At 36.4% G+C, this 56,512-nt stretch overlaps 1 protein-coding gene across 8 annotated transcripts; it reads right to left on the bottom strand.

The window, feature by feature from the left end:
* Positions 1-2,317: 2,317 nt before the first annotated feature.
* Positions 2,318-55,058, bottom strand: fhod1 (formin homology 2 domain containing 1). 8 transcript variants are annotated; one of them, XM_046840140.1, is made up of 29 exons: positions 54,666-55,058; positions 52,997-53,103; positions 49,751-49,815; positions 28,907-28,974; positions 28,286-28,391; positions 27,231-27,325; positions 25,971-26,082; positions 25,772-25,866; positions 25,075-25,218; positions 24,751-24,940; positions 22,435-22,609; positions 20,694-20,801; positions 18,625-18,714; positions 17,913-17,936; positions 16,675-16,722; positions 15,837-15,970; positions 14,100-14,216; positions 11,343-12,226; positions 11,091-11,246; positions 10,667-10,849; positions 10,278-10,397; positions 9,292-9,453; positions 8,872-9,062; positions 8,466-8,658; positions 7,933-8,098; positions 7,667-7,732; positions 7,463-7,507; positions 7,018-7,197; positions 2,318-3,427 (listed from the first exon to the last, which is right to left on the bottom strand). In XM_046840140.1, the coding sequence occupies exons 1-29, from the start codon at positions 54,828-54,830 to the stop codon at positions 3,366-3,368; spliced, it is 4,251 nt and encodes a 1,416-aa protein (XP_046696096.1). In that variant the 5' UTR covers positions 54,831-55,058; the 3' UTR covers positions 2,318-3,365. The 8 variants fall into 8 exon arrangements, with proteins under 8 accessions (XP_046696096.1, XP_046696097.1, XP_046696098.1 ...); XM_046840141.1 differs by having other exon boundaries at positions 11,343-12,223; positions 54,666-55,057; XM_046840142.1 differs by lacking the exon at positions 17,913-17,936 and having other exon boundaries at positions 54,666-55,057.
* Positions 55,059-56,512: the final 1,454 nt, after the last annotated feature.

Genomic DNA, 56,512 nt, shown 5'->3' with positions numbered 1-56,512 from the left:
GTGACATGACATAATGTGCATGTGTGACTTGTATATATGACTTTAAGTGCAAAACAAACAACATAAGTTTGTACTGTACAATCTGTACAGTACAGAAGATCTGTGTTAGCGTAACTGCATTTGTCCATATAATATTAAGAAGCGTATATTTAAACACTGGATTTTTACCTCCGGGGAAGTGGTAGCTCAGTGATCTGGGTTAATGAATAAGAGGTTGGGGGTTCAAGCCCCAATACTACCATGCTGCTACTGTTGGGCCCTTGAGCAAGGCCCCTAAACCCTCTCTGCTGCAGGAGTGCTGTATAATGGTTTATATCCCCAAAAGCTGGTATATGCAAAGAAAGAATTTCATTGTGCTGTAATGTATATGTGACAAGCAAGAGCCTCTTTTATTTCTTTTTTTATTGATTGTTTAAGCAGCAATTTGTGCAAAACAGCAATTCTATAGTCAGTGAGATGTATTTGTATGGAATAGTCGAATGGTTTGCATAAAAAAGAGACTATACCACAGTCTGGATGTGAGGGCCCAAATGCTTTGATTCTGTATGTTGCTGTAGTTCCTTTGTAAAACAGGTTATCAGCAAAATTGTCCTGAAGTGCCTGACTGACAAACAGCACAAAAGCATGCCACTTCTCCTCTAAATTTAACTCTAACTTGACAGTAGCTAAACCTGAGAGAGCTGGAAAATAAAGAAATAAAACAAACTGGGAATTTTACGTTTCTCTAAAGATTCCAGCACAGGAAAAACTACAGTTAATAAATTAGTAGTTAAAGAAATGAAGAAGCTTGTAGACCATGTCAAATAATTGTCTGACTGGTTCAGTCATCTCAATCCAAAGAAATGTCATGACCTAGATTTTATACTTTGGTGGAGAAAAAAAAAGGTTTACTTGAAAAGTAGGTGAGTCAGTTTTTCAGATGGCTCAACTTGCCTACTGAATAGTGCTGTGACTAGGCTCTCTAAAGTGAAAGCTGAAAGAAAAAACTGTTTCTCCCATTTTTTTATTTATTTTTTTGCAGATGCAGGCAGTCAAATTTTATTAAAACATTTTGAAACCTCTTTTTTTTGGCCAAGCTATTTGTTAGTGTAAATTATTTTATCTTACATAACCACTATATCCTGGTCAGGTTCTTTTGGTTAAATAAATCTTTGTTTCATCAGTGTTCTCTGCAGCAATGTTTATGTTCAAATGTGGAAGTGGAAGATTTGACTTCCATTCGTTAGATCATTATTTATTAAAATAACCCGTTCTCCTTGTTCAGGGGTAAAGGATTCATTTGGAAGTCTAAGGTCTTAAAAATCCAAAATCTGACTTTCCATCACCTTGGGCATACTGAGTCAAAGGAATAGTTTTATTTTATTTATGATTAAGGAATTACATTTTCCTGTCCTTTTGTTATTGATGTGTTTTAATACATTCATTTAATACTCTATAATCCTCCTCAACACTACATTACTGTTTGCCTACAATGAACCTCACAGTCCCCAGAACAGATCTAATCATTGCAGTGTATGATGAAGCTTGCAGAGTGAAGACAGAAGCAGCAGAATGTTAAAAAAAAAAAAGCAAATAAATAAATAAAAGGTTTGAGATGTGTATAACAATATTTACATTAACTTTAACTTAACTTTGCAGCAGCACAATGTATGAAATTATAGATTGAGTTAAAATTCAGTTAAGATTAGAAAAATATAAGTGTTTTTCATACATTCAACTCTCCATTTTCAGTTAACCTGTGGCCACTGTTCTTCTGTGACTGACTGATCCACCTCAAAGCTCAAGGTTTTATGTGATGTACTCTCCGAGGTTTTATTTGCTCATTGTGGTTGTAAAGTGCATTTTTTTTGGTAAACTTTCAATAATAAGGCTTAACAAGGTGCTGCTGCAGAACTGCTGTTTACTAAATGCATTTCGCACTATTCTGTGGAACCTCTACAGACTGTTGTGTGTGAAAACCCCAGGGGATCAGTTTCCCTGTTTGTCTGGCATCAACAACCATGCCACAGTGGAGTCGCTGAGATTGCATTGTGACGTGAAGCCCTTGACCTTGATTTGGGTGACTTTATTGACTGTGCTGCTTCCACATGATTGGCTAATTGTGATCATTGTAATAAAGCAGTTAAGTTTTAAATTAATTACATTTAAATTAAAGTTTAACACTGGTTCCTAAAACAAATAAAATTGTGTTTTACATTTGTATTGATAAAAATAACATTTCTCCATGTTCATAATTCTGTCCTAAAATCATGCAAACTTTAGCACATGAGGGTCTGATCACTATAGACCTCGGGAGATTAACAAGAATGACAAAGACTTTCTTAAGATACTTTATTTTCAGCATTCAGAGTCATTTTTCAGGGTCATCCATATACACACATAAAAATGCTTTCAGTAAGGAGTTTGCATGCATGTACTTAAAGTGGTTAAGAGTAAGGACTGGAGCTCTTAACAGTGGCACACACCTACAGTAATACATTCAGGATGAAGCAAACGCATGCATTTACACTTCGAAACAATGAACTACTAGAGCTGAATACTCCTCAGACAACCTCCTGTGCAAAAAAGAAGCAGTGTCCAGAAAAACAGCTTTCTTCTGAATTACAAATAACTAGTGAACTGAACAGGTGTCACAGTGGATATAAATGTGTTTTGGTGCAATAGTGACACTCAACATGTGCAATGTGAATTTTTGCGGATTGATGCAAAATGCAAAGCACTGTAGCATCCATAAACCTATCAAGTGTTAAGATGAATAAAATAAAGAAATAAAAAAAAAAAAAAAGACGACCTACTTATTATCTGCTGTTTTAAAAGATATTTTGAGTGAAGCCTAGTTGTAAAGAACTTACACAAATACATGGTTCTTACTTAACTGGGCAGAACAGCCAACAAATATCCTAATTTCATAAAGGAAATCGTAACGCAAGAACGTATTTCAGTGTACAACGGCAACTTTAAAATAATTCCCTTCTATCCATATATCCTTCTATACATTTGACCACCAGAGTTTCCTTTTCTCTGAACGTGCTACATATACTATAGAAAAAAAAGTCTTGAACCTGTACAAAAATTCTAATAAAATGTGCATCACTATTGGGTTAAATATAAATTATATTAATATACATGTCTGGTAGTTTAATACTTTATGTACCAAAACCCCCCCTTAAAAACCATTAGGTGAAGTGGACAGCATGATTAGTTTGTGCTTTTCTGTAAGGGGTCTTCAAAGTCTCTTCGGATGAAGTGCATCCGCAGCAGTTGTCTGGTAAACGCATGTCCTCACACACTCCGGTTCTCAGTTCTCAAAACTTGGATCTCTCACCAGCCAATACTTGAGTAGTCCTTCAATATTTCGGGTTCTCTCATCTGAGACTCAGTGCCTGCACTACCTCCAAACTCAGGCCACCCTTCAACGTCCTCCGCACTGCAACAGCACACAATTCAGCATGAACATATCTCTGTTTACAAACACTACAATGCATTATGATCAAAAACATTTCATATAACCACACATACCTCAATGGGACAGGAAGTAATGCGAATCACGGTTTTATCTAAAATGTGCTTGTCCAAATATTTTATAATTTGTATAGTAATGAATTAAATGTAGTTTAGCAAAAAGCAGGATTTTAACACTTAAGATTGGGTTGAGGTAGAACAAAAAAAAAAAGTTTTACTAAAAAAAAAAAAAAAAAAAAAAGGAAAATGTTTTGCCAAATTCAAAGAATTTTTCTGAAATCCGTCATTTTCCACTACTAACTCAGTGATGATGTCCTCCTCACCTCAGATTATCTTAATACACCATTAGCCATCTCCATGGCCTTCTTAATTCATTTAAACTGTATCGGTATAGCACTTAACATTTATACATCATCACACAAAGCAGCTCGACATACATATAAGAAAAAACAAAAACAAAAAAATACATAAAAATGTATATTAATATTTAATTAATAAATATTTTCCTACACATTTTTAACATTTATCCCTAATGAGCAAGCTTGAGGTAATGGGGCCAAGGGGAAAAACTCCAGGATGACAAAAAGAAACCTTAAAAAAACTATCCTCATCTGGCTGACACTGGATATAGTGATTAGAAATAATTCCTTTCTTCAGCTGTGAGCTATTGTGTAACATGGAAATTCCTTATAGTTTTAACACAAAGCTTTTTTTGTTGAAGCCTGCCCTATGATAATGCAATAAATTACCTGTAGTCAAACACCATCTCCATGGATTTTCAAGTGCTACCATGCACATGATCTTATATGTCTTTAGGCTGTACATATGAGACCCATCCTCAGCAACAAGTGGTTTCCAAGCGAATCAATTGTATCTTAATTACTTAAATGAGTCTCATAATTGCACCAAGCAAGTAAAGCAAGCAGTGCTGGTTTGTGAAGGTGTTGGGCCAGGTATGTCATGTGGAAAGTGAAAAGCTTTTTAGGTCACAATCTCTAGCATTGAGATGAAGCATGTTTAAAAGAACACTTTTTTTGGTAGAGTCTTAATTTAGAGTCGATTGCGTATTGGGATGATCCACACATTGTTTAGAATTCTAAAATACTAAAGCAAGGCCTGAAAACTCCATTGCATCAAACAGTGAAGAAAAAGCTCTAATGCATGCCTTGGAAACCGTATTTCAGTTTGCCCAGAACAGAAAGTACAGTAATAGTAGTCTTTTGTTACTGCCTAAAAGCCACGAGGCATAAAGGCCAGTGGTGAAATGAAAATCCCCTGCTTTATACAAGCTGATAATTTTGATCCTGTTTATCAAATACAATTTTATTTTATACCAACCTTGTTTTTTTCTTTCAAAACTCGAAAATAATCGGCATCTGAATGGATTACAGCGTGTAGGCTGATTTCAGTGTTGATAACCTGCTTATATTTCCAGATGTCAGTGTGCGCTCACATTTTTTTTTCTTTTAACACAACTGAAGAATGACCCAAATAGTTCTTTTATTACTGTTCCAACCTACTTCTATACCATCACGTGATTAACCAAAGCAAAAGAAAAACAGATAGGGAAAAAAATTGCCTGAAACAGGATGAAGCACAATGAGCTTTACAATGCTTTAAAAACAGAAAAGAACTGGCCATAAAGCAGGCTTAATGGGACAGAGATAAATCACTGAAATTAAAAAAACAGCCACCAAAGCCAAATGACCTGTTTAAAAAAAAAAAAAAGGCAACAAGAATATAAATAATATAAGAGCAAAGAGATCCGAATATGGCTGTGCAAACTGCGCCAAAAATAGCTGCACCAAGCTTATAGCATCATACTCAAAAAGACTTGAGGCTGTAATTGGTGCCAAAGGTGCTTAAACAAAGTAAAGGCTATGAACACTTATTTGTAATTAAGTTGCAAAGATTTCAAACAAACTTCTTTTACATATTTATTACAGGGTAAAGTTTTTAGAATCTTGAAAGTGTCGCGCTGTAAATATTTATCGTATGCACTGTACTGATTATTAGTCAACAGAAATAAAAGGTAAAAAATACAATACTATAATAAACATATAACAATACTAAAATAAAAAAACGTATCTTCATGGAGCTTGCTTTGTGGACAAGGGCATTGTCATGCTGATGCAGATTTAGGTCTGCTGGTTAAAATGAAGGGTAAATTTAATGCTACCTCATCCAAAGACATTCTACACAATGTGTGGAAACAGTTTGGGGAACAACCACATACAGGTGAAAAAGTCAAGTGTCTATTGTCTAAATGGTCCATGTATTTAGTATTAAGCAATAACTGTTTGAAATATTACCTAACACGACTCATTTTCCGAATGAAAAGTGGAAATGTGCATGTCCATGCTACTTATTTGTTTGAACGCTAGTGTTGCGTCTAGAGTTAAGTGCTGCAAAAAACATTAGTTAGCTACATGATCTATTCAGAAAGTTTGCTGTGAAAAGGGTTTTTTTTGTTTCACTTCATCCAGGCTTGTGTGTATGGCTCTAAGAAAAATAAGTTTTCACTGACTATCGGAAAACCCTTGTTGCCAAATACTATTAAAAGCTGACCATTAATAATTTTTTTGCCATTTGCACTCATGTAGGATTGCCTCCAGACATTTCTTCTCACCTTCCTGTGTCAATTGCATCATTAATCATTCAAAGTGCCCAGATTGATGTCGTTCCGTGTCGCATGTTCATTAGCGGGGAAACCTACACTAGCCAGAATTCACAAAGTATTGGAGTATGTTTACAAGTACAAGTAAATGAGCATAATACCAGACTTGTGTGTGATAACAGGATCTGTATGGATACATCCCTAATCCCTTTCTATTCTTCATGTTTAAGCACATTTCCCACCTTAATCTGCATCTCTAGTGGATGAATTATTAACACTGAAGAATTTCCACTGTTCTGAGAAAAACCCATTTACTAGAAGCTTGTAAAAGTTTTAGGGATAACAGAAGAGGCTTGTAAAAGGGCAGGGATACCATAAAATATAAAAAAATGTCCTTTTTACTGCATTGCTACAATATTGGGTTATATTTAAAAAAAGATAAGAATTTCTCTCATGTGTGTTTAGATTTTTTATATATTGTCACTAATGTTTTAGGTTTATTGACAGAATTCAAGACTTGTACTTTTCTTGGTAAAGAGATAAAAAATATATATTTTTTTTATAATCACATATACATGACGGATGGCAGACACGAGATGCAAGAAATATCTTTTAAATATTCAAATAAGGATGACTGACCTCCCTCCCACCGTACCACTCTAGCAGACATAACCAGGAAATCAGGATTCTCAAACTATCAGTGTCTTCAACACGTGTGAAAGAACTACATTATTTGGATATAGATGTAGGGCAAAGAACACAACCTTAGACTGTGAATAATATCACCTGATTTACCCCAAGAACACAAGCTACACTTACATTTAAATAAAAAAAAAGAAAAGAAAAACATACATACATACACGCACACACACATATATATACACATATATATGTAAAATGTGTTTAAGTGTGTACGTGAGTGTGTTCATGTTACTCACTTGATTTCCTGTTTAGCCGTGATCGTTTCCGCGTTTTAGGACTAGCCTGTCTCTCTGTTTGATTCTGGGTGACAGACTTCACCAGACGATCCATGATCTCATCTGTTGCATCGTCCTGTGAACTTGCGCTGTCCTCTTTGGCTGTAGTAGACATTGCTGATGGAACAACACCTCCAAAACCTGCATAGTAAAAAAATTATTAGCCAGTCAGCAACAATGAAGGAACATCCAGGACGGACTAAACAATGCTAAATTTAATGCATCAAACACAACAGTGACAGAGAAACAGTGAGGAGAACATGCTGGCGAGCGACGATCCGTTTTCAGCTGTTAGAAGAGCAACTTCATGGTTAGTTCACAAAACATTAGATATCAACACAAAAATATAAATGAAAAGAAATGCTTAGTCATTTCACCCGCATTATTCATGCAACTGCCTTTATACCTTCATCACTTAATTCCTGTGCTTCAAAGCTCTCTACGGGCTCATCTGAAACAGCAAATAGTCCGGTTTTACACACTTAAAGCTAAGTTTTGTCCATTGTGTGGTGCTACATAGTCAGTTACTCTAGACTTCTTAAGTCTTTGCATATACTGTACAAAGAATATCTTGTAAGTTCACACCAGCAACATGCACTATGTCCTCTACCTTCATCATTAGATTCATAGTCTTGATTTGATGAAGTAGGAATATCAGAGTCAGCAGTCAACAGTTCTGTTAGAATAAACATGTTCTTGTTAAGACTGCAAATTTCAGACTTATATCTTTATTACATCTTAATAAAAACAACAATTATATCTTTTATTCTGTACTGTATGATTTTTTTTACAAACAAATCTGATCATCATCACGGTCATCTAGTTCGAATCTTAATAGGTCTAAAGAACTAAAAGTACGATGTGACGTTTTCTTACTTCGTACAGCACGTGTTCTGCGTAGTTTGCCACGGTCGTCATCTGCGATTAGAAGGTTCTTCATGTTCTCGTGTTTCTCTTGGGCCGGCTGGGCTTCTGTTGCTATAGAAACCGGGGAAGGACTCTCTTGGGTAATGGATGGGACGGCTCCAGAGAATTTCTCCGTCTGAGAGAACAAACACCGTGAGTTAGTTTGAGAACAGGGATTTATGGACTGAAAAAATCAGTTTATCAGCATTGTATACTATTGAATTGTGTACTATGGTAAATATCTGGAGAAGCCCCATTTCCAAATCTGGGCCTAAATGTGTTAGCAATCAGTCTTACAAACCCTCAGAGATCTCAGACCATGTGTGTGTGTGTGTGTGTGTGTGTGTGTGTGTGTGTGTGTGTGTGTGTATATTTGTTTCAAATGTATTTAAAAAACAAGAAAAGCAAATGACCAAATTGAGTTTCTTCTACTAAGCCGGAGCTTATGAATTATGTAACTGACATCTTACGATGCAATGGGCAAAAATATGATAATTTCTTACCTCAGTGATGAGCTTGCCGCGGGTCTTGGTGCGCTCCCGGTGGGCTGCACGCTTGCGTTTGAGGGTGAGGACCCTCTCTCTTGTGGTGCGGTACTCCAGAGCGAACTCGCTAATGATCTTACAGAACTGAGTAATCTTAATGTCTCGGACTGAGTAGGAAGGCTGCCCCAGGTACAAAAGAAACGAGTGAAATCTATGAGAAAGAGAGAGCAAGTGAAAGAGTGGAAGATTTCAGTGATGCGATTTGGAGTACTGAATTTGAACAATTAAGTTATCCAAAACAATTCCTTGCGATCACTACGCAGCAAATTTGGGCTCCATTAGAGACTGCTATTCAAAATCATATGTAAAGAATAAAAACAATGATAAAGGATGGGTGAGCGGGGGCGAGAGTGTGTGCTGTAACCTGTTGATGATGCGTCTGTGCACCACTTTAAGAATGATGATTCTTTCTGTGCAGTCTTTCAGGAACTCGGTCATTTTGCTCTTCAGCTGGGGTTTGGTTTCATGCTTGGCCATGACCTTTAGGTTGTCCCAGGATGTCTTACACTTCCTCTCCAGCTGAACCAGGTTGTCAGAAAGTTGCTCAAAATCCACCTAAAAGAAAATAAGTATAAATGTTACAAAAAGAAACATTTTGAAACCTATTTTTTATGATGCAATTCTGTTTTAAATCTGTTAAACATTTGATTCACAACTTAATACAGATTTTAATACAAAACTAACAAATGTCCACTAAATATATCAAACAAGCAAAATTTGACATCACGTATACAGTATAAGCTTAATGCAAAAAAAAATTTGGATGTCACCATGGAAGACCTACTTTAGCAGATCGGGTGATTGCAGAGATTTCCGAATAGACGTCTGTTGTATCTGAGAATTTCTCAACAACAAAGTTACAGCAGTGATGCAGCAGAGACTGTCGATGCACAGTGTCTTTCACTTCAGTCACTTTCTCTAAGTAGCTTAGCTCAAATCCCTTCACCTTAAAGGAAAGAACAAAAGAAAAAATTAAAAAGAATGAATAAAGAAGGCACTTTATGCTTGTCACATTTACTTTACAGCAAAGTTACATTCTTTCTTTGCATATCAGGAACAAGGAACAGACATCAGGATGAACAGATTGGGTAGTCGAAGATGGTAGCCAACAAAGTGATTAAAGTGTTCAGCATGGAAGAGTCAAAGATCCATGTACAAATGTCTCCATCTTTATTAGATGTTACCAGAAAAGGCTTTGTTCCAGTCTTCCAGAAAATTGTGGGTAGTGGCAAAAAAATGATTTACAAGGAGAGCTGAATCACCTCTGAACCGTATTACATTACAAATAACAATTTAATAAACATCGTTGGAATTTGCCCAAAATTCCATACAAACCAATTCTGTAAATTGTTGGTTATATTTACTGTGCAGTAACATGCATATAGTTTCATTTGAAAATTTCAAAAGTTAAAGTGGCAACCGTTTCAGAAATATGCTGAAAGGTCAAAGTGGTTTAACAGTTTCAGATCTTAAAAGCATGATTTAGACAGTGAACTTAATATCACAAGGTCCTGTAAGCCTCGAAGTGAACAATTGCAAGAACCTAAATAAGGTTTCACGCATATAGCATCAAAGACAACACAGCATGCACGCTATTTAGAGTAAGCGCTGAAAGGGAAGACATTTATAGCAAAGGTTTATTGTGACTGGTCACGTGTCGAACACTACAGTCTCTGGGGTTTTCGTTCTGCACACCTGGCCTCGACACATGCATCAGATTTCTCACATGGCTTGTTAGCACTATCGAAGTAATTGAGACACTCTACTTACGCTGGAGCTGTTGAGAAAATTGCCGATAGCCAACAGTGTTGCTAGGATACGCTTGAAGGTCTGGTTCTTGGCGAGTTGCTCCATACCATGCTTCAAGTCGAAAAGGGGCTCAGCTATCTCCTGTAGAACAATCCAGGCATGGACCACAGGTTTTACAAATCATTCCAAATATAAATACAGCCTGAATAGCATAAAGCGGTTTTCATTTCTATTAGGAACTTTAATTCCAATTTCAATTGTGAATATATCCATCAATAGTAATGATGTTCATAATAAAGATAAGAAAAATAATGCTTTTTTGGCTGATTCTCTTACAGGAGTGTGAACATTTAAATTAATATAATTATTAAATTATATAAACAAAGTGAAGTATCATTAACAAAAATAACCTTCTCCAAGCTCTCGTAGTTGAGTTTAAAAGCCCAGAGTTGCAGGCGTGCTGTGAGGCCACTGATGGAGGACAGAGTGAGCAAAAACTGCTCTGCTGTACCAAGAGGCACATCAGGATTGGCCAACTGAGCCTCCTGGATCCTCTGTTTCTCTTCTTCTGTAGGTATCATTGTCAGGATTTTCTATAATGAGTGTTTTATTTCAAATCGAGAGAGAGAGAGAGAGAGAGAGAGAGAGAGAGAGAGAGAGAGAGCGAGAGAGAGATAGATAGAGAGAGAGAGAAAGAGAGAGAGAGAGAGAAAGAAAGAAAGAGAAAACAAGGACAGACTTTGTTAACCTGTTAATTGGGGTCTGTTACATTTACAATATGAGGAAAAGCATGTGAGTACTGCCCTCTAGTGGATTGAATTAGTGGTGCAGTACCTCAATACCCTCTTTGTTGATGGCAAATTCATCAAAGCTGAGTATAGCAGATTTAATGACGTGTACCGCAGGTAACACGGTCATGCCGATGTTAATGGCGTTGCTTCTCTTTGAATCGAGAACAAGTATTTCAGGCTTCTTTACCTCTGGACCCTTCTACAAACCCAAAAAAGTGAGTGTATATAAGGTGAAACAGGTACCTGAAGCATAATAAAAGTATTGTTTGTTTTTAATTACATACAATTAAATTACCTTTGCCACAGAAAGTTCCTTTGTCTTTGACTCAAACAAATGTTCCAGCTTGTTGGTATCTACTGTGACCTTATCCAGTGATGCCCAGACGGTTCCTCGACCAAACTTGCACTTCCTTGGGCTATCTGACTGTTTAAGCTCCTTCCAGAACAGCTTGACCGTCTTACATTTCTTGACAAATCCTGGGTCTGTATTCTGAGCAATACGCATTCCAGGAGGAGGAGGAGGAGGAGGGGGTGCACTCAGAACTCCAAGACCTGGAGGAGGTGGAGGAGGTGGAGGAGGAGGAGGAGCTGAACCTCCAATACCTGGAGGTGGAGGTGGAGGAGGTGGAGGAGGAAGAGATCCAAATCCTGGAGGGGGAGGAGGCACACCATTAATCATGCCTGTGTCGAAAGCATCCACGTCCAAGACGTCAATATCCTCCTCTTCCAACAGGTCAGAAAAGTCTAGATCTTTAATCCGCAATTCTTTGGAGCTGGGTTGCAAATGTTCCCATGCATCCTTGCTATTCCTGGCCAATGGCGTCATCATAGTCTTCTCAAGAGTCCGAGAATGGGTTTCTGCATCGATACTATACTGTGGGCGCAACCGTTTTGTCTGCTCCTCTGCTAGCCTTGTGCGAGCAGCATTTGCACTGCCTTCAAGCCCCTCCAGCTCTGCTCGCCTGGAGGTATCCTCACTGGGCTGGGAGGAACGAGATCGCAGACTGGAGAGACGACCGGCCAAGCTGGAGATATTAAGATCTTCTAAACTGCTGTCCTCCACACTGGGGCTCTTCAGTAGCCCAGAGCTGCTTGAGGTGGAAGACTTTGAGTAGAGCATGTCCAGCATGAATTTCCTGTCATTGGAAAGGGTGCTGGGTTGATGTACACTGTTCTCTGCTGGCAAGAGGTGAGAAGAGAGAAGTCATGAAATGTTATACTTTATTAAACTTACTCTATTAAATAAGAAAAAGCTAAATCTATTCTTATATATATTGCCTCAGACTAGCAATTATTCAGGTTGGATTCTGGTAAGAAGCTTGATCTGCATAATGTGCAAATCATTTATGTGTTTAAATTTAGCTTGTTATATTACATTAGTTTTAAAATAAGATCTGATCATTTGAAGCGGTCTGATGTAATATATCAAAGGCCACGATGTGTTTTTAAATTATCACATCACAACTAAATAAGCTGTAATAACCCTATAGGGAGGAGGTGATTGGTTAAGGCATTGGTCTTTGGATCGGAAGGTCGCAAGATCAAATCCCACCACAACCAAGCTGCCACTGCTGGGCCCTTGAGCCTTAACCCTGCTCCGATGTAAGTTGCTCTGCCAAATGTAAATGTATAAGCCTAGATGGACTGAAGATCCCATGAGATTGTAAATAATAGAATGGTACCAAAAGGATTTAGGGTCCCTATTTCATGATAATATAAGGTGTAATGTAGAATAGCAGATTTGTGAATTTGGTTATGATCCAGACAAAACAAAATTCCAACACCTCTGTATTCAGGTAGGAATACACCAACAGATTAACCACGTTCATGATCCCATAGACTCATGATTTTCCAAATCCCAGCATTTGATATAAGAGAACAGCAAAAAAAAACCTAGGCACAAATCAGCGTACCTTTAGAAGCATCAACACATGTGCAAAGTCAAAATTCATTCCCTTCTCTTGCTCTGTGTGACCACGAAGCCGGAAACCGGAAAAGAAGATCCCAATCTCTGTTCCCACCTTCAAATTGTCTACACGGTTAATGTTTGCACTCTAGAGGCTGTGTTGTTAGTGGTGGACTTGGGCTGGAAACCACCCAACAGAGATATGAAAGATAAGGTTTTTAAAGTTTTGAGAAAGATTCAAAGCTCAACCGGAGAAAGAAAAATGGATAGAGAAAGGAGTGGATATTGAGACTCTTTACTATGAACCAGTATGTATGGTGCATAACTGGGTACCAATTAGTATTTAATTAAAAAAAAAGTCACTTTACACAGTATATGTGACATTTATACTGGCTTTTTGTATATATTTTTGGGATGGCCATTGCATGAGCTATACAAGCACATAATGGTCTTGGAAATGTTAAATAGGAATGCCCAATATGGTCAATCAAATCATGAGCAAAATGTTCAGCATTGGACCAATAATTACAAATAAGACAGGATCAAACCTGGCTGAATTGAGAGAGAGAGAGAGAGAGAGAGAGAGAGAGAGAGAGAGAGAGAAAGAACGAAAGAAAGAAAGAAAGAAAGATGACAAGGAAGTGTAAAGACATTGAGGCTATGGTCTGCTCACTGTCCTCTGAAATTAACTCAACATAAAGCCATTACTGATAAAATATCTGGCAACAAAAGTGAATAAACCCTACGTTTTAACGTTTTTTCAATGACAGGACCATACACATTTTTGTATCTTGTATCGGAGCAGATAAAATTTGGTGTTTTGAGTACAATTCTCTCATACTGACCACTGAATGTTCAACATGGCACCTCATGGCAAAGACTCTGAGAATTTGAGAAGTAAAATTGTTGTTCCTCCAAATGTTGCTTCAACAATTCCCAGGGAATCATAGATACATTATTATTGTTTCTAAAGTGCTAGCAGTCTCATCACTCTCCCTATTCTAGTTGCAGGCACATCCCATACATGGGATAAACTTGGAACATTTCAGTATTACTGATGGTTTAATTCATGTGCTGCATTCTAGGGAAGACTTGCAGACAGGGAAATTAGATAAGAGGATGAGAAAGAGAGCTGGAATTTCTTGCCTGGTTCATTATGACGGACTGTTTGTAGTTCTTCCGGCTGCTCCAGGGTGCTCAGGGAGATGCTGGTATAGCTGGAGTGTCCCCCTGGAGACTGGGGCTCCTGAACTTTCTTCTGATCTGTAAACCCCACCCACACACCCACACACACACCCACACACACCCACACACACCCACACACCACACACCCACACACACACACAGTGTGCACAAGCGGCAGTGTGAGTACTTTCTTTACCACACAAGGTAAAATATTAAGTGCTCAAAATCTAACTCATAAAATAGGCCAACAAAATTCACATACAGATAGTGACATTCTTTTAATGAAATAAAAGATAAAGTGACCACACGCAAACAGAATTAAACTAACATACCAAGTTACATAACTCAGTAAAGCAAGTGTTCTGGCCCACAGGCATTATTTTATTCAGACCACCTCAAAAACCCTTTCTAGTCTTTTCATTTGGTCTTACTGCAGCCAAACACCTTTTACACCCCCCAAGTGCGTTTGTGTGTGCATGCACACGTGTTTGTAAGATGGTTGGATTGAATTCTTTATTTCACTCTTCGGCCAGAACAGAAAGCCTGTCTTTATAAACTAGTGATCATAGTGATGTCAAACTGAATGTGCCTCCCATGGGAAACTAAAGTCTTTTCTGAAAAAATAAAAAAGAAAGAAAGAAAGAAAGAAAGAAAGAAAGAAATGGGCCCCATATTAAATGCGCTCCATAGGCCCCTTCTCTCCAATCTGAAATAAGCTCTTTCCCAGCAAGGCACACTGTGAAAGACAGGGCACAACATGGTACACCAGACAGTTTGTTCAGCCAAGAAGAGAACAAGAATGATGAATTGCTCCCCTGCTCACACTCAGCATTTATACAAGGTCATGCAATTGGTCCTTATTAACTGAAATGTGAGAAGATTTATCCTTATGTACATAATTGTACGTAGTGAAGCGCCAGCATTTAGTAAGCTTTACTGTATTCCAAAGCCCACAAAGACGATTCTGTGAATAAAATAATTTAAACCAATTTCTGCCAATACATACCATCAATTCTGTAACAGGAAGTACTACATATTACAGCAGCCTCAACCATCATGAAACCTTTTATCACACAAACAGAAAGCTCCACTCTCCAAGCTCTCTTTCTTTCTACCTCCTAGACTGAAGTACAGTAGTGAGCTGAAGCTTCCAAGCAAATGCTGTGCTTTATATAAACACCACAGTCCCACAGTCTGCCCTTCAGCCAATCACAGCAAAGCTCCTGCTGACTTTGCAATCGACTCAGTGCTAAGAGTCAGCTATGAATCCTTACTCACTGAGTCTGGGAAGCTTCCTAAAGTTTGGTGACGTACACCCCAGTAATTGCTTTGTGTTTGTAATAATTTATCTATAAAACAAATCAGCAGCAGATTAAAGGAATATCCCAGAATTTATTTTTGTCTCTATTAATCAAGTGTAAATGTTTTTTCAGTTCTGTTTTATCTGTAGCATATTCCTGGACTGACAGTGATTGTGAAGGAGGTGAACTGTCCTCCTCATCTGACAGTCTAACAAATAGATCTTAATTCCACATGATCTACTACTATTCTAACACAAGCACACAACCAATAAACGATCATAAGTAATTGTTGTATTTAGGTAAGATGAATTATCTCAGAAAAGGGCACTAGACAATGTAGATTATCTTGTGGGAAGGTAACAGCAAAGAATAAGAGAGACTTGGAAGTCGATGTCACCTTCTGAGGTTGGATGCACTTCGTCTGCAAAATGAGAGTCTGGGTCAGGAGGAGCGGTGTCGATTAGAGACGCCACATCTTTTGAATTCCTCTTCTGCCATTCCCCAGCCTCCAGACGGCGTAAAAATTGGTCTCTGCAAATATACATGTGGTAAAGAGAACCTACAATGTTACAAAGCTAAGCAGCTACAACGTTACAAAGCCATAGCAGAAAAGAGGTAAAAAAGATTAGATTATTAAAAGAAAGCACCCTTATATTTGTTCACACAAAAGGCAGTTAAACTAAGCTGGACTGGCTTTGAGACAACATGGAAAGCATATTCTTCATTTCAGTCGGCTATTAAAGGATGCATATTATTTTCCACTCTGAGTAACCACAAAATAGCTACTGTAGTCTCCAAGATCGGCAGAGATTACATCATATACATAAAGAATAACATTGTCCTTTTTTAAAAACTCTATAAAATAATAACGTTTAATTCTTTAATTAGTTCATAATATTTATCAACTAGAACATGCAATCAGTGTCGGATTTAGTCAAACACCAGAAAATTCAATCCGTTAGATTCATGAAATGTATAAATGATCCATGCAACAAACCACAATCACACAGACTCTCACACAAACAGCCACCATCTGAAAGTGCAACATCCATTTAAATCCCAGCCACCTGATCTCAAAATACCCGCAGTGAGCAAGCAACCACCACTAAACACTGACTCAGGACCAGGCACCTCACCACACACGTCTAAGACCTGGCCTGAATTCAGCATAAAGAGCAATTTCCAATAATCACCACCACCACCACCACCATTCTGTCGGCCTGTAGTTTACTTACGCATACTTCCTGAGTATGGGCCGGTCCTTATTCACAATATCCTCAACACTGGAGAGAGATATTACAGTTTATGTAAAAAAAGATACTACGTGTTTGACAAGCTGAATATATAGAAGGAGAATGCACCGAGCTGACTGTATTTTTGGACAAAGTGAACTTATTTGTGCATTCACTTTCCAGTTCCATAATAAAATGCATGATGCTGTATAACCTAGACTCTGGGTTATCATCTTTTGAGCTGTGGTCCACTTTTTTATTATTATTTCCAGCAAAAAATAAAAAGAAGAGCAGAGCCTCTGCTGATCCAAACATTTGGCTTAATGTTAATTACCTGAACTAATGAAAGTTTCAGCCTTTAATACATTTTTTACTTAATTTGCTCTATCTGGCCTGATTACTGAGGCATAACATGCCATATTATTTAGAGAGGAACGAAAAAAAAGCAGAAATATGATTAGGCAGAAACTATATATCTATTATCTGCTTCAAAACAAGTATTTAATCTGTTTATATTATGTGGCTCTTTTCGGATATGGTAACATAAAGGATCACTTTGATTATTATTTTTTTGTTTTGCAGTCATACACCAATCATTATCCATTAAAGGTATGCAACATTGTTTGATTATTTAGTCCTTACTATAAAAATAATTCTATGTAGCTGGACCTCACAGTGCTGGTCTTGAGGATATACCTTATTTATGACCTCTCCACCACCTGGACTAATATGAGAGAGGAGAAGCTGTGTTTTCCTGGTTATTAAAATATTCCACTCGGATCATCCTGTGCTGCGTGCTTTCCTCAATCCTTTGTTTTGTGAATGATAAATTATAGACAGCTCTTAATACAGTTTGTTCATAAACATACCAGAAAACCTGAATCATTCTGGTACAGTTGATTTACAATAATAGTTCCCATGAGGACTGTTCATCTTACTTGGGGGAAAAAAAAAAAATATACTTCAAATACAAGGAAAATTCATGATAAAGAATGTGAAGATAAGAAAAGAGGCAAACCGGTAAGTGAGAGTGATCAGACAGTTATCGGAAAAGACATGCACTAACACACATGAAAGAGTCATCCTTTTGCTAATGTTGAAATATTATTACTATACATCACCTGACTAACTAACAGAACCATCACGGCTAACATTCCCCCCTCACGCTCCCCAAAATGACTCATGGTTTAGACTAGTGGCAACTGAAGGCTGCATTCTTTGGCCATGCAGCAGCTACTCACCAAACAGAGTCTGCCTCTTGTAGGCTGAGAAAAGAGGGAAAGAGGAGAAAGAGGGAGGGAGGGAAGGAGGAATGATTTTGGAAGCCAGAGTAGTGAGATGAAAGATTAGGAACCAAGCCAAACATTAAGGATTTAGAAGCAGAGAATAAAACAGACACAGACGAAGCAGAAACAAACTGATAGGAGTCAAGAAGGACTACTGTGAAAGATGATAAGTTTATATGCAGAAAAAACACACAGCTAATGAGGCGGAAATTACGTGTTTTAATGAATCACCTTTCTAATTAGCCTGGTTTTCACAATAATGTTATATGTAACATGTCATAATAATTATTCTGTGCAATAAAAACAGTAAAACAAAACATAGTAAAAATAAAAGTCAATTATGTTCATTATAATAATAACAATACTGCCATGTTTAGTGATTCACTCTACAATTTAACACACTAATCATTATCATTAACATCAACACAGACTTTGCAAAGATATTCAACAATATCCAATGCTTTAAAACATCTATCAAAGCAAATTGCCATCATCTCTACATAAAACTGTTAATTGCAGTTTAAAAAAAAAAAAAAGTCAACAAGTGCATATCTTAATGTCTAACACCCACCCCCCCCACCCTCCTTCTTTGTCTCTTCTGCATCCCATTCTCCCTTTATTATAACCATCTCCAACTGAGTGAGAGAAAACGGGAAATGATACTCACTTAAGCCGTCCTGTTCCCTCACTGTGGCTCTGCTCTTTTTGTGTTGTCTGGTTGTCCTGAGGAGGAGAGTCTCCCGGAGTCATGCTGAGGCTGGATGGGGAAGGGGAGGAAGAAAAAAAAAAATCAACAAAACACTAAAAAATGTCATCACAGCCAAGCCAACGGAGACAGTCTGAGTCCCACTTCTCAAAACACTTCCGTTTCCATTAAGGTCCACAGAGGCTGTGTATATATACACACATACACACACACACACACACACACACACACACACACACACACACATCTACAAATTTATATCTGTTCATAAAAAACAAGTGAAATTTAAAAAGATTTAGTATATATAATTTATTTTACATTAATTTGATTAAAAAACGCAAAACATACAGTACATTAAATAAAAGAAAATAATAATATCCTCACTGGGCTGTGAGAAACAATACAAATAATGTTACAAATGCAAATTCTAAATCTATTTTATGTCCTGACAATTTAGCTAAATTTTTTCCGGATTGAAGATTAAATAATAACGAGACATTTATTCATATCATTTTAAATCCTGATTTAAGTTTTTGAGAAGTTTTAATTAATTTAAACAAACTTAATCCTGCTGCTATTTTACTTTAACAGCTAAGAGAAGTTTAATCTGAGTGAGATTTACACAGTTCGGAGACTGATCACAACATTTTCCTTTGAGAAACTTCTGATCTGATCTGAGTAGGAACACCGTCTTTTAAGAAGTACTCAGTGACAATAAGAATCAATTTCAGGCCATCACTTTCAGGAATTAAACTTTTCTCATACGTCTTAAAATAAATAACCTCTTTAAAGGAAATACTCATTTAAAAATATACCAACTTATATATTTTATTTTACTATTTTTAATATAATATTTATATTTTATAATATTTTTTTCAAATATCTAAATCACTACAGTCCCAATCACACAGTGAGAGCTTTCTTTGTTGCAATGTCCTGAAAAGTTCCTGCATTGCGAGGGCAAGCCTCTTTGACTTTATATCCATTGGCACTGAAGCTTGAAAACCCTGGTTGGCTTTCAGCAAAAAAAACACAATATTTATCCCCTTTTTTTTAAGACTAAACACACACACACACACACCCCACACCCACACACCAAAGAATCAGGGACTTAAGCTGGAAGTTTCTGTGATTTAGAGCTTCTCAAACTGTCTTTCATAATTTTTTTTTCCTGAGAAACATTTAAGTTTATAGTCCCTACATTTTATAGTTTGCAACTGAGATCCCATTTAATCAATTTTGTATTTTATATTAAGTATTTAAAACAGAAATATTACATTGTGGTTCATTCAATGTGAAAATTAAGGTCACTGAACTTCCCAGCTCTAGTCCTGGAAGGATCTTCTCCTGTGTAAGTAAATGTACTTTCAAAATAAAGAGTACATTTAAGATTGATTGATTGATTAATTGATGAATTCCTAGAATTGTTCATTTGAACTGGTATACAGTATTTAGGAAATCTGTTGATTTATGCCAGTGACATTACAGTGCAGTCTTTTACCAAAATTATTAATAAAGCAATGTGTTCTCTGTCTTGAAGCCTTTCTGAATCATTTTTCTGCAGCATATCTTGCTTTAACCACCAAAATATTGGATTTAAATCATTATACTGTATATTAAAATACTGAAAATATTCTGTACCAAAGTGGTGTAATGCAATACTTGGACTAAATTTGAGCAACCAAATTAATTGGTGCATGTTGCATGTTACTCGGATACAAAACAAACGTGTGCTATTTAGAATATAGATAATTATCTATAGAGACTTTAGTTGTAGAATTTAGTTGTAATTAATTTCCACATGATTGACAGTTGTAGCCAAAACCATATCTGTTAAAACGAAACAAGAATATGCAGGAGATAAGGACATTAAAAGACCCTTGTTTGTCAACATCGGTGTTAGGACCATGTGATGTGGGTTAGTTCAGAGACAAAAAAAAAAAGAAGTAAAAGTTATTCCTTTCAGCTAATCCAATCAGCAGAAGGAATAACTTTACCAGTGAGATGAAAAGCAGGTGAGTTATACAGACCTCTTCAGGGGAGTGGAGGGCTCCTGTGTTATAGACCCCGCCTTTTTTAACCTCCGCCTAGAAATCCCCATATGAGCCAGGTACTGACCAATGAAAGTGCGCCCCCTGCTGTAATGAGCAGGAAGTGACACACAGAAATAGTAAGAGAGAGAGCTGTGGAATGGTGACGTCTGGTTAGATGAATAAGCAGAGAATTAAAACAAGAACAAAAAGACCCACGACACTTGCAAGACTGCCCCCAAACCACCAAAGTATGTAAACAAGTGCAGAAGCAATGTGAAAAAGTCAAAGAAGGAGCCGGCTATCGTGTCTGCCCCGATTGAATGGAAAAGTATGAAAAAACTAAACAAAACAAACACTCAGTTTGTGATATGCCCCAGCAGGCTAACATAATATATCATATGCAATCTGATCACTAAATAGTTAAACTTTACTAGGAGAAAATGGTCTTCCAACTAAAACATTAGCTTTCCCCATATATGTAGTGGCCTTCAGCTAAAAAAATGTCTTGCTTTGGCCAGGAGCTATACTTGGACAAGCACATAGCAATTTGGTTACACTGGGAGGAGCTGAAAAGGACAACAAGACTGTCTAGTGGTAAATTCTCATTTTCATACATTCTGAGCAAAAAAAAAAAAGGTTATTCATTTTGTTGTCTTTATTCATTACTAAAATATAAATCTTCCAGTTACAAAATGACTCAAATGTTAACTAAAAATTATATTTCCATCTTAAGTGTGTTACACTCCCACCCTAGGCATTGTCACCCATTCGTGGCATGTCTGGGCAAATGTTATTGGCTAAGACAGTGTTTGTGGTTCAGTTTGCGAAGCCAGTCTGCTGTAGAATAACATTTTCCTAAGCCAGAGCAGCTTGAGATTAGTGGGTCAAATGAGGACTTGCAATACAACAGCAAAAGTCTTTTACAAACAAAAGAAAATGAAATTATATTTGCACTATATTATAATGAGCATCCTCTTTTCAATATTTAAATGTCTCTATTTGATTTTACAGATGTTGTTTTATATTTAAGGCTATACAATAAAATTCAAAAGATTCTGTGTATAGAAATCTAAAAAACAAAACAAACAACAAACAAAGGAAAAAAGGCAGTTGTATGCAGCAGGTTGTATACAGCAGAATGTATGGCAGAATGCAGCAGTTTAAAGAATTAATGTTCTTCATCCCTAGTAAATGTTTGTAGCAAGTTCCACAAACTGAGTGGTGCACACTCTATAACAGCACTTCAAATCTGTACCCGGGCTTTTATTATTGTCCCCACGTGCTTTTGAGTGGAGGGGAGAAAAGTCTCTCAAAAAAAACAACAGGAAAAAACAATCAGTATAAAAAGCTTTTTAAAGCAATTTCTAGCTCAGCCTTGAAATCACAAGACAGACAGACATCATAGTACTGACTACATTTCACAACACACACTCATGAATGCACACACACACACACACACACACACACACACACACACACACACACACACACACACACACACACTCTATCTCTCTCCACACCCACATGCACCCCCTCACACACAAACAAACAGACAGACACGCTCTCACACACACTCGCTCTCTCATATGATTCCACACACAGTCTGACACACACGCAGTCAGTCACAAACAAACATGGTCTCTCACATTCACAAACACGCTCTCTCACACAATTTCGTACACGTTCTCACACACATTCTTTCACACAAACACGTTCTACTTGCACACGATCTACTTACGCATCACTGACTGGAGTTTCATTAACTACGACAGAGGGCACTACTGGGGTTGAGCTGTGTACACTGGATTCCGATTCACTGGAGGAGGATCTTACTGGATGACGGCCAATGGGAGAAATGAGGAAAGGGGAGGATGGACTGCCGGATGGTTCAGGAGAGGTGATACAACTAGGATCTGCAAGAAAAACAAAAACAAGCAAACTCACTACTCTTGTCTTAAACAAGAGTGCAAGTGTATGAAATCTGGTCATAACTTAGAGAACAAACTACAAAGCAGAGCACGCACAGAGAGCACAATAATAGTAGTGATGGAAATAATATTTGGCCACTAAACCAAAAATTAACACGATTTTATTATAAATTAATATGACTTTCTCATACCTAAATATTGAAGCACATCCCTAATTGCTTTTATACCTGCAAAAGGTTTGTTTCCACGAATTCTGATTGATTATATCAGCTACTTTATATCAGTCTGTAGCACACTCATGTGAATGCTTTCTTTTCCCATCTACAAGGACAACATAGTCTAAAGCAGTAGTTCTCAAAGTGATTATAAAGGTTTCAAGAAGCTAAAAAAAAAGGAGAACAGTGTGTTCTTATAGATATGCACAGGTTTGAATAGTGACTTGAATAGATTTTAATCCAAATAATTTCAGCATGGACCTGATAAAGAGTAAAAAATAAGCAAAATAAATAAATAGCTAGAATGTTACTGCACACATTTAAATAATAAACCAATAGCTCAAAAGATCAGTGTGCACTGAAAGGATGTGACAGATTCGACAACTACTGTCGAGAAAACTGATAGGGACGACGCAAAGCATCAGCAATATCTTCTTTGCCGTTTATTCAGTGTTGCTGAATGCTGAAGTGCAGTAAATGTGCATGCAGAGTGAAGCAATTCCATTTCAATATATAGTCACAGTGAGCTTGCTTACTTCTATATCAAAGCAAAAACATTATTACGATACTGTTAGATATTTCTATTAAGCGATATAATACCATTCCTATATAGTTTATGTTCAGATTCAGAGCAAAAGCACACCAAACATAATACCACCTTTTAAACATAGTGATAAACAGTAACAAAGTAATTATATTATATTTAAGCACATTTTGAGTATTTTTACTTAATCTGGGAAACTTTTACTTCACTATATACTATATACTTATATGGATCAGTTCTTTTATTGTTGATTGTTAATTGTTTACTGCTGTTTACTGCTGATGTTGTAGTATTTTTTGAAACAGTAAATACAATTCCAAATTAAAAGCAGGATTAAAAGCATGTCCAATAGAAAACCATTATGGGATTGTTTTAGGGTTTAAAATCTGTCTCCTGTGCAGCAATCTGGTTATACATTAAATGTAGAAAAATATATCAGATTTTACCTAAAGAATATGATTTAAAAAAATAATTTTTAGTAAATTCCGGACTATTAAGCGCACCCAAATATAAGCCGCACCCACTAAATTGTACAAAGATTTTTATTTTGAACATAAATACGCCTACATTGAAACTAATGAACTTTACAAAGGCTTTAACGAAAGACAGTGTCTGTTACATGGCTTGTATCTAAAAAGAAGCCTACTAATAAAGTCATTGTTCACTGTCTTCCTCCTTCCTTTCACAACAATTTCTCTCTCAAGTTTATCTTTTGGCATCGTCGTGCGTTTAAAAATCACCACCGGTGAAGCTTTTCTCCCGATGCCGTGCAGCTCAGAACACAGGTGAAGTGTGTTTTTTCATGCCCGGTTGTTTTCAGCGTGACAAATGATTCACATTTCCTGTTGACAGTCCGAGTGAGCGGCAGGTCAAACGTCAGAGGAACCTCATTTATATTTATGATGTGGCGCGGCCCGATTCAGTGGGAGCGCATCTGATTTAATATAAAGAATTTTATTGGTTCACCTGAACCCGTTCGGCAATTTCATTAGTCTAATGTTATGGGGCTCAGGTTTTTGGCTTGAAGCTTGTGAAACTGGGAAAAACCCAGGAAAAATCCATACATTAGCCGCTTCATTGTGTTAAGCCGCGGGGTTCAAAGCGTGGGGAAAAAAGTGGCTTATAGCGGCTTATAGTCTGGAAAATACGGTAAACTTTTATTGAATTAATCTAAAACAAACTCTAAACTGAGCGGCTTGAACATTTACATTAATGGCATTTGGCACCGACTAACACCTATACAGCTACAGGTTACTGGGTGGGTGCTGGGATTAGAACTCATGACCTTCTGATCAACAGCCCAAAATCTCAACCATAAAACTACTACTTCCCTGCTTAGAGAATGGTGGGACTGGTGTGAGACGAACCTGTAGTGGGACTAATAGAGGAAGACGCAGAAGCAAGCACAGTGGAAGGAAGCGGACCATCCAGTATATTGTGTGCTGAGGACCGTCGGCTCCTCCTGCCCTCCTGCTCGCTGTTAGTTGCTTTTCTCCGCTCCTTACGATTGAGAGGACTGGACTCATCAATTTCTCCATCCTCATGCTTTAAAGCATTCTAAACAAAAAAAAACCCAACTTGTGCATATTGCATTTCTCATCTACACAGCACAGTGTTTGTACCTGCTGGTGTGAAATATACTATACTGCTATAAATATTCTTGACATGCTGTTGGGCTGCTGTTCTTGTACCTCGTATATAGTAAACTGCTGTTTGAGGTCGGGGTCAATGACTCTGCTGTTCATGTGTTTCTCCATGATGTGCTCCATACCCTGTTGCTCCAGGCTGTCTGTCAAGTCGTAGAATGAATCCTGGTCAGGCAGAGCTGCTAAAGTCTGTGAAAGAGGGTAGAAAGTTATGAAAATAGACTGACTTTCATAATTACTCATCTCCCTGGATATAAACTGGGATTTTAGGTCTTAAATCTACATAAAGATTACATTAGAAACACAGTTTTAGCAGGTGATCTATGACTAAGATAAGATTGTTCTCCTTCTAGATTTAAGTTTACTTTTGTTGAAAGCATTTCATAGATATGTTCTGTCTGTATATGGTAAATCCATAGGTGGCACGTACTACTGAAGATCCAATAATGCACTTCCTATGTATTTTAAAGAGTTGTAATCTATAAAGATTCTTGTTGTTAATGGTCACAGTGACGTGATTATAGAGGGTGTGGGTGTGGTTTAGCAGGAGTCTATAGCATGATGGTTATATGGAGATGGTGCTATATGTGGTCCTGAATATAACAAAAGAGTTTCTGTTCTAAACTGCTACAATAATGTGTATGGGCAAGGAACTTTGTTGATGAGGACTGCAGTGTGTGTGTGTGTGTGTGTGTGTGTGTGTGTGTGAGAGTGTGTGTGTGCGCGCGTGTGCATTAGCTACCTTGTTAATAAGGGACATGGTGAAGACCAGGAGCTCTGTGTCAGAGCCATTCTTCTCCTCCAAAATAGACACCAAGTATGACCAAGATTTCACACCTACAACGTAATTTTCAGAGTGAAACTCATCTCCAGCTAGTACAAATAAATATTTCTTCAAACACTTCTTCTGAATGTGTGTGGATTCATCATGAGCTTTTTACCTCTTTTTCTATCCACTGTACTGACAGCTTGCATAAGTATCGGGCTGTTAGTTTCTGTGTATTCTACAAACACTATGAGGAGCTTCAGAGCTGTCTTCACTACCAGCCGAGACTGAGAGAGGAGAAGAGAGAGGAGAGACTGCAATTACACTTATTCTCCACCAGATGGCGAAATACGCAAGTTTTTCAATACTCTTTCAATACTGATTTTTTTTTTTCCTATCATTATGTTTTACATCCCCCTGTCAACTTTCCCTCACCTTTACCCTCCAGGGGGTTCACAGTGACATTAAAAAGAAATGTTTCTTTGGTTCGTTAACATGAACAGGATTATAGGAATATGACATTATAATACCAGTATTGCGTTAATCACAATGCACAATGCTTTTTTTTTTTTAATGCTTGAGAGTAATAACAAATAAAGTGCATCATGACATGAAATTGTTGTCATTTTGTTCAGATAAAGAAGCTGCCTATAAATTATTGTGATTTGCAATTGTTTTTTTCAGATAAATTATACATTTTTGGGGAAAAAAACATTACGCAATCTTTAGCCAATACTCAAGTGGACAAAAGTGTGATAAAGCTGTTGACACTTCTACAGTAAGTAATAGGAGTTTGTTGGCAATCTGCAAAATCAGTACTGAAACCAAGGAGATGAAGCTCGGTTATGTTGAAACATCTGTTATATTTACTTCGACTGTGAGAGCATGATGTCAGTAAAGATAAGTAACTCTGCTCAGGACGCTTGCATGAAGTAGTGCACAGTAGTGTGGAAAAACTACTTCAGGGCTGTAAATAAACCCCAAGCACCAGGTGCTTCAGGTATGAGCATCAGCTAATTACTTTTAATGCAGGCTTGGAGCACAATAGTGGCAATAAAGCATGAGAAAAATAATTTCCACAAAAATATATCGATTTAGACAGAAGTTTAAATCAGAAGCTTGACTTACTGGAGGTCATAATACATTTAATTTTTCTCGCTCTAAAAATTACTTCATTTAACAGAGCTAAAGTGATTTATAAGCTGCGGTTACTGCAAATGTTTTACTCAATAATACCATGAATGTGTTAAATGGAAGGTCATGGTCACACAAGTAACCCTTTCGCTCAGTACCTCACCTTTTCCATTTCGTTAGCAGCTTTGAACAATAAAGTATTTAAACTCTGCAGCCCACAAACTAAGAACAGTCAACCACATCTACCACTAATTAGCTTATAAGGGTGTGTGTGTGCGAGTTATATAATGTGGTTACTCACCAGGCTGCCACAAAGGGTGTACAGCCACTGCACTGTCTCATTATGGTTTATAACTCCATTCATCCCGTCCACGAACAACATGATTTGACTCAAAGCTGCAAGACAACACAAACACACACACTTAGAGAAAATGTTACTGACGCTACACTTTTTTCCTTTTGCTTTTCATGTTCCAATAACTACAGAGAAGCAGAAGGTGGGAAGTTCATCAGCAAGGACCGAGCTACAGCCGGATGTACAGATTTGTACTAAAAGCTATTTGTTGTTCCAGTATAAACTTCCTGTCCCAGAACCCACGCCAAAATAACAACTCTGCAGATTACACAAGGCAGCAAAATGAACGGTTAAAACAGCAATGTTTATAAGCCCTAAATATGAACCCTGGATTTTGAAGATGGATTGGAGGCAAAATTAAAGGAGCATGTAGAGGTTCTGTAGAATTGTATGAAATTTCATTTCACATGAACTTACACTTAGCATACAGCAGCATGCTTTAGCTGTGTTTGGTGAATGCGCTAGACTAAAAGGAAAAAAAACTTTGGCCGGAACCAAATAAGAGCACATTGGACTAAAAACTTGACATTGTATCAATAATTACTGTTGTATTGATTCATTTTTTGGACAATTTTAAGTGCAAAACGTTACCAGACAATGTGTAGCGAAGTCTTTAGTTGAGAAAATAAAAATAAAAAATTTATCAAAATGACTATTCTTAATATTCTGCAAGCTTAATATTAAGTATTACAATCTAAAAACGCCAACAGTTCTACGTTTCTAAAATTGTTTTTATTGCTTTCAAGTTTGACATTGTCAGGATGCACATACCTTCAAACAAAGTGGTCACGCGGAATTTGCAAACACTTTCTATCTGTTCATCTGCCCCTTAGCCAAACCAGAACCAATGTATCTCATTTAAGCACTTTAACTTAATATTACTATAGTCTCTTTAACCACTATTTATAATTCTTACTACAGCTTTCTCATCATTCTCATTAAAGTGCTAGAATCTGATATGCTGGAATTTTAGTCTTTTGTTGTTTTTGTTAACCTCCCACCTCGAAGAATGTAATTCTGGTAATTGTGGTCTGCTTCTACGCCCACTTTTATAAAGCAGGTCAAGCCATCAGAATTCACAAACTCAGGTACCAGGTCCTTATCATCCTGTAGAAAAGACAATAATAAAAAAAAAAGGTTAATGGTTTGTTGGTTTATCATTTAGTTTAATGTACAGTGTACGTTTTGAAAAACAAGATCGGAAAATTATCTACCGATTACAATTAATCACTCCAACTATTAAAATCACCAAATGTGGGCAAACAGAATTTTAATAGAAACGTCATGCACCAATTAGCAAAGGATGGGAAAGGATATGTACAGCATAGTAAATAAAATAAAAGAATACAAAAAAAACTGCACGATTTTTTTATATTAATGCAACACGTACAAACATTTTTTTTTTATTTAATTCACCACCTATTTGTGCATTTTAGCATTTAATTGCAGTTCATAATTCCATAACACAGACACAAAAAAATGTGTAGTTATTGCACACAACTTTAAAATAAACTAAAATGACAAGCTGTGTGACAACTGATTCTTAAAAAAAGCCATAGATTAATACATACTGAGGGTTTATCTGTCATTTCCATAATGTAGTCAACTCACTGTGTACCCACCTGAAACAGTTGCTTTAATGAAAAAAGAGACCGTCGCAGTTCAGGCCCCTGGGAGTTATACAGCTTCTCTGCAACAGAAAGAACAAAAGAGATGTTATGATATCTGGTGAACAATTAAACAGGATGATGATCATTTTGTTGACCACTTAAACTGAAACATACACTGCACATTCCTACTCTGATGACTGGTTTTCAAACATCATGGTCTGTCATCAAGTTAAAATTTTTTGAAATTACACAAAATTGTCAAGCTTATATTTATAAGGTAATTTGGTTGAAAATGAGATAGGGGCCTAAACACTTCTCTCTTACTAAAAAGAACATACCTAATGTTATGTGGACAGTCCAAAAAAAAGTATGCCTTTATATTTATTTGTTGTTTACAAATGGCTTGAAGTGGTGGAACCAAAACCAGGAGCATAAGATAAATATGTATTAAATAAAGTTTGGGAAAGGCTTTTTTTTTTTTACCATTTAAAGGACATACTAGAAGTAAACAGGCTAAACACACATCATACAATCATATTACACATAGACAAACAATAGAAGTGTAGGGTTCTTTCTGATGCTTACCATCTGAAAAACACATTTGCTATGTGACTTGAAACACTTAGATAAGATTAGATTTAATTTATCACTGTGCAGAGCCAATGCCTTAAAAAAAATTGCTGTGTGCGCGCTTGTGTGTGTGTTCGTCTGTGTATTAAGTTTTCTACTCATATGATGAGACTCTATGCTATGAGGTTCCACTCTAATAGTTTGGTAACAATAATTGTGAGATTGGGGTAGTGCATGGGGTAACCGACCTTCTGACCAATAGCATCAGAATGCTCATACAGAACAAGTTAATGCATTTCTTTTCTACTTTATTATATATATTCTCTTTTTTACATTTTTAAAAGCTCAAAGAACGAGGTAAATATTCAAAACATATTACTAAAATATGTAAATGTTACTGGACAGTAAACCATGAAGTATATATTTTCCAATATACTATTTTGCATATACACTAATCTACAACAAATGATCACGCCCGTATGCTCGTATGAATAACACTATGTAATACCTATGACAAGCAAGCAATACATTGTGCAGGAATCCCAAAATGTGACCTTTTTTTTTTTTTTTTTTAAACAGCATAAATAACTACAGACAATTACATGAAAAAAAAACCTATAATGAAATATAATAAATCCTTTGAACACTTATTTTCATCAGCCATTAATAGATACCGTAATTTCCGGACTATAAAGCGCATATATAAGCCGCACCCACTGAATTTTACAAATATTTTTATTTTGAACATAAATAAGCCGCACCTGTCTATTAGCCACAGGTGTCTACACTAATGTACTTTACACAGGCTTTAACAAAAGACACGTTACACACGGAGTAACAGGTGAAATATGTTGCGCTTCCTTTAGGAGCATAGCGGTATTTTGGGAATAGCATGCCACTGCATTCTTCCTGTACCTCCTTTGTGTAAGACTGAGGATTATGTGCTTATTATTTTCTGATGCTCATTTCTACGTTTCTTTGACTAGCCCGTAACGCTGTTGTCAAGAAAAATAAAAAAAATCACGAGTTTTGGAAACCTGTCTGTGCTTATATGATTTCTGTTGCAACTAGAGTTAGCGAGCTCTCCCTTCACCCAGACTCAACGCGCTACAACGGCTTGTATCTAAACAGTAGCCGACTAAGAAAGTCATTGTTCACTGTCTTCCTCCTTCCTTTCACAACTATTTCTCTCGGGAGTTTATCTTTTGGCATCGTCGTGCGTTTAAAAATCACCCAATGGAAGTTTTTTCTCCCGAAGCCGTGCAGCTCAGAACACAGGTGAGGTGCGTTTTTTCATTTCCGTTCAGAAGTTTCATTGGTCTAATATTATGGGGCTCAGCTTTTTGGCTTGAAGTTTGTGAAACCTGGAAAAACCCAGGAAAAATTCATAAATTAGCCGCTTCGTTGTTTAAGCCGCGGGGTTCAAAACGTGGGAAAAAAGTAGCGGCTTATAGTCCGAAAAATACTGTAATTGTTACGTCATAAGAATGTGAAGGTGTCGTTTGTAATTTTTAAAGCTATTTTACCGTTGTTTTTTTTTGTTTTTTTAAGTGAGTCACAATACTGGCATGTTTCATTATATTTTAAACGACAGTGAAAATTATTTCCGACCCTGAAATTTGCCCTGCCCACAGTAAAAAAAATAAAATAAAATAAAAACGATATGCTCAGTTTATGCCATGTTCTTAAAAATCGACTCACAAGACATGCGTAATTTCAACACAAAGTTTTTGTGAACTTCTTGATGAGGTTTGGGTCACAAGCAGCAAAGGACTGTGACTACTCCTTTAATGGCAACACAAGGTAAATAACTTTTTAAGTTTCTTTGATGTATGTTATAATTAATAATGATTCAGAAGTAAAAAAATATATATAAATAAATAGATTTAATTTTTCTCTGTGATCACTATAATTGCAAAACATTTAACCACAACTTCAAAATACTATACATTTATTTCTTACTTAGAATCACATTTCTTTTCAACTTACTCTCATAATTACTTCCAGATATGACATGGAAGAAGTGTCATGCACAAGGCTTACATGACACAGCTTGTGATCTTTAACCAGAAAACCAAGCCAGCAAAATGAAATCTGTTCAGTTGAATCACTTCCCTTTATTCATTTAAGAATTATAAGAAGGTAATGCAAAAAAAATGCAGACATTAAACTGGTAATAAATTTAAATACAAGCTGCAACATGAGTCTGTTATAATTTCAACCATAAATTTACAGTCACTACTTTTCTTTTCACTGGAACTTTGTATTGATATTACACAATACCAAAGAGCAAACATGTTCTGTCTGAACCATGCAATATGCACAGGCCCAATAACAACAACTAGGTCTAATAACAGAACTGGGAAAACCTGCAGTTTTCAAAACTCAGTCTTCTAGGGCTTTGTTTAAGCATAGCCAGTAAAGTCTTTCATTTTTAATTATCATTTAATAATGTAAACTGCTACAATGGCTTAGAGCTACAAATACTATAAACATTTTTGCATTCAAGTGTCCATCAATGAACAGCTGATAACCTCAGTGATGATTGAACTACGACGAATGGTCAATAATGGTCACCCAGACGAGCATGGGTTCCTTTTGGAGTCTGGTTCCTCTCATTTCTTTCTCTCTCATACGATCACTGGGACGTTTTCCTTGCCATCATTGCCAATGGCTCACTTATTAAGGATAAACTTAACTGGGCTAGCAAGACATCTTGCATATCATAGCGGTTGTTTCGACGAATTTGTTTGCTTTTATCCCACCCAGATCTTCGCATGCTTGTCTAATCCAAACACAATCACTTTAGGTTCACTACATGCACAATTGCAAATAGGAAATCATAAACAGAAGATTTTTGCCAGCCCAAACATGCTCAATGATCACTGTTTACCACTTATTATTGAGAGTGAGCCACTTTCATTGTGAGACCATTCTATCAAAGCTGAAAGTTTTTGATAAAATTATAAAAATGTGGAATCAGTAAAAAAAAAAAAAAAAAAAAAAAAAAAAAAAAAAAAATGTTAAAGGTCACACACATCCAAACACAAGTACTGCACTACAGTGTACAGACAAGTTATAATGCATGATTTGAATTGTTCTATAGCAGAAACACTCTAATACATGTTCTAATTCAGAGCCCTTTGTAGGTGTACATTCCATAATATACTGTAAGCCCGATTCAGCAAGCAGTTATACTTTACAGCACCATAAACATGAATTAATTTGGCAAACAAAGAAAATATTTTGGTATATTTTTCTTTGCATGGTGACTAGATTCGTGACTGGTTAGGAACATCTTGACTTCACTTTTCCTGACTTGATTTTCTCCCAGAATCTTGTTTTGGTGGACTGCTTTGACAACCAGCAGCCTGGTGGTTTCTCATGACAGCCACGTGAGGTAATAACCGCCCCTGTGTGTACGTTCACACAGAAATAAGAAGTTAGAGAGGGAGAGTCAGGAATATGTAGTGTCACAGAGCTGCTGATGTGTGTGTCTCTTCATGAAGGAAGGAAGGCTCCTAATGAAAACATCCTGGCTAATATTTGCTGATGTAGCACCACCAGGCCTGTTGAATAGTGATAACACAGCTAGAGAGAGAGAATGACAGATCAAGATAAACAATAAGAACCCTAAAGAAGCCAAATGTGCAAAAAACAGATATATTGTAGGTTACTAAACACATATCCACAGACAGCAGTGACAGCATGGGTGGTTACCAAGTCTGGACAATTTAGGCAAATGACCATGCAAAAAATAACCAGGCAGGTACAAAATTATTGTCTAAAACCCTCAGAAGGCAGCGAGTCAACATGTCAAAAGTCATTTTGGGCAATGAAGCCCTTGGGCAGTATAGTATTAAACTCCATACACTACAAAGCCAAAGATTCATGGACACCTGAGTACCAAACCAATACATGCTTACGGAACATCTCACTCCAGCTTTAGTAAAGCATTACCGATATAATACGCTCAAGTCTTCTGGGAACGCTTTTTACTAGATTTCAGAAGCTGTGGGAATTTGTGATCATTCAGCTGCAAGAACATTACTGCGGTCAGGCACTGGTGTTGGATTAAGAGGCCTGGGGCCTGTTCTGTATGTTGGACCTTATTAGGCATTGTTATGCAGAAACAGGTTTGGGGTCTTTAATTCTAGTGAAGGGATATTGTAATGCTATAGCATACAAAGACATTCTATACCACTGTGTGCTTCCAATTGTGTCAACTATCTGGGAAAGAATCACATAATATTATTGTTATATATCTTCGAACTGTTGGATATACATTTTACATGCTACCACTGCAGCACCTCTTTATTTGTAGTCACTATCAGATTGAAACTCATGGCTCACATTAACGTTTCACCCTCTCGGGTCTTAGGTCTAATCGAAAAACCTCTCTAAGTAAAATGCTTTAGCAAACTTGAAAGCACTAAAAAGAAACTTGAATGACCTACCCTTAAAAAATGGATGACAGCAAGATGGGTGTCCTCTTGTCTTTATTTAATCTTTTAATTTTTATACAGGTCCCCTCACTATATTGGGAAAAATCCTTAAGGAATATTCCTCAAAATGCATGTGCAGCTTATTAAAATGTGTATATCAAAATCACAAATGCTTACAGTGTTATTAGTTTTCTAATGAGCGTTATATTAAAAGCATTATCCCGCTCGACTGGATTACAAATGATTCAAATTGGCCACAATCAGTAAACTGCCATTAAAGATTATCCACATGAACATTTTTTTATCATTATTATTAGGCTGCACATGAACAAAACCTGGATGGAGCTAAAAAAAATGTATATATAAAAGCAGAAAAATGGCACTTGTAAACCTGAGTGAGGATCATCTGTAACAACTGAGAGAAGACTCTTTGTCTAAATCTGCAGCTTTCACCATAGAGTTTATCCAAAGCAGTCAGAGAACAAACAAAAGAGACAAGCAGTTCCTACATATTCAGCACAATGTTCTCATCTGTATGGACTTTTCACAGGGTACTGGAGATTTATTGAATGGAATGTTTGTGGTTGAGAAGAAAACAACAGAACAAAAAAAAGAGAATGTGAGACAGAGGGGAGAAAAAAAAAAATCACTTGAGGACAACAAATTACAAACTACAAACATTTACAACCAAAGGGAATTCAAAAGCTTTTCTTTAGACAAACACGCCAACAGTTTTGTTCCAATCTAAACAACTATACCGGAGGGATTTAAAAAGAGTAATATTACTGAATGAAAATGGCTGAAAATAAAGAAACGCACGAAACAATGTGTAAGTTTCTGCCATTAAGAAGCATCTAGGTTTCCTACACAGAGTGAATTTGCATGGAGCAGCCATTAAAGCCTTGTAATGTCCAAACTCTGTACAAAAACTGTGGACAATATCCTGTTATATGTGCTTCAGAAAAGTTGCAAACACAGACATTGATAACTTTTAGATTTATTACATTTCATCGCGCCAATTTTTTCTGCCTTCTACGTTTCCATTAACATGAGAAGTCTTTGCTGCTAAGATACCAAACAAACAAACAAACAAAACCCCAAAATACTTATGATGGAAAGGTACTATTACAAAAAAAAAAAAGTGATCATTCAGTTCACTTTCTGGTTTTAAACTTTACTCTTTAAAGGCCAGTTGGAGTGATTTGGGTGAGGTAGCTGGAAAAAATGTCCACAATCATCACAAATATGTTCAGATATTAATAGTATTAATGTATTATTTAAATAAAGGCTATTACTTATGTCCAACACCTTAGAAAGTCTGACAGTCTATTCAACTTGTGTCTGTAGAACCTGGATGTTGGTTATTTTGCATATTATATTTTATTAGCATTTTATTAAAAAAATCTAAATCAACCAAAACAAATAAACAAAAACAAAAATCTGTTTATAATGAACACAATGTAAGCACATCAATTATATGATATGGTATTCAATTATATGATATGGTATTCAAGTTATCATGTCAGTAACTAATAAATTAAGGGTGCATGCTAACTTTTTCTTACATATTGACTAAAACAGGCAACAGTAGCTTTATTCACCAAACAATTCTCCAAAAGTATCTGTAAATGTTGTAATTACCATACCAGAAAAAAATTATATAGCTTCTACTGAAATTGGGCTAAACTTTCCTGCTGATCGAGCAGGACTGGAAAACATTTTCAGTCACTGTTTCTATAAGATATTCCCATTTAGGAGGTAAAAATGACACACTTCGCAAACTAAGTCCTTACTGGTAGTTATGGAAATGAGATCAGTTCCAAAGTTTGCAATCTCTTTTCTGAGGGAAAAAACAAAACAAAAAAAAAACTATTGTGCTTAAACAGAACACAGATTATTTTAGATCATGATGTGTTTAAGTATTTAATAATGCTAATCATTTTAAATTGCTGATGTGAAACCAAACTGTGGTTAATGTGGTATAACACAGCGGGTCAGCCAACATCTAATAAAAATAGTGAGATGATGAAATGACACAAGGTTGCATCTTACTAAGAAGCATGACTACAGCCAGTCTGGAATGACACTGAACATGAACAAGAATTCTTGAAATTCTGAAATTTCTTTCACTTGACTTTGTAACTAAATTTAGCAATTTAGCCACATGAACAAGGATTCAGATATCATTATGGCGTGACCACTGTTGGGATAAAGCATGTGTCAATGTCAAAGTCACTAAGTCTACTAATCTTGAATCTAGTTTTGGATTTGTATTTTAACCAGATACAAATTTCAACCAAAGTATGCAAAATAAATACAAATTTGAAGTTTTACGAGATCGTCTTGATATTTCGCAGTAAATAAAGACGTCACAATTTCACACTAGTTCCCCTCAATTCTTTATGTTATTCCATCCAAAAAAAACAACACTGGAAGTACATGGACTCTTATATTCTGTTGAAAGCTATCCTTTGGTATATCTTTGGATCAAATATCTATATTGAGAGGATTATTTTGACTACTTATTCTGTTTCAAGCCAGGAAACCAATCCTTTGTCTCTGCTCAGACAATCTGTCAGAGTTGATTGTCTACAAATCTCTGATACAGGATGTTATACAAAAAAACAGACAAAAATGGTAAGTAGTAAATAGATATATGCTTAATATGGGTGGCTAAAAAGGTTATTTTTTGTGAAGTGACTAAACACTATAGTTGTTGGAAGCTATGTTTTTGTACTTTACATCAGTCTTTATTAGTTATGAAAGTAAAAACCTACATTTAGTAAATATATATTATGAGACCCTAATTGTTGGTAATAGGATGTGAAAACGTCAGCATTTCCTCCTGTTGTTGTTAAATGTGTGCATAAGAATAGAGTAAAATGCTGACCTCAGGACACAAATGTCAAGAATGTTTTGTCCTGGCCTTTTTATAATTGTGTTTTTGAAGGATATGAAAAGAAAAAAAAACCCCAAGCAAACCCCCCCAAAAAAACAAGCAACTTTCAGAAATGCACTCTGTTGCAGGCCAAATTCACACACTCAGAAGTATTACTTCCTTTTCAATCTACATGCACCACCTTGCTCCTGAAACCAGTTAAAACAAACTGGTTTGGACATTTAACAGAATACGCCGACTATGGAGAACAACCCAGCACCTGTGAACTTTCAGTCAGACCATTATTAATAACATGTCTGCAACATGCCCAAAGGTGAATAGTAGGATCATGAAGTCTGGCCCAAACTTTATAACCTTATATGGACATACAATTACAGAATAAGTATTCTTGTACAAACTGCCAATGACTGAGCAATCTAAATTATTCGTAGAATCTAGGAGACATGTGGACATTTTTAACTAGTCCAGGCCTTTAAAAAGAGCCAGTGCACACCATTGTACATAAGCAGCTTTAAATAACATCGTACCTCATGATCACAAAATTAAATTTAGCTCAGCTAAAGAGAGTGGAAAGAGGCACATCCAAAATGTATATGAGACACTGGGATTGAGTTAATGGACGCAATAGGATTTTAATTCCAGATTAATTCAAAGCTAAAACTCAAATTACAAACAATGCTCAATAAAATAAAATAAAATAATAAAAAAATCTGTTTTAGCAGATAAATTAAAAAAAGTTAACTAAAACAAAACAAAAATATAAAAATGGAGAGGAATTAAAGACCTCTAACTTTCACTACAGAATCTGAAAGTTTTTTATTTTTAAACATAGCCAAGAACTAGTTTCATAAGATGCCAACTGATTCACACACAAAATCTCCAGTATTTCAACATAAATTCTACAAAATATCTTCTTATGGACACTTTTCCCCAATCCATTTACACTCATACTCTAAAAAACCATTATGACACAAGTGTGTACAAAAGATATGAGATATCCCTGAGTCGTGGGTGGAACATTTGGGTGAAACCCTGCAATTTTCAGTAAACTCTGTGCAACATGCTCAAAATGTCTTGAGTTCAAACCTGGATGATTAATCTGCTAAAGTGTAATCTATTGACAGAAGGTGACTCTGAACTATTTTAAGAAGCAGCAACTTAGTTGAGCATACATTTCTCAAACCACATATGTAGGAGGTTACTCTGAGAGGCTAAGAGATGAACAAGATAAAAATACCCAGCAGCTAGTTTCAGTGCTGCTGTTGGGCATCTGGATCAATTTATAGCCTTTATGGTATTTAAGAACCACTGATCCTCATCACCTACTGCCTTGTGCAGAGAATAAGCCCCTACTATAATATAGACGAGTTCAATTCTGGGGCAGGGGGGGGATACACGTTTATTTGACTTTTCGTTAGTTTTTTTTATTACTTAGTTTTGTTAAAGCAGCAAAATTGCAGTTCAATTATGTGAATGATTTCTCATAATGAATTAATTTATTTATGCTGAAGCGCTCTATATTAAACATTATATCAGTCTGCATTTCAACAGCCCTATATTTAATTCAATTTTCATTTGTATAGGGCTTTTAACAATGGACATTGTCTCAAAGCAGCTTAACCCAGATAAAGTGGTAATAAAAGTATGTACAAGTTTGTTCCTTGTAATTATAGGTTTATCCCTAATGAGCGAATCGGTGGCGATTGTGGCAAAAAAAAAAAAACTCCCTGAGATGGTATGAGGAAGAAGCCTTGAAAGGAAAAAGGCTCAAAAGGGAACCGATCCTCATCTGAGAAGAACAGAATGCCCATTTCATTACAGTTCATTGTTGTTAAGACCATTTCATTGTAATTCATGTTTAAATTGAGTTTTATACTGTGATATACACATTTATTCATTAATTTTAAGTATAAGTTTATGTTTTGCCCTCTGCATTTGAGTATACCTTTGATTGATATGAGTGGAGACCAATTTAATTTCATTTTAAATGGAAAGAAGAGGCTTTTCATTACATAATATAAATAGGTAACAGTGTATCTGAAGTGTAGCTACAGTGTGTAAACATAAGTAATGATATTTTCTTTTACATTTTTGCCCTCAAATTAAGAAGATGCAAGAGGTAAAGAATCGTTTATTATGATGCCATGGCTTGTCGTGAACTGTTATAAATATGAACAAATTATAAATATTTTACTCAATTTGTATATGAAATTAAGCACTTTTCGAACAGTTTCACAAAAGTTCACAATTAGGTGAGCTTTTTTGCTTATGTAGCACTAGCATAAACAGCTTCTATTACTTCATAAAAGAAGCCCATACGTCAGCTAAATGATGAATACGATTTTAAGGTAATTTGACTAACATATTAATAACATAATTAACATATTAAAATTAACATATTGATGATCTTGAGCTAAAATGCAAAAAGTCTTAAACAGAAAAACAGTAAAAAATCATGATATTGAAATCATAGAGAGTATAATTCTGTCATAAGTACTGCATAGTGCATTAAAATGGTAATTTATGCAAAGCTTTAAGCTTAAATATAGGTACACTTTGAAGAAGGTGATAAGGTTATCTGGTTATAGAGTAAATACAGTTTGTGTGTATGTGCACGTGTATGTGCACGTGAATGTGTGTATGTGTGTATGATTGTTTTGGTCATTCTGCACGAACATGTGCCTTTTTATCTTCCTGATGAAATTTTACCTTCTATGTAAGACAAACACATATGCATATATGGAGAAGTTAAAAGTCTAACAAGCTGATTTCCACTAATTTAGCACAATTAATAGAACATTTCCTAATACAGCATTCTCCTTCCAATTGAAATCTAAAACGGACTATATTTACTTAGTAGAGCAACTTGGATAAAGGCCTAAAGCTAAATCCAGAGCTTTTTTGTGATTACATGGCAGCTGGCAGGACTTCGGCCAAGAGCACTACAGCATGTAAGAATGTAGTGAACACTGCCAGTACTTTAACTTTTGATAAGCTATTCGGCCCGTGCTTTCATTTTTGACCTCTTAACTCATTAACATTAAGAGCCAAGCATGCCTGCATAGAAATAACCTGAGGTCACAAGCTTTGGATTATGAAACATGGGATAGATAAATGCTAAGAAAAAGGAAGAATTTAAATGCATAGACATTAAACTTAAAAAAAAAAAAAAAAAAACTAAATAAAAATTAATAAAGTAGGAGCCTATAGTTCAAGGATTATTTGGCCTGTCAAACACAGAAGTCCAAGCATTCCTACACATGTACATGATAGAGGAGTTACCACTTTCTGCGGGTCAAAGTGTTTTATCACTTTAGTACTTGCACATATTTTCTGTTCATTCCAATGTAGATAGTGAGTTAATGAACAATGTATTGTAGCTACTGAAGGGAATGCTTTAAGAATATAAATATGACAGGAATGTAAGGTTATAAGGTTAGCAACTTGTAAATATTTTCAGTTTGGCGAAACTGCTAACATGATACATCATACAATGGTTAAAATCCTCGGCCACCTTCGTGGAGAGCAACAATTCTAATTCTCAAATTTGAAGAAAGTCTTTGACATAAGGTGCCATGTTGAACATCCAGTGGTCAGTATGAGAGAATTGTACTTAAAGCACCAACATTCAACTGCTCTAATACAAGATACACAAATTTGTACGGTCCTGTGAAGCAGACAAAAACATGAACAGGACCATGAATAGGACATGTGGCTTTAAATGTTTACATGACGAGGTGTTGTCACTTAGGGTTTACTCACTTTTGTTGCCAGCTATTTTGACAATAATGGCTGATGGTGATAACCTTCAAACCTTCAACATAATAAGTCAGACATGACTGTTAAATATAAAGCCCTACAAGAGCAAACATACTTTTGCTATCTAAAGACATCTAAGATACAAATACAAAAACATCCATACCAAAATACAGAAACATTTATTTTGCTTTGCTACATTCCTAGTGCACATTTTATAAAGCACCACTTCAGCTGTTTGCTTTTTGCAGTCAAGATCATTTAATTATAGACGGAAAAATATTTACATGCGTCATTTCTGCACTTACATTTTCTATTAAATATTTCCAATTAAACAAGTATATTGGTAATATTTATAAGCAATTTAACTTTGAAATGAATAAAAAACTTCAGAAGGTGAAACATCAGCACGGTTGCTACATAGTGAGAGACTCGATTAAAACGGTGCGAACAAACTAAATCTAAAAGCAGCAAATAACAGCAGCAGTAAACAAGTACATTTAAGCCACTGTTGTGGTTTTCAGCATATGCTTATGCGTTTGTATACCAATGCACATTTTTCCTATTTCTCCACTCCATTCTCTATTTAATAGCATTTTTAAATTATCTTGTTTTTAAACGTACTTTACTGCAGCTTTAACACATTCAAATGCTCGTAAATTTATGCAGAAATCGTTTAATTATTATACAAAATAAAATACAAAATTATATATTCCAGATGCTTATACCTTCACAAATGAACAAAATGTATGTGTATTTTTTTAAACAAAAAATGTTAAAATAAATTTATATTTTATATTACTATTTTAAGCATAGACATCAACTTGCCATCTGTAGTAGTACAAATGTTGACTTAACTTCTTTAACAAGCAAACAAGTCTAGCCAATCCTGCTTCAGCCTTGGCACTTGTGAGAATTCACCTTCGGAGACGATACCATATTTATATCTGACTTTGAGCTGCCTCTGATGAGGCAGACACAGACACTGTTATGTGCTGCACCTCTGAGAAAGACCTTGCAAAGAATTCCCAGAGGAGAAAAATGGATTGCATGATGGCAAAAAGAAAGCAGGGCACCAAACTAATAAGAAAAATAGAAATCCCAGGAGATGATTCTGCGTACCAAGACGGAGAGTCAGAGAAGAGGAGAAACGGAAAAAGGCTTTGGGACAAGGCTAAGTTTAGGGTGAGGGAAGTTCCCAGTCCATAGCTGGGAATTAAAGACACAAAAATCACAAAATCCAGGGTAACTGCACAAACAACATCTACCATGCCCTCTTTCTAACAAACATCTGTATGTTGGCAAAATGTTAGACAGTTCGATGTCTCTATGTATTGTTTGTTTGTTTGTTTAACCTTTATTTTTACAGGCAAGTCATTAAGAACAGGTTCTTATTTACAATGGCGGCCTGACAAGTGGAACAACCACTTAGGGAAAGGGAAATAGGGCTAAAATAAATACAAAACATTAAAAATACATACATGTTAACAATTACATAAATACAATTTAAAACAAAACTATGAAGAGAAGCAACTGCATATTTCCGTGAACAAATATGATATAATATTTTTAAAGGATGAAACTGAAATTAATTCATCCAGTTTGAGAGTATTTTGCAAAGCATTCCAGTCGCGAGCGGCAGCAGATTGAAGAGATGCAAGACCAAACGCATAGTTGGTTTTAGGAATGCTTAATTGAAAATCAAGTGAGGACTGGGTGTTATATGTGACAGGCTTTAGCGGTATGGATGTTTTTTTTAGTATGAGTTCTCTCTCACTCACTCACACACCCACCTCATGCCTGTGCTAAATTACCATCATTCCTGAGCACTAACTTTACCATGGCTGCAATCACAATCTTCAGCATTAAAGCTCATATCAAGGCATCAAATCAATCACAGCCTCCGTACAACTACAAATGCAACTAATTCACAAAGCCTGATGAGTCCCAGAAACACAGCTGTGCCACAAAAAAAAAAAAAAAAAAAACAACCTGCAAACCTCAAGGGAAGAACAGTATCAGGTACACATCAATGGCTCTGAGTAGCTCATTCTACGGCTATTAAATAATTATCCTTTCAAAGAAAATGCCTGGGAAGATTCATTACATTTTGGTAGAATTCTCAAACATCCAAAAGTGTAGTACAGCCAACAATACAAATTACAGATTTATATTAAGGCCACATAATCCAAGTTAATAAAAATACTTGCTATACAATAAATAAAAATAGATTATTGACCAAATAAAACATTTTCTATAAGGAAAGGTTTTTTCTTCTTCGAAAACAATTGCAGATTGTAAATATGTCAAACTGCTATGCTATGAAGAGACCCTATAGAAAATAAGTGATGTAGAAAAATAATCAAATCTGAGGTGGTAGCTTTACAATAGGACATATCGCATTATTCACTGATAATTGTACTCTAACTCTAAGGGCTTTTCTGTCCATCTCTTGTAAATGAATCCTGCATAAACATTCTGGTGAGTGCACTGTAGCACAATATAAGCATTTTCATGTCCATCATAAAGAGATGCCATATTATGAAACACATGCACGGAAATGACAAAAAGCTCATACAATACAACTTCTTGAAAATACTTAATGATGACTAATCGGCAACATCCGCTGTTATTCATGAATGTCTTCGAAGCTGTAGCTCTGAATTGAAACTTTTATGTTTCGTTTTATTCAGCACTCGCACATAAATGTGGGCAGAAATAGAAGCAAAGTGCCCTGTGGGATGACCGATCTGCAGCATGGCATTTCCTGTTTGCCACTTAAATTATATTGTTCTGCCTGGAGAGAATGACAGGGGGAACAGTTTGACAAAACGCTTGTTGCTTGTACTGCTGTTTGGTCGCTTCAGTTTTATGTTCACAGTATTGTGAGCAAGGATTATATCACAGAAACATCACAGCATTATCACAGCAAACTTCTCCCTTACTATGATAAGCAATAATAAAACGCTGTTCGAAACAACATGTTGGTTGCACGGTACAATTCCTTTTGGTGTTATGTTTCTATGAGGCGGATTGTTTTCCTGTGAAAATGTCATAATGAATAGCAGCCATACAGCTTCAGTTCTGAGCTTTTCTCTCCATGTCTATGTGGGTTTCCGTCAGGTTCACGGGTTTCCTTACACCTCCCAAAAATAGATTGTAGACTATTCATTCACTGCATCTGTCACCAGCATAAAATAGCCACTAATTATTTTCATTGTTTTATTCAATGTGTAAATGATGTGTTTTTTTTACTGCTGGGCTAAAGAAACATTATCTACACATTTCAAATTTCCATAAATTTGTTGCTAGTCATAGTCATATATACACTATGTCAAGTTTCACAATATTCAGTGGGTGCTGCTTGTGTTTGTGTTCATATTTACTGTGACTCAAAGGAACTGAACCCAGAGTCATAAGCAGTCTAAATACAGGCATTCTCATTCTCTTCCACTCAAACATTCACTCTTATTCATACACCAGAACAAACCTGAACATCCTCCAAACAACTGCATTTAATAAAAGAGAAATGTATGACACTAATCCTTTTGTGTGGACGCGTCCCAATGAATGCAATTTGACTGGAAGCAGGATCCTGCATCAGCATGTTCTAACAGGATGTGACAGGCAGATAAATACAGAAATTCATCCACACACAGCTTTCCAGAATAGGAAAGTTTCTCACTAAAACACACACACACACACACACACACACACACACACACACACACACACACACTATAGCATTATCTCAGCCACAGTGTCCTTGAAGCAATGCCCTGAAATCTATAATCTATCCTATAATTATGCGTGGAATTCTACAACACCACATGTCCATCTCCAACAATTCAGATACTATGGATGAGAGGATGAAGATTCAGACAATTTTTATTCTGACTGGCCAAATTAAATAAACAGAACACCAATAAAATTTCAAATGATTACCTAATCTCTTGATCACAGCATATTCTAGAATGATGATAATAATCACCCGACCTCCTGGTTTTTGCATATTCTAGAAGGTTTATCACATTGCCTCCTAACCACACCATGTTCCTGAGGAATTTAGCTGACCTCATCAAATTAGCAAGTTGGAGATTGATTATCTCTGACCTAATGGCAACAAAAGATGACCATCTATCATTCAGGTCACATCATGGTCTAGAATGACAATCACATGTTTATAGTATGTTCTAAAAAAAAAGTGATCAGCGGATTTCCTGTTTACAGCATATACCAGAATGATGATCATCTAACAACTCATCACAGCATGTTCTCAAATCTCCTGACATCCTGGTCAACATCTCTTCTAGTACGATAACCACCAATCTTCCTGGTTATCGCATATTCTTGAATGACAATCGCATAACATCTGAGTCTACGTGTGTTCTGGTAAGGAAGCTGCCAATTTAAGACATTGTGTGTGCGCGCGTGTGTGTGTGTGTGTGTATGGACACAGTCTGGCCATGCAGGAGGCACATGTGGTAGTAAAAACGCTTGGAAATTTGAGGGGACTTTAAAACAAAGCTGAGTATTGTGAGCAAGGATTATATCACGGAAACATCACAGTACTATCACCGTGACCACTACGCTAACAAATGCCAAAAACAGCAAAGAAGAAAAACATAAAATGTGACTCATGCTATTTCTACATATAGAACTATGACGTATGGCCATAAGAATGTTTTCCACAGACTTTCCCCTAACAGCGACTAGAATGTTACAGTAAGCCATTAAAGAAAGTGTCCTATACAAAAGGCTTTTGATGAATAAAACTAAAATGAATCAAAACATCCTCAAGATTTGCATCAGTGTTCAATGAAAACCTGTGAACATTACTATTTTTGACCATAATGCCGATGTTCCTGAGACATATACCATTCATCTTTTCATTTATTCATCTTCCTTAACAGCTAATACAGGCTGTGAAGTAGGGATTCCAACCTAGATAGGATACTGGTCCAATAAAATACAGCATACACACATTCATACCAAGGGGTAGTTTGGAGTATTCAGGGTAGGTAAAGAACTGGTAGTTTTCTGAAGAAAATAAAAAGTAATTTAAACCCGGCAGAAGCACACATGGATTCAAGTACACCATTTAAAATTCGCACCACGACACTTTAAACTCTGGACTTGCACAGCAAAGTGCACTTTATATTTATTTATTTTATACCACACCATACCGCACACGGACACTTACGGACCCTTACACCACACCATACCGCACACGGACACTTTATGGACAACCCACCACTAAAATTCTCTTTTGTTTACACTTTGTTACACATTGTTTACTGCTTCACTGTCTACTGCCATAAAGAAATTTTTTGCATATGCATTTTTCTCTTTGTTTCACATACATATCTTTATATATCTTTTATATCTTATATTTTATTTTATATAGTTTTTTAATACTTTTTACTTTATTTATCTGCTTCTTTTCTTTTTCCCCATCCTATTCCCCTCATGCCGGACCGTCATATAAAGCATTTCACTGCATGTCGTACCCTGTATGTATGTGTATGTGATGAATAAAATTTGATTTGATTTGATTTTTAAAACGCCACAGACTCTAACCCATGTTGTGGATTAAAACTAAGACCCTGGAACTACACTATAAGGTGCCAATGCTACCAGCTGTGACATCTGTTCATATTATAAATGTACATATACATACTGTAATTTACGGACTATAAAGCGCACCCATATATATAAGCCGCACCCACTAAATTTTACAAATATTTTTTATTTTTAACATAAATAAGCCGCACCTGTCTATAAGCCGTCTACACTAATGTACTTTACACAGGCTTTAAAGAAAGACACGTTACACACGGTGTAACATGTGAAATATGTTGCGCTTCCTTTAGGAGCATAGCGGTATTTTGGGAATAGCCTGCCACTGCATTTTTCCGCAATTACTGCGTGTGTGTAAGACTGAGGATTATGTCCTTATAATTTTTTGATGCTCATTTCTATGTTTCTTTGACTAACCCATAACGCTGTTGCCAAGAAAAATAAAAAAGCACGAGTTTTGGAAACCTGTCTGTGCTTATATGATTTCTGTTGCAACTGGAGTTAGCGAGCTCTCCCTTCACCCAGACTCAACGCGTTACAACGGCTTGTATCTAAACAGTAGTCTACCAAGAAAGTCATTGTTCACTGTCTTCCTCCTTCCTTTCACAACTATTTCTCTCGGGAGTTTATCTTTTGGCATCGTCGTGCGTTTAAAAAAAAAAAACGTTTTTCTCCCGAAGCCGTGCAGCTCAGAACACAGGTGAGGTGCGTTTTTTCGTTTCCGTTCAGGAATTTCATTGGTCTAATGTTATGGGGTTCAGTTTTTTGGCTTGAAATTTGTAAAACCGGGAAAAACCCAGGAAAAATTCATAAATTAGCCGCTTCGTTGTTTAAGCCGCGGGGTTCAAAGCGTAGGAAAAAAGTAGCGGGTTATAGTCTGAAAAATACGGTACTTTGCTGTTTTTATAGGAACACCTGATCATTTATGCAGCTATTCAAGTAGCCAATCATGTAGCAGTAGCACAATGAATAAAATCATGCAGATGCATGTCAAGCACATCAGCTAACGTTCACATCAAAAACCAAAATAGAAAAAATTGGCCACCTTTGTGATTTTATCCATGACATAGTCTTGACATGGTTCCGGATGGCCTGAATGGTCTGAATATTTCAGAAACTGGTGATCACATGTGATAGTCTTACAAAGAATGGTGCAAAACAGTTTCTGTTTTAGGATCAAACAAACAATAACCTACATGGCATGATGCATCTCTTAGTAATGAATATGGCATCCAAAGAAAAGGAGTTGCCATAATATGCATTTAAATGGGAGCAGTAAATGCGAGGGTGTCTCTTTATAGCTTACTATAAATAAAGCAATAACATTATGACCGACGCCGCAAAGGCAAGTGTTTCAAAAGGTGAGCGAATTCCTCAATTACGGTATGTGGGCGGGATTATGTATCCTCTTGTGGCTTAAAAACAAAGAGTGGGTGAACTGGTCGGTCTTGTTAGTATGCACTTTCCAATGCACACAGCAAGGGCAGGGACAGGTTTTCGCAGCAGTAACAATTTATTTATTCACATTTATTCAAATGTGAACATGCTGAAAACTATTAGCACCCTGATAGAACCTACTAAAATAGAAAATATAAAAGTTAAGGTTCCAGGTGCTTTTTCAGCTTATATGTTACACACACTCTCTCTCTCTCTCTCTCTCTCTCTCTCTCTCACACATATACATATTATATTATTATATACATATTATATATAAATATTATGTGTGTGTATATATATATATATATATATATATATATATATATATATATATATATATATATATATATATATATATATATATAAATAAATAAATAAAATGAATGTAATTATTAAATACAACTTTACGTTTTTAAATATATGATTTTAGATTGATGAGTTAGCCCAATGTCAAATGCAATGTCACAGTACAGCTTTAATGAGTCCTATTTATAGTACTTTTATGAGTCCTACTTAACAGGATGGTGCAAGTTCATTATTGTACTATTTCAAAAGTAGCTATAAAACCAGCATACACAGCACCTGTGTCAACCATCAAACACATAATATAATTAGTGTTCTATTAGCTATTACATCATTTAGCACAATCTAGCCTTCTTTTCTGTACAACGTGGCTATTTGGTGTTATAAGTAACCAAGAGATAACAGAGACTATTAATATCTATACACATGCAAGACCAAGTATTTATGATGCTTTGGAGATTACATATCTAAGCTGTTTCGTGGAACAAGACACCAAAACCACCTGTTAAACCATCAACTAAAAGAGACATGGTTTAGACATTTAATATTGTTAGAGGTCAAAAATAAAAAGTGAAATGGATTCATCAAAACTTATACTAAAGCAGTGCATTCATTCACCACACACCTACAATCTTGTGTAACCCTCACATCACAAGAGACCTCCACGAAATGACACATTTAACACTGAAATGCCAGCCAGCCTTGATCATCCAATATGACTCCTTCTAGGCCACCATGGAGACCAGAAGTACAAAACAGGCACTAAATACCTGAACAGGCTGTATTAGAGAAACAAGAATACGCTAACTTGCGCTTACTTTTACACCTCACAGGGCCTTAGTAACCATCTTTACTAGGTAATTATTTATTTCATGTATTAAATAATGCACAGGTTTCTGGCTCCATATTTTCTATGATATTCGGTTATTAGCTAGCTTTCTGTCACCATTCAAACAACATCGACCAACTGGGGAAAGTTATTAGTGACAATAAGCTTCCTTAAAAAAAACATAATGCTAAATTCCACATAATTGGCTTTGGGGATAATGCAGAGAAAAACTTGCAGAGAAGAACCATCTATACTTCTTCGCACATATGAGCTTATTAAATAATGATGATGATGATGATGAAGTGTAGCTCAAATTAACATGGGAGAGAAAGTATGCCATCTCCCCCATAAAAAGGACATGACAAATATGACTAACTCATGATATGGCAAAATGGTAGCATGAGGATTCAAACTCGAGATCTCCTGGCAATAGGGTTAACGCTTTCATGTTGCCGCAGTCAGAGATCAGAGATATTTTGGTATTCATCTGTCTCCTATTTAATCTGACTTGTGCACAGGTATTTTGATTTGCATAAGTCAATTTACTATGCAAAAGTAAATGTGATTAGGATGTTATAATTGGAAACAAAAACAATTAGGATTAAACAGTTTATTTCACTTCATTCATTTTCACCAAGCACTTTGGTCCAAATGGATCTGGAGCCAATTCCAGGCATGAATAAAACGTGACATGTTTATAATCTTTATACTATACCCAGCACTCATTAGACCTTTTATTAATGACCATGATCGCTTCACCAGCTCATGGGATGCGACGTGCTACTGATGAATTCAGGATGTATTTGAAGGGTAATGGGAGAGAGAAACCAAAAAAGGGATTTTATATAAATATATTTTAACCACAGTCCCTTGGGAGCACCATGAATAGACTCCTAACTCCAGTGGAAAGACATGGATCTTTTATTTTGCTGTCTTAGCACTGCCTAAGATGATCTTCCAAAAAAAATCCTGGCCAGACCTTTCTTATTTTTTCTTTTAGCAGATGGCACAGAAGAAAGAAAAGATGATGTTCTTACCCAGGATAGAGTGGACACGCACTGACAGCTGGGTTCGGAGGATCAGAATGGGCTTTTTGCCAATGCTGCAAACAGAAAGACAGAAATGGTACAAGATGAGCAGATTGTCATTTGGTAGCCAAAATACTTTAAAGGTCTTTCAGGGAGCACTGAGCTTCTGTCAACCCTGCAGTTTAAAGTTGTCTCAAACACACTGACGTGGACGTTTCAGAATGAGTGTTAATGCAGACGCCGGATGATAAAACCGTTACACGATGACTATCCCACTCAGTGAAGGTGGCCAACATAGGTATTAGACTGGATTTGGAAAGTCAGGCTGAGAAGACTCATAGGACAGACATGGAAACTATGCTGCGTGAGGATCAGCTGCTAAACTCAAAGCAATTCATGGCTTGGAATTTCTTAAAGCTGTAAAAACTGGTGCAAAAAAAATAAACAATTATTATTGAAGCAAGTTACAGTCTGGGTTTTTTTTTGTTATTTTGAAATAAGCTTTCCATAACTAGCTCCCCTTACACAGCATGGAACCTGTGTAAGGTATGTAAGGAACCAGTGACCACATGCATGGAGGGTGAACACACACGTGCACACATACTGATGCAGGAACATCATGACCTTATAAAATTAAGTCTAGCCTGTAACTGATCACTACATGCATGCGCAGGGGGAAAATAGTGCTCATGAAAAACCGAGTCTCCCCTACCACCCAATTACGGTTTTCCTTCTTCACCAATGCCTGCGATTACATCATTTTCAGAGATTTTTTTTCTTCCTCATTGGCTACTTTGCTTGCTTTCTCAGCTTAAAGTGCACAGTCCCTGCTTCACTATCTCAGCGGAAAATGAAGACTTTGATTTGTTGGTTTATTTAAATGATATATGCTGACCATCTTCCCATAAAAAGAACTGCATGTGGCCAGAAAAATACATTTTTGCCATTAGGAGAGTTTACCAAAGCTAGGACACATTTAGATCATGTCAAGCTTGCACATACTTTAGCATTTTCATTAGAGTGAGCTTTCACGTACAAACTGATTCTGGAATCAAACTGCTGATGAATTAATAATAGAAATAATAATAATAATAATAATAATAATAATAATAATAATAATAATAATAACAACAACAACACATTTCAGTTGCTCAGAAATCTGATTTCAGATTAAACAAGAAACATCTGAGCAACAGTGAAGAATCAATAGAATGTAAGAAGAAGCAAGACAGAGCATGAAAATGCTTGCAATGTCGATATAATCATTAGCCAAGTTCTTGTCAAATTCTCATTATTATAAACTCCAGACTTATTTAAAGCAGAACTGGAGCTTTAACACTCCAGTATTATGGTTTTTGTGATTTTTATTTTTCCTCAATTATGGGAACATTTCTAGAGCAACTCATTCAACCGGTGATGTAATCAATTCTCTCTGGCTACTCCAGGACCTTTTAAATATATTGTAATTTAAGTTAAATAAATAAAGTAAAACGGGTAGTTGTGTCTTTGAGTGCAGGTGACCAAAAAAGCGATAGACAGCTAGTTAGCTTTAGCTCAGCCGGCTCCTAAAATGACGGCGAGTCAAATGAAAACCTTGTTATTTTGTTTTATTTGGGTTTTTTCATTGTTTATAGCAAATAGGCATCACAGGTTGATCTGGTTTAAAGTAGCAGCAGACAGGACAATGGAACAGTGAACCAATAGTAAATGTATTCATTAGTGCAACTTTGAACATGCTTAAACCTCTTCCAATGTATTGCATTTTAATGTCTTTGTTTGATTTACCATCATACAATTGATGATGATGTAGCCTGAATAGCTGAAATATGAATATGATTTACAACCTTAGAACTTCCCTTCAACCACAGTGATACATAACAACTACTAAGAGGAGGGGTTTGAGTTTACATAGATTCTGACTGAAGTATCCAGATGCTATTTTTCAGAAGTATGGTAGATTAAAAAAAAATGACAAAGTGTTTCTTTTTGATTAAATCACTATAACCCAACAAATTGTTTTGAGCTATAGTCATTACAGCCTTTTCTTAGCTTCAAATCCTTGCTTCCTGCTCTTCAAGTATTTAGTATGTATTAGTATTTATTCCGCTAAATGTTGTGTCAGGGTGTTACTGATAATAAAATTATAAAAGTTGAAAAATATTAAATGGAAGATTTTTGATTAGTTGTATTTTATATATATATATATATATATATATATACATACATACTTTCCCTGAAAATTACCTACTAAATTACCTTGTAAACTGCATTACAGGAAATCTCGGAGCCCCTTCAAACTAAAGAAAGAAAGAAAAAAAAAACCCTGTGCTTCCATTGCCCTTCCATGTTACATGAATGAGGGCAAGTCATGAGATCCACTCCCACTTCCTGCAAAAGGCCAATATTTCTAACCAGGAAAGTGTGAGCATAAGTGTGTAAGTCTGTGTGTGCGAGTATATTTTATAAGTGTCAGAAGTACCATGACCATTAAGATCCCTTTTGGTCCATTTCTCAGCTTTGTTACTTAACTCTATAAAGCCTTGTCCTTTCCTAAACGATTTATACACATGGGGTAACAAAAAATCACAGTGAAAGAAAACTGTGAAGCAGCAAAGTAGGGGGGAAGCAAAAGCACCAGAAGTGGAGAATGAACAAAACTGCAAGACAGAGAGAAAAAAAAAAAAGAAGTCATGCTTCCACCCAAGTTATCATGGCACGCTGTATTACGTGGTGTGACGGATTTTGAACACAGTTTTTACAGTCACACTTTACACAAGTATAAATGAATTAATCTTATGTGAATGCATTTTTAAACAGGAAAAGCAATCGGTTACAATGGCAACACGTATGAAGTAAACAGTAACAAATTCTCCTTTAAGTAGAAATATGACACAATTTCCTGTGAATCATGTTAGTGGATGAGTGACTGAGTATTTAGCAATAAGTAATGGGATTGATACAAAAAAGGAAACACGATAATAAGAATAATGACTTTAAATGCTTCAATCTTTATGTAAATGTATAGTTTTAAACACATCTGCATGTAACTCAGCTGACCCAAAGATATAGATACTCTATATTATAGGTGCTTATTTGTTAAAATTATATTTACAACTGATGTAATAGGACATCATACAGGCAGAGGCACCCTCTTTTATTTACAGAATGTAAACATTCTGTATGTTCTTAAGGTTTGACTTGTTTGTTTGAATCGATTTTGGCAGCTACGTTAAAATGCAGTTTGTGAATACTTACGCCAAGTCATCGTAGAACTGCTCCAGTTCATCCTTCTGCTCTGCCAGTGAGGATTCCAGATCCAGGTAATTTCCATTAGAAGCCACCTGCAGTGCACACTCTTCTAACTGTGGAGAAAAGAGGTGTCAAAGCCATACATGTGCACAGAGACAGCATATATACACACACTCATATACACACACACACACACACTTCATGATTTCCTATATTTTGCCCTATTCATCTTTTGCATCAATTCAATGTTACTAAATCGATCGATATGCCACCTGCACATTAGACAGTATAATGCCACTGCGTTACATTAAATTATGGTTTTGTAGTGGGCATATTTTTCCAAACAGTAAAAATGTTCCAACATTCCCAAAATATTACACAAAAATCTTTCCAATAATCACTTGATAGAATGTCGCCTATTCTGCACCCACATGCATTCCCAAAGTTAAGCTATAATAATCTTAACCAGGAATGATGGAAACTCTTCCTGGGTATCATTATCCAGTCCAAACAGTAGCTAAAAGGACAGAAAGGAGATTCCTTAGTCTTATCTTGCTGCATTTCCCATGCTGTACAGTGACACAGCCACGTTCACTGTAATAATGAGGATGATTGAAGCTGTTCCTGCTGCCGTTATCTGCTGCTTACAGATCCCACCCTTTCCTCAACGCTTAAGTCCATCCAGTCCATACACACAAACACACAAAACACACATATACACAAACACAAGCCCCAGAAAAATGTACACATTTTGTAGACCTCAAATGACTGAGATCCATATGCTGTTGAAGGGGAAACTTGTAATGTTTTACTCAAACACACAGTCATTTTTTAAATACTAACTCTTGTGTAATGCTTTGGTGTAGTGCTTGGAGTACTGGTACAAACAGCTGCACACTATTTTTAAGGATTCAGGGAAAGCTTTCATCAGTCAGTCTTTTTCAGGGATTATTCGCCATGTACGTAAAATGACACTCTAAATGAACTTCACTACACTGAAGAGGTACCACATTTGCACCTTTGGTATGTATCTGTCTCTTAGGATAACGTATACACAAACATACAGCACAATTATTGTTTAGAATAAAGCCATACAAACCTTTTCAAAGTGAACAATACATACTAAAGGACCATCACAGTAACAAATTGACACTTCTGAGCGTATAAGTAATAAATGTAAAAGTGCTCACTTTTCCAGTTCAATGGCTTTCCGAGATCAAGAAACTAAATATTGACATTGCTTATATGATGCCAAAACAAAACAAGGAAATTATTTATTTACAACCCTCAGGACAGAATATGATGCATGGGAAGAAAATGTTTACATGGTGAGCCATGATCAAAGAAAATGAGATCTAAGAGATCTAAAACCTTTAGGCCAAAACCTAAAAGTTTTGGCACCCCCCAAAAGAAATGAGGCCTCCTCATATACAGTCATACACCTTTTAATTAGTATCAATAAGATCCGGATTGGGCATTAGAAGAATCCAGTTCAAATCCGAAACTAAACACTTTGTAGATGTGAATTTATGTCTATGTGTAGCAGTGTATGAATAGTACCCACAACTTTGAACAAGTATACAGAATAGCTGAACACACGTTTTTTTCTAAGGCTTCACCTGTAAGAAAAGGTAAAGTGGTGAGAAAGCGAGTAGAGGGGGAAAGTCAGGTTTACCTTCAGAGGAGCGTTGAGATGTTTGTGAACGCCGGCGATTTGCAAGTTTAGCGGCACGAGTTCGTTGAAGTCGTACTGAGGAGGTCTCCGAGGCTCAGGGAAATTCGTACACACGAACGGATCCGTGTCCTCAAGATACTGAACTCGACACGTTATAAACGCCATGTCTGAGGCTTGCAGAAGCGAGGTACAGGTAAAGGTACAGGTACATGTAAAAGTAAACCGGCTCGGCTTTCTGTCGAACACCGAGTCCCACGATCACAACGCGGAATTACAGCTCCATCAACGCCCAGAACTGCTCGCAGGAGCAGCCGCCAGCCTTCCAGTGAAACTCCAGCTTATGACACTGAGACACACTGAGACAGACGCACACTAACACACACACGCATATAAGGGACGACATACGAGGTCACAGTATATCGAAACAGCGCCGCCCTTCCGACTCATTAAAGTGCCAGCACTCCTCGGTTTCAGTAGCAAAAAAAAAAAAAAAAGAAAATCTCAGTTCCTTTCAGATCTTACGTACAACACGTGCTATTATTTATAGACACAACCTATACAGTGGTGTCCTTAGATATCCTGGGTTTCAGATTAATTAAATGTGGAATAAACACGAACTGCAGGTCTCACCATGATCAAACGGGGGCGCTGCTTCAATTCAGTGGCCTGCTTACCATGTGCAGATGCTTATCATACAGGTGCACATTGTAGGTATGAAGTTACCTGCTGTATCTCACAGGTTCCCCGCCCTGATCATGAAAACCCAGTGTCTTATTTACTTCTTTTCAATGAGAAACCATTTACTGCTGCTGAACAAGTCTAGAAATGCATGATGTGGAGGGTGAAACTCAAGAACTCAACATGAATTTGGACTATAATTGATATAAAAAAAAAACATATTTTACAATGGCTTAATGATACAATTGCTACAAACAGTTTTGCACTCAAGCAAACAGATGATGACCTCAACAATGATGGGACTGCACTGAATGGATTATCAAGACCACCCAGATGAGCCTGGGTTCTCTAAAGTTTTCTTCCCCATAACATCTCACTGCTGCCACCTGGCAAATTTATGATGTTAAAATTTATATTTGTAATTATATTTCTGTAAAGCTGTACAAACCATACAAAACAGTTGAACTGAACTGCTGTAACAAAGCTGGTTAGTTAAATCTGGCAGATTACACAAAAGGACCGCTAGAAACCAGGGACAGTGAATATTCATACTAGCCAAATAGACACTAAAACATGGAAGAAAAAAAAAAAAAGAAAAAAAAAAAACAGAAGCAGGTCTTTCTGCTATAATAAACATATACTGTAATGTTCACCGAACAGGATATAAGAGGGGAAAACACTGACAACAACAAAATTGCAGATTTCAGAAACTTTTTTATCCTCGTCAGGGTTGTGGACCCGAAGCCCATCAACCAGTCCACCTACTGACAATTTCTGGGTGGTGGGAGAAAACTAGTAAAACCTAAGAAAAGCTATACGGAGACAAACATGCAAGACCTTGCACAGACCCACAGGGGTAGAAGGAGGGTCCCTGGAATCAGGCAGTGGCAACACTTTCTGCTGTTACACCATGAAACCCTTCATACAAAAATCACCTGTTTTATATGTACATAAAAGAGGGGACAGGCTAAAAAGATTGAGTCATTCTGCAAGTTAGCGTATAGTTAAAAAAATAAAAAAATAAAAAACAGGTTACATACATAGAAATATGCAATAAATTGAATTAAAACTATGTGTAACCATACTTAATCCTACACGATAAATTCAGCAACAGTTTGGGACCAATTATTTCTTCACAACTATATACTGGTATATACATTTCCTTGTCT

Source organism: Silurus meridionalis, chromosome 26, assembly GCF_014805685.1.
Source record: "Silurus meridionalis isolate SWU-2019-XX chromosome 26, ASM1480568v1, whole genome shotgun sequence".
NCBI classification, from domain to species: domain Eukaryota; kingdom Metazoa; phylum Chordata; class Actinopteri; order Siluriformes; family Siluridae; genus Silurus; species Silurus meridionalis.
Note: the sequence above shows the minus strand (reverse complement) of the source record. Positions and strands in the feature narration are given on the sequence as shown.

Excerpts from the sequence above, each read along its gene's own strand:
- fhod1 (XM_046840140.1), bottom strand. The coding sequence starts at position 54,830 with ATGGCGTTTATAACGTGTCGAGTTCAGTATCTTGAGGACACGGATCCG. Across the intron at positions 9,063-9,291 it reads CAATCACCCGATCTGCTAAA|GTGGATTTTGAGCAACTTTC; the intron begins GTAGGTCTTCCA and ends ATTTTCTTTTAG. Across the intron at positions 7,198-7,462 it reads ACAGGAATTAAGTGATGAAG|GTTTTGGAGGTGTTGTTCCA; the intron begins GTATAAAGGCAG and ends TTTACTATGCAG.